The sequence below is a fragment of the Ambystoma mexicanum genome, chromosome 2q (genome assembly GCF_040938575.1).
Source record: "Ambystoma mexicanum isolate Mex_15411 chromosome 2q, UKY_AmexF1_1, whole genome shotgun sequence".
In the NCBI taxonomy this organism is placed as follows: domain Eukaryota; kingdom Metazoa; phylum Chordata; class Amphibia; order Caudata; family Ambystomatidae; genus Ambystoma; species Ambystoma mexicanum.
Genome location: NC_090924.1, coordinates 1488389709 through 1488461797, shown reverse-complemented (window position 1 = coordinate 1488461797; position 72089 = coordinate 1488389709).

The window sequence follows — 72089 nt, the reverse complement described above, 5'->3', positions numbered from 1 at the left end:
TAGAGGAGCCTGTAAAGAAGTTGTATTCCGCAAGGATGCCCGCGGGGAAGCCTGAAGTGTAACAACATTACTGACTTGCAGGAGTGCAATAGCTCGATGGGCCTTTCCATCTGCAATATAGTCTATGAACCATGTGGTGCATTATACTGGGCCACCATTTTATTTTGTTTCGATAGGACACCGGGTGGCATGCATAGTCTAGGCCTTCGTTGGCAGCCATATTGTGCAGTGAAGTCACTCAATGGTGGTCATACATTGGCTGTCACTGCCGGGTATATTGAAGGATAGCAGCACCTATTGTTGGCAATCTAACGTTAGTACTGTATGCCTCATTGTGATGTCACCCAGTCACCCTCTCTCTCTACCACCTAATAGCCATAGGAGAACCCAAAATGTAGTTATAAATTATTACAATTAGGAGTGTCAATTTTCCTTCTATATTTTCACTTATTAGTGATCAAAGTAGAGTGTACACTGTAGTTGTTCTATTTAATTATTGATTTGTTAAAGATTGTGATAGATTTGCAATGTATATTTCAAGTAGCAACATATCAGTTAAGTGTCACACTGGAGCTCCTGGCTCCACTAAAAAATGATGGAATTTTTACTATGTATGACACACCTCAGCGTGAAGCAAGTGTGTCTACTTCAGGTAATGCGTGCCACTCTTTCTGCTCATTGAGGGCAGTGTTGTACGTCCATGTTTTCAGAATCCACATATGCTCTTTTCTGTGGAGTATAATTTGAACATCACTTCCTTAGTATCTACTTTCACTGACAAATGTCTTCATCCTTCTGCTGGCACACACAGCAGTTGCGAACTGCAAGTGCGGTCTGAGGGATTCACACATGTGCGCCCTCAGGGATTACCCCTGCCCCCAGCGATCATGGCACCACTCCAGAGTCCTCATTAATAGTGGGTTACACATGTATAGAAAAGTTAATGTTATGCTATTTTAAAGTCTAATAGGCCCTGCAGCCCAGCAAGGTGCAGCCAACATGTCTAATTCTGTTGTTTCTCTGCAGTAGACATGTCAGCGGTCCTGGAAATCCAAAAAGGTAGGTTTTTACAAATATGTGGCATTAATAAAAAAAAATAACAAAGGAAAGTGTATGTGCCTGTATTGTAGTTAGAGCTACATTTACTGATAGAGACAGTCATTAGCAATCAGTCAAAACAGACACATAATGGGGGTCATTACATTTTTCAGGTCCAGAAAAAATTGATGGTAATTCCGGCATCAGAAATGTTTCCAGACCGGGTAAACACAAATTTACCTGTGGAGGCACTGACCTACCACCAGGCCTGACCTGCCAATAAATCAGGCCCCCACTGGCAAATAAATGCCGGAATTCCCGGCAGTCGTACTGCTGGTGCCGGTAATTCCAGCAATCCCCTCCAGGGAGTCCTACTGGACTCCATGGAACTGGGATTTAGCTCCCTTTCCTCTGCTTGTAATATCCCGGTAATACTGGGGTAGCAGGTGGCAGAAACGGTAGGAGCAGTTTGCTGGAATCCCGCCAGAATTAGCGGCAGGATACGACAAACTTGTAATGAGCCCCAATGTCTGAAAGAGAGTCAGAGACATTGATAGTTAAGCAATCATAGTCACTGATAGAGAAAGTGCCAGGCAATCAGTCCCAGGCACTCGTAGTCAACACTAAGAGTCACAGACACAGAAACTGCATCTTCATTACCAGTCAGTCACAGACAGTGACAGTCAGTCACAGACAGTGACAGTCAAACAGTCAGAGGCACAGACATGAACATTCAAAGACAGCCCCAAAAGGCACGGTCACAGCACAGAGTGTCCAAGAGAGTCACAGAAAGTCAGAAGTACAGACAAACAGTCTCAGACTCTGATAGGCAGAGACAGGTAGAGTCAGAACATCGTTATGATTATTCATTTATTATCATGTTTCTTTAACTCAAAAGAGTGTTATCATAACACTCATAAAATTGCAATTTCAAACATAATAGATTAAGCATAATTAAATAAATCAGCAGATACATACAAGTATTCATCCATATATTACACAATTTACAAAATTCATATCATTTATTTGATTTGCATATTCAAGTACAAGTATTGGTCTCTGTCATCACATTCAAACATGAAAACGTGAACTTTTAAAACTGGAATATAGACAGTTAGAGTCTAGTGGGTTGTGCAAAAATGTAATATTAAAGTGCAATATTTTTAAAGTGCAATATCAAAATGTAGCCAATGTTTGAACATAGCCATGATCATTGCAGGGGCTAATATACGCAGTAGCTAATTTGCGCTCAAGACTTTGTTTCCAACTTTGCCAATCCTAACGATGGACTTCCAGATTTTAAATAAGGCTATGTGCATGGTGTTGTGCCCCGAATGTAAACAATACTGCCAGAAGGAATCCGTTTTTATGTTGTTACTATCGGACACAAATGGACCAAGCATCTTCGTATATAGGGCTCTGTGCTCTATGCCTCCGCTCACAATGGGTTGAGATGTCTCAAGTTTATCCATAACACAACATGATTGGCAGATTCTCTTTTCTTTAGGAATGCCTAGTTCTGGACCGACAGAACATCTGACAGTCACTGTTAGGACTTCTGCTACCCTCCTAAAGAACAGACTGCAGCATGGGTTGCACTGTTGCAGAATGACTTTCTGTTTCAGAAGAAGGGAAGGGTTGGGTCAAATAACTTGAACTTTGCGTGAACATTGGCAGAGTCAATTTATTGATGACATAATGGGTGTCCATGTTTATGGAGTTCCTTCTGACTCTAATAGGCTATGAACACATAGACGGCGTGCAGACCCCACATGTGGGTCCTCAGACACCCCAGGATTCCTCACACTGGTGCAGGGTATCCAGCAGTCTTCCTCTTCTGCTGTCACACCACCTCTCCTCCACGATACCAACACCACCTCTCCTCCGCGATACCGGCACCACCTCTCCTCCACAATACCGGCACCACCTCTCCTCCACGATACTGGCACCACCACTCCTCCACGATACGGACACCACCTCTCCTCCACGATACCGGCACCACCTCTCCTCTATGATACCGGCACCACCTCTCCTCCATGATACCAGCACCACATCTCCTCCATGATACCAACACCACCTCTCCTCCGTGATACCGGCACCACCTCTCCTCCGCGATACCGGCACCACCTCTCCTCCACGATACCGACACCACGCGGCACCACCTCTCCTCCACAATACCAGCACCACCTCTCCTCCATGATACCAACACCACCTCTCCTCCACGATACCGGCAACACCTCTCCTCTGCGATACCGGCACCACCTCTCCTCTGCAATACCGGCACCACCTCTCCTCTGCAATACCGGCACCACCTCTCCTCCACGATACCAACACCACCTCTCGTCCATGTTACCGGCATCACCTCTCCTCCACGATACCGGCACCACCTCTCCTCTGCGATACCGGCACCACCTCTCCTCCACGATACTGGCACCACCTCTCCTCCGCGATACTGGTGTGTTCCTTAAGTGCTCTGCTTGACAATGTGAAACAAAGTTTCATTGGTCATGGAGTTTTTGTTCCACAACCAGGGGTCGGCAACCAGATCCAGCCACTTCTTTACCGAAATTATCCACGAGCATGTATGCAATAACCTTGCTGGTCATGAGCTTTATTTTATTTATTTATCTATTTATTGTGCATTTTTAAGGCGCTTATACGGAAAGTACACTGTGTTTCAAAGGAAGAAGGTACCGTTTGTACCGGGGGGGGTTACCTCCAGTGAGATCCTGCTTGCCCAACCCCCTAAGGATGGGTTTTGCAGAGTGGGCTCACCCCCCTAGTCTCCGAGGGGGTGTCTCCCCTTTGGGGAGAAAGGACGAATTCCCTGGATTCCTCTCAGAGGACAAAGCAAAACAGTAATCATATAGTGGGGTCACGGGGGATCGGAGCAGCTGCATCGCCATCACTATGAGTGATCCTCAGTGACGAACAGGTGTATCCAGCCTGAAGGATGCTTGGAATCTCCGTAGGAGATACGGTTTCAGTGCAAGACCAATGAGGTTCATTGCACTTAGAAACTCTTGTATCCAGCCTGAAGGATGCTTGGAATCTCCGTAGGAGATATGGTCTCAGGGCGAGACCAATGAGGTTCATTGCACTTAGAAACTCTTGTATCCAGCCTGAAGGATGCTTGGAATCTCCGTAGGAGATATGGTCTCAGGGCGAGACCAATGAGGTTCATTACACTTAGAAACTCTTGTATCCAGCCTGAAGGATGCTTGGAATCTCCGTAGGAGATATGGTCTCAGTGCGAGACCAATGAGGTTCATTGCACTTAGAAACTCTTGTATCCAGCCTGAAGGATGCTTGGAATCTCCTTAGGTGATGTGGTCTCAGTGCGAGACCAATGAAGTTCATTGCACTTAGAAACTCTTGTATCCAGCCTGAAGGATGCTTGGAATCTCCGTAGGAGATACGGTTTCAGTGCGAGACCAATGAGGTTCATTGCACTTAGAAACTCTTGTATCCAGCCTGAAGGATGCTTGGAATCTCCGTAGGAGATATGGTCTCAGGGCGAGACCAATGAGGTTCATTACACTTAGAAACTCTTGTATCCTGCCTGAAGGATGCTTGGAATCTCCTTAGATGATGTGGTCTCAGTGCGAGACCAATGAGGTTCATTGCACTTAGAAACTATTGTATCCAGCCTGAAGGATGCTTGGAATCTCCGTAGGAGATACGGTCTCAGGGCGAGACCAATGAGGTTCATTGCACTTAGAAACTCTTGTATCCAGCCTGAAGGATGCTTGGAATCTCCGTAGGAGATATGGTCTCAGGGCGAGACCAATGAGGTTCATTACACTTAGAAACTCTTGTATCCAGCCTGAAGGATGCTTGGAATCTCCGTAGGAGATATGGTCTCAGTGCGAGACCAATGAGGTTCATTGCACTTAGAAACTCTTGTATCCAGCCTGAAGGATGCTTGGAATCTCCTTAGGTGATGTGGTCTCAGTGCGAGACCAATGAAGTTCATTGCACTTAGAAACTCTTGTATCCAGCCTGAAGGATGCTTGGAATCTCCGTAGGAGATACGGTTTCAGTGCGAGACCAATGAGGTTCATTGCACTTAGAAACTCTTGTATCCAGCCTGAAGGATGCTTGGAATCTCCGTAGGAGATATGGTCTCAGGGCGAGACCAATGAGGTTCATTACACTTAGAAACTCTTGTATCCAGCCTGAAGGATGCTTGGAATCTCCTTAGATGATGTGGTCTCAGTGCGAGACCAATGAGGTTCATTGCACTTAGAAACTATTGTATCCAGCCTGAAGGATGCTTGGAATCTCCGTAGGAGATACGGTCTCAGGGCGAGACCAATGAGGTTCATTACACTTAGAAACTCTTGTATCCAGCCTGAAGGATGCTTGGAATCTCCGTAGGAGATATGGTCTCAGTGCGAGACCAATGAGGTTCATTGCACTTAGAAACTCTTGTATCCAGCCTGAAGGATGCTTGGAATCTCCGTAGGAGATACAGTTTCAGTGCGAGACCAATGAGGTTCATTGCACTTAGAAACTCTTGTATCCAGCCTGAAGGATGCTTGGAATCTCCTTAGATGATGTGGTCTCAGTGCGAGACCAATGAGGTTCATTGCACTTAGAAACTATTGTATCCAGCCTGAAGGATGCTTGGAATCTCCGTAGGAGATACGGTCTCAGGGCGAGACCAATGAGGTTCATTGCACTTAGAAACTCTTGTATCCAGCCTGAAGGATGCTTGGAATCTCCGTAGGAGATATGGTCTCAGGGCGAGACCAATGAGGTTCATTACACTTAGAAACTCTTGTATCCAGCCTGAAGGATGCTTGGAATCTCCGTAGGAGATATGGTCTCAGTGCGAGACCAATGAGGTTCATTGCACTTAGAAACTCTTGTATCCAGCCTGAAGGATGCTTGGAATCTCCTTAGGTGATGTGGTCTCAGTGCGAGACCAATGAAGTTCATTGCACTTAGAAACTCTTGTATCCAGCCTGAAGGATGCTTGGAATCTCCGTAGGAGATACGGTTTCAGTGCGAGACCAATGAGGTTCATTGCACTTAGAAACTCTTGTATCCAGCCTGAAGGATGCTTGGAATCTCCGTAGGAGATATGGTCTCAGGGCGAGACCAATGAGGTTCATTACACTTAGAAACTCTTGTATCCAGCCTGAAGGATGCTTGGAATCTCCTTAGATGATGTGGTCTCAGTGCGAGACCAATGAGGTTCATTGCACTTAGAAACTATTGTATCCAGCCTGAAGGATGCTTGGAATCTCCGTAGGAGATACGGTCTCAGGGCGAGACCAATGAGGTTCATTACACTTAGAAACTCTTGTGTCCAGCCTGAAGGATGCTTGGAATCTCCGTAGGAGATATGGTCTCAGTGCGAGACCAATGAGGTTCATTGCACTTAGAAACTCTTGTATCCAGCCTGAAGGATGCTTGGAATCTCCGTAGGAGATACAGTTTCAGTGCGAGACCAATGAGGTTCATTGCACTTAGAAACTCTTGTATCCAGCCTGAAGGATGCTTGGAATCTCCTTAGATGATGTGGTCTCAGTGCGAGACCAATGAGGTTCATTGCACTTAGAAACTATTGTATCCAGCCTGAAGGATGCTTGGAATCTCCTTAGGTGATGTGGTCTCAGTGCGAGACCAATGAGGTTCATTGCACTTAGAAACTCTTGTATCCAGCCTGAAGGATGCTTGGAATCTCCGTAGGAGATACGGTTTCAGTGCGAGACCAATGAGGTTCATTGCACTTAGAAACTCTTGTATCCAGCCTGAAGGATGCTTGGAATCTCCGTAGGAGATACGGTTTCAGTGCGAGACCAATGAGGTTCATTGCACTTAGAAACTCTTGTATCCAGCCTGAAGGATGCTTGGAATCTCCGTAGGAGATACGGTTTCAGTGCGAGACCAATGAGGTTCATTGCACTTAGAAACTCTTGTATCCAGCCTGAAGGATGTTTGGAATCTCCGTAGGAGATACGGTCTCAGGGCGAGACCAATGAGGTTCATTACACTTAGAAACTCTTGTATCCAGCCTGAAGGATGCTTGGAATCTCCGTAGGAGATACGGTCTCAGTGCGAGACCAATGAGGTTCATTGCACTTAGAAACTCTTGTATCCAGCCTGAAGGATGCTTGGAATCTCCGTAGGAGATACGGTTTCAGTGCGAGACCAATGAGGTTCATTGCACTTAGAAACTCTTGTATCCAGCCTGAAGGATGCTTGGAATCTCCGTAGGAGATACGGTCTCAGTGCGAGACCAATGAGGTTCATTGCACTTAGAAACTATTGTATCCAGCCTGAAGGATGCTTGGAATCTCCTTAGGTGATGTGGTATCAGTGCGAGACCAATGAGGTTCATTGCACTTAGAAACTCTTGTATCCAGCCTGAAGGATGCTTGGAATCTCCGTAGGAGATACGGTTTCAGTGCGAGACCAATGAGGTTCATTGCACTTAGAAACTCTTGTATCCAGCCTGAAGGATGCTTGGAATCTCCGTAGGAGATACGGTTTCAGTGCGAGACCAATGAGGTTCATTGCACTTAGAAACTCTTGTATCCAGCCTGAAGGATGCTTGGAATCTCCGTAGGAGATACGGTCTCAGTGCGAGACCAATGAGGTTCATTGCACTTAGAAACTCTTGTATCCAGCCTGAAGGATGCTTGGAATCTCCGTAGGAGATACGGTCTCAGGGCGAGACCATTGAGGTTCATTGCACTTAGAAACTCTTGTATCCAGCCTGAAGGATGCTTGGAATCTCCGTAGGAGATACGGTCTCAGGGCGAGACCAATGAGGTTCATTGCACTTAGAAACTCTTGTATCCAGCCTGAAGGATGCTTGGAATCTCCGTAGGAGATACGGTCTCAGTGCGAGACCAATGAGGTTCATTGCACTTAGAAACTCTTGTATCCAGCCTGAAGGATGCTTGGAATCTCCGTAGGAGATACGGTCTCAATGCGAGACCAATGAGGTTCATTGCACTTAGAAACTCTTGTATCCAGCCTGAAGGATGCTTGGAATCTCCGTAGGAGATACGGTCTCAGTGCGAGACCAATGAGGTTCATTGCACTTAGAAACTCTTGTATCCAGCCTGAAGGATGCTTGGAATCTCCGTAGGAGATATGGTCTCAGTGCGAGACCAATGAGGTCGATTGCACTTAGAAACTCTTGTATCCAGCCTGAAGGATGCTTGGAATCTCCGTAGGAGATATGGTCTCAGTGCGAGACCAATGAGGTTCATTGCACTTAGAAAACTCTTGTATCTGCCTGAAGGATGCTTGGAATCTCCGTAGGAGATATGGTCTCAGTGCGAGACCAATGAAGTTCATTGCACTTGGAGACTCTTGTATCCAGCCTGAAGGATGCTTGGAATCTCCTTAGGTGATGTGATCTCAGTGCAAGACCAATGAGGTTCATTGCACTTGGAAACTCTTGTATCCAGCCTGAAGGATGCTTGGAATCTCCGTAGGAGATATGGTCTCAGTGCGAGACCAATGAGGTTCATTGCACTTAGAAACTCTTGTATCCAGCCTGAAGGATGCTTGGAATCTCCGTAGGAGATATGGTCTCAGTGCGAGACCAATGAGGTTCATTGCACTTAGAAACTCTTGTATCCAGCCTGAAGGATGCTTGGAATCTCCGTAGGAGATATGGTCTCAGTGCGAGACCAATGAGGTTCATTGCACTTAGAAACTCTTGTATCCAGCCTAAAGGATGCTTGGAATCTCCTTAGGAGATATGGTCTCAGTGCAAGACCAATGAGGTTCATTGCACTTAGAAACTCTTGTATACAGCCTGAAGGATGCTTGGAATGTCCTTAGGTGATGTGGTCTCAGTGCAAGACCAATGAGGTTCATTGCACTTAGAAACTCTTGTATCCAGCCTGAAGGATGCTTGGAATCTCCTTAGGTGATGTGGTCTCAGTGCGAGACCAATGAAGTTCATTGCACTTGGAAACTCTTGCATCCAGCCTGACGGATGCTTGGAATCTCTGTAGGAGATATGGTCTCAATGCGAGACCAATGAGGTTCATTGCACTTAGAAACTCTTGTATCCAGCCTGAAGGATGCTTGGAATCTCCTTAGGTGATGTGGTCTCAGTGCAAGACCAATGAGGTTCATTGCACTTAGAAACTCTTGTATCCAGCCTGAAGGATGCTTGGAATCTCCTTAGGTGATGTGGTCTCAGTGCGAGACCAATGAAGTTCATTGCACTTGGAAACTCTTGCATCCAGCCTGACGGATGCTTGGAATCTCTGTAGGAGATATGGTCTCAGTGCGAGACCAATGAGGTTCATTGCACTTAGAAACTCTTGTATCCAGCCTGAAGGATGCTTGGAATCTCCTTAGGTGATGTGGTCTCAGTGCGAGACCAATGAGGTTCATTGCACTTGGAAACTCTTGTATCCAGCCTGAAGGATGCTTGGAATCTCCTTAGGTGATGTGGTCTCAGTGCGAGACCAATGAGGTTCATTGCACTTGGAAACACTTGTATCCAGCCTGAAGGATGCTTGGAATCTCCTTAGGTGATGTGGTCTCAGTGCGAGACCAATGAGGTTCATTGCACTTAGAAACTCTTGTATCCAGCCTGAAGGATGCTTGGAATCTCCTTAGGTGATGTGGTCTCAGTGCGAGACCAATGAGGTTCATTGCACTTGGAAACTCTTGTATCCAGCCTGAAGGATGCTTGGAATCTCCTTAGGTGATGTGGTCTCAGTACGAGACCAATGAAGTTCATTGCACTTGGAAACTCTTGTATCCAGCCTGAAGGATGCTTGGAATCTCCTTAGGTGATGTGATCTCAGTGCGAGACCAATGAGGTTCATTGCACTTGGAAACTCTTGTATCCAGCCTGAAGGATGCTTGGAATCTCCGTAGGAGATATGGTCTCAGGGCGAGACCAATGAGGTTCATTGCACTTAGAAACTCTTGTATCCAGCCTGAAGGATGCTTGGAATCTCCGTAGGAGATATGGTCTCAGGGCGAGACCAATGAGGTTCATTGCACTTAGAAACTCTTGTATCCAGCCTGAAGGATGCTTGGAATCTCCGTAGGAGATATGGTCTCAGTGCGAGACCAATGAGGTTCATTGCACTTAGAAACTCTTGTATCCAGCCTGAAGGATGCTTGGAATCTCCGTAGGAGATATGGTCTCAGTGCGAGACCAATGAGGTTCATTGCACTTAGAAACTCTTGTATCCAGCCTGAAGGATGCTTGGAATCTCCGTAGGAGATATGGTCTCAGTGCGAGACCAATGAGGTTCATTGCACTTAGAAACTCTTGTATCCAGCCTGAAGGATGCTTGGAATCTCCGTAGGAGATATGGTCTCAGTGCGAGACCAATGAGGTTCATTGCACTTAGAAACTCTTGTATCCAGCCTGAAGGATGCTTGGAATCTCCGTAGGAGATATGGTCTCAGTGCGAGACCAATGAGGTTCATTGCACTTAGAAACTCTTGTATCCAGCCTGAAGGATGCTTGGAATCTCCGTAGGAGATACGGTTTCAGAGCGAGACCAATGAGGTTCATTGCACTTAGAAACTCTTGTATCCAGCCTGAAGGATGCTTGGAATCTCCGTAGGAGATACGGTCTCAGGGCGAGACCAATGAGGTTCATTACACTTAGAAACTCTTGTATCCAGCCTGAAGGATGCTTGGAATCTCCGTAGGAGATATGGTCTCAGTGCGAGACCAATGAGGTTCATTGAACTTAGAAACTCTTGTATCCAGCCTGAAGGATGCTTGGAATCTCCGTAGGAGATACGGTTTCAGTGCGAGACCAATGAGGTTCATTGCACTTAGAAACTCTTGTATCCAGCCTGAAGGATGCTTGGAATCTCCTTAGGTGATGTGGTCTCAGTGCGAGACCAATGAGGTTCATTGCACTTAGAAACTCTTGTATCCAGCCTTAAGGATGCTTGGAATCTCCTTAGGTGATGTGGTCTCAGTGCGAGACCAATGAGGTTCATTGCACTTAGAAACTCTTGTATCCAGCCTGAAGGATGCTTGGAATCTCCGTAGGAGATATGGTCTCAGTGCGAGACCAATGAGGTTCATTGCACTTAGAAACTCTTGTATCCAGCCTGAAGGATGCTTGGAATCTCCGTAGGAGATATGGTCTCAGTGCGAGACCAATGAGGTTCATTGCACTTAGAAACTCTTGTATCCAGCCTGAAGGATGCTTGGAATCTCCGTAGGAGATATGGTCTCAGTGCGAGACCAATGAGGTTCATTGCACTTAGAAACTCTTGTATCCAGCCTGAAGGATGCTTGGAATCTCCGTAGGAGATATGGGGCCTCATTACACGGTAGGCGGTAAGGGTTTACCGGTACCGGTAAGGGCACCGGTACCGGTAAACCCTTACCGCCTTACTACGAGGTCCCTTTGCGGGTCCTCCCTTAACGCCTGGTTTTTCCAGGCGTTAAGGACGGGACCCGCAAAGGGACCTCAGAGCTAATTACGGTACCGCAATTTGCGGTACCGTAATTAGCACCTTCCCCATTCCCATTATGCCCTATGGGGCAAAAATGGGAATGGGGAAGGGTAAATGGGGATTGGGGAATTACCGCCCCCGCTCACCTTGGAGTAGGGCGGTAATTCCGCCATCCACCAAGGCGGACTCGGTATGGTACCGGCGGCAACCATGGCGCTAATAGCGCCATGGTTACCGCCTACCGTGTAATGAGGCCCATGGTCTCAGTGCGAGACCAATGAGGTTCATTGCACTTAGAAACTCTTGTATCCAGCCTGAAGGATGCTTGGAATCTCTTTAGGAGATATGGTCTCAGTGCGAGACCAATGAGGTTCATTGCACTTAGAAACTCTTGTATCTGCCTGAAGGATGCTTGGAATCTCCTTAGGAGATATGGTCTCAGTGCAAGACCAATGAGGTTCATTGAACTTAGAAACTCTTGTATCCAGCCTTAAGGATGCTTGGAATCTCCTTAGGTGATGTGGTCTCAGTGCGAGACCAATGAGGTTCATTGCACTTAGAAACTCTTGTATCCAGCCTGAAGGATGCTTGGAATCTCCGTAGGAGATATGGTCTCAGTGCGAGACCAATGAGGTTCATTGCACTTAGAAACTCTTGTATCCAGCCTGAAGGATGCTTGGAATCTCCGTAGGAGATATGGTCTCAGTGCGAGACCAATGAGGTTCATTGCACTTAGAAACTCTTGTATCCAGCCTGAAGGATGCTTGGAATCTCCGTAGGAGATATGGTCTCAGTGCGAGACCAATGAGGTTCATTGCACTTAGAAACTCTTGTATCCAGCCTGAAGGATGCTTGGAATCTCCGTAGGAGATATGGTCTCAGTGCAAGACCAATGAGGTTCATTGCACTTAGAAACTCTTGTATCCAGCCTGAAGGATGCTTGGAATCTCCGTAGGAGATATGGGGCCTCATTACACGGTAGGCGGTAAGGGTTTACCGGTACCGGTAAGGGCACCGGTACCGGTAAACCCTTACCGCCTTACTACGAGGTCCCTTTGCGGGTCCTCCCTTAACGCCTGGTTTTTCCAGGCGTTAAGGACGGGACCCGCAAAGGGACCTCAGAGCTAATTACGGTACCGCAATTTGCGGTACCGTAATTAGCACTTTCCCCATTCCCATTATGCCCTATGGGGCAAAAATGGGAATGGGGAAGGGTAAATGGGGATTGGGGAATTACCGCCCCCGCTCACCTTGGAGTAGGGCGGTAATTCCGCCATCCACCAAGGCGGACTCGGTACGGTACCGGCGGCAACTATGGCGCTAATAGCGCCATGGTTACCGCCTACCGTGTAATGAGGCCCATGGTCTCAGTGCGAGACCAATGAGGTTCATTGCACTTAGAAACTCTTGTATCCAGCCTGAAGGATGCTTGGAATCTCTTTAGGAGATATGGTCTCAGTGCGAGACCAATGAGGTTCATTGCACTTAGAAACTCTTGTATCTGCCTGAAGGATGCTTGGAATCTCCTTAGGAGATATGGTCTCAGTGCAAGACCAATGAAGCTCATTGCACTTAGAAACTCTTGTATCCAGCCTGAAGGATGCTTGGAATCTCCTTAGGAGATATGGTCTCAGTGCGAGACCAATGTGGTTCATTGCACTTAGAAACTCTTGTATCCAGCCTGAAGGATGCTTGGAATCTCCTTAGGTGATGTGGTCTCAGTGCGAGACCAATGAAGTTCATTGCACTTGGAAACTCTTGCATCCAGCCTGAAGGATGCTTGGAATCTCTGTAGGAGATATGGTCTCAGTGCGAGACCAATGAGGTTCATTGCACTTAGAAACTCTTGTATACAGCCTGAAGGATGCTTGGAATCTCCTTAGGTGATGTGGTCTCAGTGCGAGACCAATGAGGTTCATTGCACTTGGAAACTCTTGCATCCAGCCTGAAGGATGCTTGGAATCTCTGTAGGAGATATGGTCTCAGTGCGAGACCAATGAGGTTCATTGCACTTAGAAACTCTTGTATACAGCCTGAAGGATGCTTGGAATCTCCTTAGGTGATGTGGTCTCAGTGCGAGACCAATGAGGTTCATTGCACTTGGAAACTCTTGTATCCAGCCTGAAGGATGCTTGGAATCTCCTTAGGTTATGTGGTCTCAGTGCAAGACCAATGAGGTTCATTGCACTTGGAAACTCTTGTATCCAGCCTGAAGGATGCTTGGAATCTTCTTAGGTGATATGATCTCAGTGAGAGACCAATGAGGTTCATTTCACTTGGAAACTCTTGTATCCAGCCTGAAGGATGCTTGGAATCTCCGTAGGAGATATGGTCTCAGGGCGAGACCAATGAGGTTCATTGCACTTAGAAACTCTTGTATCCAGCCTGAAGGATGCTTGGAATCTCCGTAGGAGATATGGTCTCAGTGCGAGACCAATGAGGTTCATTGCACTTAGAAACTCTTGTATCCAGCCTGAAGGATGCTTGGAATCTCCGTAGGAGATATGGTCTCAGTGCGAGACCAATGAGGTTCATTGCACTTAGAAACTCTTGTATCCAGCCTGAAGGATGCTTGGAATCTCCGTAGGAGATATGGTCTCAGTGCGAGACCAATGAGGTTCATTGCACTTAGAAACTCTTGTATCCAGCCTGAAGGATGCTTGGAATCTCCGTAGGAGATATGGTCTCAGTGCGAGACCAATGAGGTTCATTGCACTTAGAAACTCTTGTATCCAGCCTGAAGGATGCTTGGAATCTCCGTAGGAGATACGGTTTCAGTGCGAGACCAATGAGGTTCATTGCACTTAGAAACTCTTGTATCCAGCCTGAAGGATGCTTGGAATCTCCGTAGGAGATACGGTCTCAGGGCGAGACCAATGAGGTTCATTACACTTAGAAATTCTTGTATCCAGCCTGAAGGATGCTTGGAATCTCCGTAGGAGATACGGTCTCAGTGCGAGACCAATGAGGTTCATTGAACTTAGAAACTCTTGTATCCAGCCTGAAGGATGCTTGGAATCTCCGTAGGAGATATGGTCTCAGTGCGAGACCAATGAGGTTCATTGCACTTAGAAACTCTTGTATCCAGCCTGAAGGATGCTTGGAATCTCCGTAGGAGATATGGTCTCAGTGCGAGACCAATGAGGTTCATTGCACTTAGAAACTCTTGTATCCAGCCTGAAGGATGCTTGGAATCTCCGTAGGAGATATGGTCTCAGTTCGAGACCAATGAGGTTCATTGCACTTGGAAACTCTTGTATCCAGCCTGAAGGATGCTTGGAATCTCCGTAGGAGATATGGTCTCAGTGCGAGACCAATGAGGATCATTACACTTAGAAACTCTTGTATCCAGCCTGAAGGATGCTTGGAATCTCCGTAGGAGATATGGTCTCAGTGCGAGACCAATGAGGTTCATTGCACTTAGAAACTCTTGTATCCAGCCTGAAGGATGCTTGGAATCTCCGTAGGAAATACGGTTTCAGTGCGAGACCAATGAGGTTCATTGCACTTAGAAACTCTTGTATCCAGCCTGAAGGATGCTTGGAATCTCCGTAGGAGATATGGGGCCTCATTACACGGTAGGCAGTAAGGGTTTACCGGTACCGGTAAGGGCACCGGTACTGGTAAACCCTTACCGCCTTACTACGAGGTCCCTTTGCGGGTCCTCCCTTAACGCCTGGTTTTTCCAGGCGTTAAGGACGGGACCCGCAAAGGGACCTCAGAGCTAATTACGGTACCGCAATTTGCGGTACCGTAATTAGCACCTTCCCCATTCCCATTATGCCCTATGGGGCAAAAATGGGAATGGGGAAGGGTAAATGGGGATTGGGGAATTACCGCCCCCGCTCACCTTGGAGTAGGGCGGTAATTCCGCCATCCACCAAGGCGGACTCGGTACGGTACCGGCGGCAACCATGGCGCTAATAGCGCCATGGTTACCGCCTACCGTGTAATGAGGCCCATGGTCTCAGTGCGAGACCAATGAGGTTCATTGCACTTAGAAACTCTTGTATCCAGCCTGAAGGATGCTTGGAATCTCTTTAGGAGATATGGTCTCAGTGCGAGACCAATGAGGTTCATTGCACTTAGAAACTCTTGTATCTGCCTGAAGGATGCTTGGAATCTCCTTAGGTGATGTGGTCTCAGTGCGAGACCAATGAGGTTCATTGCACTTAGAAACTCTTGTATCCAGCCTGAAGGATGCTTGGAATCTCCTTAGGTGATGTGGTCTCAGTGCGAGACCAATGAAGTTCATTGCACTTGGAAACTCTTGCATCCAGCCTGAAGGATGCTTGGAATCTCTGTAGGAGATATGGTCTCAGTGCGAGACCAATGAGGTTCATTGCACTTAGAAACTCTTGTATCCAGCCTGAAGGATGCTTGGAATCTCCTTAGGTGATGTGGTCTCAGTGCGAGACCAATGAGGTTCATTGCACTTGGAAACTCTTGTATCCAGCCTGAAGGATGCTTGGAATCTCCTTAGGTGATGCGGTCTCAGTGCAAGACCAATGAGGTTCATTGCACTTGGAAACTCTTGTATCCAGCCTGAAGGATGCTTGGAATCTTCTTAGGTGATATGATCTCAGTGAGAGACCAATGAGGTTCATTTCACTTGGAAACTCTTGTATCCAGCCTGAAGGATGCTTGGAATCTCCGTAGGAGATATGGTCTCAGGGCGAGACCAATGAAGTTCATTGCACTTAGAAACTCTTGTATCCAGCCTGAAGGATGCTTGGAATCTCCGTAGGAGATAGGGTCTCAGTGCGAGACCAATGAGGTTCATTGCACTTAGAAACTCTTGTATCGAGCCTGAAAGATGCTTGGAATCTCCGTAGGAGATATGGTCTCAGTGCGAGACCAATGAGGTTCATTGCACTTAGAAACTCTTGTATCCAGCCTGAAGGATGCTTGGAATCTCCGTAGGAGATACGGTTTCAGTGCGAGACCAATGAAGTTAATTGCACTTAGAAACTCTTGTATCCAGCCTGAAGGATGCTTGGAATCTCCGTAGGAGATACGGTCTAAGTGCGAGACCAATGAGGTTCATTGCACTTAGAAACTCTTGTATCCAGCCTGAAGGATGCTTGGAATCTCTGTAGGAGATATGGTCTCAGTGTGAGACCAATGAGGTTCATTGCACTTAGAAACTTTTGTATCTGCCTGAAGGATGCTTGGAATCTCCTTAGGAGATATGGTCTCAGTGCGAGACCAATGAAGCTCATTGCACTTAGAAACTCTTGTATCCAGCCTGAAGGATGCTTGGAATCTCCTTAGGAGATATGGTCTCAGTGCGAGACCAATGAGGTTCATTGCACTTAGAAACTCTTGTATACAGCCTGAAGGATGCTTGGAATCTCCTTAGGTGATGTGGTCTCAGTGCGAGACCAATGAGGTTCACTGCACTTAGAAACTCTTGTATCCAGTCTGAAGGATGCTTGGAATCTCCTTAGGTGATGTGGTCTCAGTGCGAGACCAATGAAGTTCATTGCACTTGGAAACTCTTGCATCCAGCCTGAAGGATGCTTGGAATCTCTGTAGGAGATATGGTCTCAGTGCGAGACCAATGAGGTTCATTGCACTTAGAAACTCTTGTATCCAGCCTGAAGGATGCTTGGAATCTCCTTAGGTGATGTGGTCTCAGTGCGAGACCAATGAGGTTCATTGCACTTAGAAACTCTTTTATCTGCCTGAAGGATGCCTGGAATCTACTTAGGAGATATGGTCTCAGTGTGAGACCAATGAGGTTCATTGCACTTGGAAACTCTTGTATCCAGCCTGAAGGATGCTTGGAATCTCCTTAGGTGATGTGATCTCAGAGCAAGACCAATGAGGTTCATTGCACTTGGAAACTCTTGTATCCAGCCTGAAGGATGCTTGGAATCTCCGTAGGAAATACGGTTTCAGTGCGAGACCAATGAGGTTCATTGCACTTAGAAACTCTTGTATCCAGCCTGAAGGATGCTTGGAATCTCCGTAGGAGATATGGTCTCAGTGCGAGACCAATGAGGTTCATTGCACTTAGAAACTCTTGTATCCAGCCTGAAGGATGCTTGGAATCTCCGTAGGAGATATGGTCTCAGTGCGAGACCAATGAGGTTCATTGCACTTAGAAACTCTTGTATCCAGCCTGAAGGATGCTTGGAATCTCCGTAGGAGATATGGTCTCAGTGCGAGACCAATGAGGTTCATTGCACTTAGAAAACTCTTGTATCTGCCTGAAGGATGCTTGGAATCTCCTTAGGAGATATGGTCTCAGTGCAAGACCAATGAAGCTCATTGCACTTAGAAACTCTTGTATCCAGCCTAAAGGATGCTTGGAATCTCCTTAGGAGATATGGTCTCAGTGCGAGACCAATGAGGTTCATTGCACTTAGAAACTCTTGTATACAGCCTGAAGGATGCTTGGAATGTCCTTAGGTGATGTGGTCTCAGTGCAAGACCAATGAGGTTCATTGCACTTAGAAACTCTTGTATCCAGCCTGAAGGATGCTTGGAATCTCCTTAGGTGATGTGGTCTCAGTGCGAGACCAATGAAGTTCATTGCACTTGGAAACTCTTGCATCCAGCCTGACGGATGCTTGGAATCTCTGTAGGAGATATGGTCTCAGTGCGAGACCAATGAGGTTCATTGCACTTAGAAACTCTTGTATCCAGCCTGAAGGATGCTTGGAATCTCCTTAGGTGATGTGGTCTCAGTACAAGACCAATGAGGTTCATTGCACTTAGAAACTCTTGTATCCAGCCTGAAGGATGCTTGGAATCTCCTTAGGTGATGTGGTCTCAGTGCGAGACCAATGAAGTTCATTGCACTTGGAAACTCTTGCATCCAGCCTGACGGATGCTTGGAATCTCTGTAGGAGATATGGTCTCAGTGCGAGACCAATGAGGTTCATTGCACTTAGAAACTCTTGTATCCAGCCTGAAGGATGCTTGGAATCTCCTTAGATGATGTGGTCTCAGTGCGAGACCAATGAGGTTCATTGCACTTAGAAACTATTGTATCCAGCCTGAAGGATGCTTGGAATCTCCTTAGGTGATGTGGTCTCAGTGCGAGACCAATGAGGTTCATTGCACTTAGAAACTCTTGTATCCAGCCTGAAGGATGCTTGGAATCTCCGTAGGAGATACGGTTTCAGTGCGAGACCAATGAGGTTCATTGCACTTAGAAACTCTTGTATCCAGCCTGAAGGATGCTTGGAATCTCCGTAGGAGATACGATTTCAGTGCGAGACCAATGAGGTTCATTGCACTTAGAAACTCTTGTATCCAGCCTGAAGGATGCTTGGAATCTCTGTAGGAGATACGGTCTCAGGGCGAGACCAATGAGGTTCATTGCACTTAGAAACTCTTGTATCCAGCCTGAAGGATGCTTGGAATCTCCGTAGGAGATACGGTTTCAGTGCGAGACCAATGAGGTTCATTGCACTTAGAAACTCTTGTATCCAGCCTGAAGGATGCTTGGAATCTCCGTAGGAGATACGGTCTCAGTGCGAGACCAATGAGGTTCATTGCACTTAGAAACTCTTGTATCCAGCCTGAAGGATGCTTGGAATCTCCGTAGGAGATACAGTCTCAGGGCGAGACCAATGAGGTTCATTGCACTTAGAAACTCTTGTATCCAGCCTGAAGGATGCTTGGAATCTCCGTAGGAGATATGGTCTCAGTGCGAGACCAATGAGGTTCATTGCACTTAGAAACTCTTGTATCCAGCCTGAAGGATGCTTGGAATCTCCGTAGGAGATATGGTCTCAGTGCGAGACCAATGAGGTTCATTGCACTTAGAAAACTCTTGTATCTGCCTGAAGGATGCTTGGAATCTCCTTAGGAGATATGGTCTCAGTGCAAGACCAATGAAGCTCATTGCACTTAGAAACTCTTGTATCCAGCCTAAAGGATGCTTGGAATCTCCTTAGGAGATATGGTCTCAGTGCGAGACCAATGAGGTTCATTGCACTTAGAAACTCTTGTATACAGCCTGAAGGATGCTTGGAATGTCCTTAGGTGATGTGGTCTCAGTGCAAGACCAATGAGGTTCATTGCACTTAGAAACTCTTGTATCCAGCCTGAAGGATGCTTGGAATCTCCTTAGGTGATGTGGTCTCAGTGCGAGACCAATGAAGTTCATTGCACTTGGAAACTCTTGCATCCAGCCTGACGGATGCTTGGAATCTCTGTAGGAGATATGGTCTCAGTGCGAGACCAATGAGGTTCATTGCACTTAGAAACTCTTGTATCCAGCCTGAAGGATGCTTGGAATCTCCTTAGGTGATGTGGTCTCAGTGCAAGACCAATGAGGTTCATTGCACTTAGAAACTCTTGTATCCAGCCTGAAGGATGCTTGGAATCTCCTTAGGTGATGTGGTCTCAGTGCGAGACCAATGAAGTTCATTGCACTTGGACACTCTTGCATCCAGCCTGACGGATGCTTGGAATCTCTGTAGGAGATATGGTCTCAGTGCGAGACCAATGAGGTTCATTGCACTTAGAAACTCTTGTATCCAGCCTGAAGGATGCTTGGAATCTCCTTAGGTGATGTGGTCTCAGTGCGAGACCAATGAGGTTCATTGCACTTAGAAACTATTGTATCCAGCCTGAAGGATGCTTGGAATCTCCGTAGGAGATACGGTCTCAGGGCGAGACCAATGAGGTTCATTACACTTAGAAACTCTTGTATCCAGCCTGAAGGATGCTTGGAATCTCCGTAGGAGATATGGTCTCCGTGCGAGTCCAATGAGGTTCATTGCACTTAGAAACTCTTGTATCCAGCCTGAAGGATGCTTGGAATCTCCGTAGGAGATCCAGTTTCAGTGCGAGACCAATGAGGTTCATTGCACTTAGAAACTCTTGTATCCAGCCTGAAGGATGCTTGGAATCTCCTTAGATGATGTGGTCTCAGTGCGAGACCAATGAGGTTCATTGCACTTAGAAACTATTGTATCCAGCCTGAAGGATGCTTGGAATCTCCTTAGGTGATGTGGTCTCAGTGCGAGACCAATGAGGTTCATTGCACTTAGAAACTCTTGTATCCAGCCTGAAGGATGCTTGGAATCTCCGTAGGAGATACGGTTTCAGTGCGAGACCAATGAGGTTCATTGCACTTAGAAACTCTTGTATCCAGCCTGAAGGATGCTTGGAATCTCCGTAGGAGATACGGTTTCAGTGCGAGACCAATGAGGTTCATTGCACTTAGAAACTCTTGTATCCAGCCTGAAGGATGCTTGGAATCTCCGTAGGAGATATGGTCTCAGGGCGAGACCAATGAGGTTCATTGCACTTAGAAACTCTTGTATCCAGCCTGAAGGATGCTTGGAATCTCCGTAGGAGATATGGTCTCAGGGCGAGACCAATGAGGTTCATTACACTTAGAAACTCTTGTATCCAGCCTGAAGGATGCTTGGAATCTCCGTAGGAGATATGGTCTCAGTGCAAGACCAATGAGGTTCATTGCACTTAGAAACTCTTGTATCCAGCCTGAAGGATGCTTGGAATCTCCTTAGGTGATGTGGTCTCAGTGCGAGACCAATGAAGTTCATTGCACTTAGAAACTCTTGTATCCAGCCTGAAGGATGCTTGGAATCTCCGTAGGAGATACGGTTTCAGTGCGAGACCAATGAGGTTCATTGCACTTAGAAACTCTTGTATCCAGCCTGAAGGATGCTTGGAATCTCCGTAGGAGATATGGTCTCAGGGCGAGACCAATGAGGTTCATTACACTTAGAAACTCTTGTATCCAGCCTGAAGGATGCTTGGAATCTCCTTAGATGATGTGGTCTCAGTGCGAGACCAATGAGGTTCATTGCACTTAGAAACTATTGTATCCAGCCTGAAGGATGCTTGGAAACTCCGTAGGAGATACGGTCTCAGGGCGAGACCAATGAGGTTCATTACACTTAGAAACTCTTGTATCCAGCCTGAAGGATGCTTGGAATCTCCGTAGGAGATATGGTCTCAGTGCGAGACCAATGAGGTTCATTGCACTTAGAAACTCTTGTATCCAGCCTGAAGGATGCTTGGAATCTCCGTAGGAGATACAGTTTCAGTGCGAGACCAATGAGGTTCATTGCACTTAGAAACTCTTGTATCCAGCCTGAAGGATGCTTGGAATCTCCTTAGATGATGTGGTCTCAGTGCGAGACCAATGAGGTTCATTGCACTTAGAAACTATTGTATCCAGCTTGAAGGATGCTTGGAATCTCCTTAGGTGATGTGGTCTCAGTGCGAGACCAATGAGGTTCATTGCACTTAGAAACTCTTGTATCCAGCCTGAAGGATGCTTGGAATCTCCGTAGGAGATACGGTTTCAGTGCGAGACCAATGAGGTTCATTGCACTTAGAAACTCTTGTATCCAGCCTGAAGGATGCTTGGAATCTCCGTAGGAGATACGGTTTCAGTGCGAGACCAATGAGGTTCATTGCACTTAGAAACTCTTGTATCCAGCCTGAAGGATGCTTGGAATCTCCGTAGGAGATACGGTTTCAGTGCGAGACCAATGAGGTTCATTGCACTTAGAAACTCTTGTATCCAGCCTGAAGGATGCTTGGAATCTCCGTAGGAGATACGGTCTCAGGGCGAGACCAATGAGGTTCATTACACTTAGAAACTCTTGTATCCAGCCTGAAGGATGCTTGGAATCTCCGTAGGAGATACGGTCTCAGTGCGAGACCAATGAGGTTCATTGCACTTAGAAACTCTTGTATCCAGCCTGAAGGATGCTTGGAATCTCCGTAGGAGATACAGTTTCAGTGCGAGACCAATGAGGTTCATTGCACTTAGAAACTCTTGTATCCAGCCTGTAGGATGCTTGGAATCTCCGTAGGAGATATGGTCTCAGTGCGAGACCAATGAGGTTCATTGCACTTAGAAACTATTGTATCCAGCCTGAAGGATGCTTGGAATCTCCTTAGGTGATGTGGTCTCAGTGCGAGACCAATGAGGTTCATTGCACTTAGAAACTCTTGTATCCAGCCTGAAGGATGCTTGGAATCTCCGTAGGAGATACGGTTTCAGTGCGAGACCAATGAGGTTCATTGCACTTAGAAACTCTTGTATCCAGCCTGAAGGATGCTTGGAATCTCCGTAGGAGATACGGTTTCAGTGCGAGACCAATGAGGTTCATTGCACTTAGAAACTCTTGTATCCAGCCTGAAGGATGCTTGGAATCTCCGTAGGAGATACGGTCTCAGGGCGAGACCAATGAGGTTCATTGCACTTAGAAACTCTTGTATCCAGCCTGAAGGATGCTTGGAATCTCCATAGGAGATACGGTCTCAGTGCGAGACCAATGAGGTTCATTGCACTTAGAAACTCTTGTATCCAGCCTGAAGGATGCTTGGAATCTCCGTAGGAGATACGGTCTCAGGGCGAGACCAATGAGGTTCATTGCACTTAGAAACTCTTGTATCCAGCCTGAAGGATGCTTGGAATCTCCGTAGGAGATACGGTCTCAGTGCGAGACCAATGAGGTTCATTGCACTTAGAAACTCTTGTATCCAGCCTGAAGGATGCTTGGAATCTCCGTAGGAGATATGGTCTCAGTGCGAGACCAATGAGGTTCATTGCACTTAGAAACTCTTGTATCCAGCCTGAAGGATGCTTGGAATCTCCGTAGGAGATATGGTCTCAGTGCGAGACCAATGAGGTTCATTGCACTTAGAAAACTCTTGTATCTGCCTGAAGGATGCTTGGAATCTCCGTAGGAGATATGGTCTCAGTGCGAGACCAATGAAGTTCATTGCACTTGGAGACTCTTGTATCCAGCCTGAAGGATGCTTGGAATCTCCTTAGGTGATGTGATCTCAGTGCAAGACCAATGAGGTTCATTGCACTTGGAAACTCTTGTATCCAGCCTGAAGGATGCTTGGAATCTCCGTAGGAGATATGGTCTCAGTGCGAGACCAATGAGGTTCATTGCACTTAGAAACTCTTGTATCCAGCCTGAAGGATGCTTGGAATCTCCGTAGGAGATATGGTCTCAGTGCGAGACCAATGAGGTTCATTGCACTTAGAAACTCTTGTATCCAGCCTGAAGGATGCTTGGAATCTCCGTAGGAGATATGGTCTCAGTGCGAGACCAATGAGGTTCATTGCACTTAGAAAACTCTTGTATCTGCCTGAAGGATGCTTGGAATCTCCTTAGGAGATATGGTCTCAGTGCAAGACCAATGAAGCTCATTGCACTTAGAAACTCTTGTATCCAGCCTAAAGGATGCTTGGAATCTCCTTAGGAGATATGGTCTCAGTGCAAGACCAATGAGGTTCATTGCACTTAGAAACTCTTGTATACAGCCTGAAGGATGCTTGGAATGTCCTTAGGTGATGTGGTCTCAGTGCAAGACCAATGAGGTTCATTGCACTTAGAACCTCTTGTATCCAGCCTGAAGGATGCTTGGAATCTCCTTAGGTGATGTGGTCTCAGTGCGAGACCAATGAAGTTCATTGCACTTGGAAACTCTTGCATCCAGCCTGACGGATGCTTGGAATCTCTGTAGGAGATATGGTCTCAATGCGAGACCAATGAGGTTCATTGCACTTAGAAACTCTTGTATCCAGCCTGAAGGATGCTTGGAATCTCCTTAGGTGATGTGGTCTCAGTGCAAGACCAATGAGGTTCATTGCACTTAGAAACTCTTGTATCCAGCCTGAAGGATGCTTGGAATCTCCTTAGGTGATGTGGTCTCAGTGCGAGACCAATGAAGTTCATTGCACTTGGAAACTCTTGCATCCAGCCTGACGGATGCTTGGAATCTCTGTAGGAGATATGGTCTCAGTACGAGACCAATGAGGTTCATTGCACTTAGAAACTCTTGTATCCAGCCTGAAGGATGCTTGGAATCTCCTTAGGTGATGTGGTCTCAGTGCGAGACCAATGAGGTTCATTGCACTTGGAAACTCTTGTATCCAGCCTGAAGGATGCTTGGAATCTCCTTAGGTGATGTGGTCTCAGTGCGAGACCAATGAGGTTCATTGCACTTGGAAACTCTTGTATCCAGCCTGAAGGATGCTTGGAATCTCCTTAGGTGATGTGGTCTCAGTGCGAGACCAATGAGGTTCATTGCACTTAGAAACTCTTGTATCCAGCCTGAAGGATGCTTGGAATCTCCTTAGGTGATGTGGTCTCAGTGCGAGACCAATGAGGTTCATTGCACTTGGAAACTCTTGTATCCAGCCTGAAGGATGCTTAGAATCTCCTTAGGTGATGTGGTCTCAGTACGAGACCAATGAAGTTCATTGCACTTGGAAACTCTTGTATCCAGCCTGAAGGATGCTTGGAATCTCCTTAGGTGATGTGATCTCAGTGCGAGACCAATGAGGTTCATTGCACTTGGAAACTCTTGTATCCAGCCTGAAGGATGCTTGGAATCTCCGTAGGAGATATGGTCTCAGTGCGAGACCAATGAGGTTCATTGCACTTAGAAACTCTTGTATCCAGCCTGAAGGATGCTTGGAATCTCCGTAGGAGATATGGTTTCAGGGCGAGACCAATGAGGTTCATTGCACTTAGAAACTCTTGTATCCAGCCTGAAGGATGCTTGGAATCGCCGTAGGAGATATGGTCTCAGTGCGAGACCAATGAGGTTCATTGCACTTAGAAACTCTTGTATCCAGCCTGAAGGATGCTTGGAATCTCCGTAGGAGATATGGTCTCAGTGCGAGACCAATGAGGTTCATTGCACTTAGAAACTCTTGTATCCAGCCTGAAGGATGCTTGGAATCTCCGTAGGAGATATGGTCTCAGTGCGAGACCAATGAGGTTCATTGCACTTAGAAACTCTTGTATCCAGCCTGAAGGATGCTTGGAATCTCCGTAGGAGATATGGTCTCAGTGCGAGACCAATGAGGTTCATTGCACTTAGAAACTCTTGTATCCAGCCTGAAGGATGCTTGGAATCTCCGTAGGAGATACGGTTTCAGAGCGTGACCAATGAGGTTCATTGCACTTAGAAACTCTTGTATCCAGCCTGAAGGATGCTTGGAATCTCCGTAGGAGATACGGTCTCAGGGCGAGACCAATGAGGTTCATTACACTTAGAAACTCTTGTATCCAGCCTGAAGGATGCTTGGAATCTCCGTAGGAGATATGGTCTCAGTGCGAGACCAATGAGGTTCATTGAACTTAGAAACTCTTGTATCCAGCCTGAAGGATGTTTGGAATCTCCGTAGGAGATACGGTTTCAGTGCGAGACCAATGAGGTTCATTGCACTTAGAAACTCTTGTATCCAGCCTTAAGGATGCTTGGAATCTCCTTAGGTGATGTGGTCTCAGTGCGAGACCAATGAGGTTCATTGCACTTAGAAACTCTTGTATCCAGCCTGAAGGATGCTTGGAATCTCCGTAGGAGATATGGTCTCAGTGCGAGACCAATGAGGTTCATTGCACTTAGAAACTCTTGTATCCAGCCTGAAGGATTCTTGGAATCTCCGTAGGAGATATGGTCTCATTGCGAGACCAATGAGGTTCATTGCACTTAGAAACTCTTGTATCCAGCCTGAAGGATGCTTGGAATCTCCGTAGGAGATATGGTCTCAGTGCGAGACCAATGAGGTTCATTGCACTTAGAAACTCTTGTATCCAGCCTGAAGGATGCTTGGAATCTCCGTAGGAGATATGGTCTCAGTGCAAGACCAATGAGGTTCATTGCACTTAGAAACTCTTGTATCCAGCCTGAAGGATGCTTGGAATCTCCGTAGGAGATATGGGGCCTCCTCATTACACGGTAGGCGGTAAGGGTTTACCGGTACCGGTACGGGCACCGGTACATGTAAACCCTTACCGCCTTACTACGAGGTCCCTTTGCGGGTCCTCCCTTAACGCCTGGTTTTTCCAGGCGTTAAGGACGGGACCCGCAAAGGGACCTCAGAGCTAATTACGGTACTGCAATTTGCGGTACCGTAATTAGCACCTTCCCCATTCCCATTATGCCCTATGGGGCAAAAATGGGAATGGGGAAGGGTAAATGGGGATTGGGGAATTACCGCCCCGCTCACCTTGGAGTAGGGCGGTAATTCCGCCATCCACCAAGGCGGACTCGGTACGGTACCGGCGGCAACCATGGCGCTAATAGCGCCATGGTTACCGCCTACCGTGTAATGAGGCCCATGGTCTCAGTGCGAGACCAATGAGGTTCATTGCACTTAGAAACTCTTGTATCCAGCCTGAAGGATGCTTGGAATCTCTTTAGGAGATATGGTCTCAGTGCGAGACCAATGAGGTTCATTGCACTTAGAAACTCTTGTATCTGCCTGAAGGATGCTTGGAATCTCCTTAGGAGATATGGTCTCAGTGCGAGACCAATGAGGTTCATTGAACTTAGAAACTCTTGTATCCAGCCTTAAGGATGCTTGGAATCTCCTTAGGTGATGTGGTCTCAGTGCGAGACCAATGAGGTTCATTGCACTTAGAAACTCTTGTATCCAGCCTGAAGGATGCTTGGAATCTCCGTAGGAGATATGGTCTCAGTGCGAGACCAATGAGGTTCATTGCACTTAGAAACTCTTGTATCCAGCCTGAAGGATGCTTGGAATCTCCGTAGGAGATATGGTCTCAGTGCGAGACCAATGAGGTTCATTGCACTTAGAAACTCTTGTATCCAGCCTGAAGGATGCTTGGAATCTCCGTAGGAGATATGGTCTCAGTGCGAGACCAATGAGGTTCATTGCACTTAGAAACTCTTGTATCCAGCCTGAAGGATGCTTGGAATCTCCGTAGGAGATATGGTCTCAGTGCAAGACCAATGAGGTTCATTGCACTTAGAAACTCTTGTATCCAGCCTGAAGGATGCTTGGAATCTCCGTAGGAGATATGGGGCCTCATTACACGGTAGGCGGTAAGGGTTTACCGGTACCGGTAAGGGCACCGGTACCGGTAAACCCTTACCGCCTTACTACGAGGTCCCTTTGCGGGTCCTCCCTTAACGCCTGGTTTTTCCAGGCGTTAAGGACGGGACCCGCAAAGGGACCTCAGAGCTAATTACGGTACCGCAATTTGCGGTACCGTAATTAGCACCTTCCCCATTCCCATTATGCCCTATGGGGCAAAAATAGGAATGGGGAAGGGTAAATGGGGATTGGGGAATTACCGCCCCCGCTCACCTTGGAGTAGGACGGTAATTCCGCCATCCACCAAGGCGGACTCGGTACGGTACCGGCGGCAACCATGGCGCTAATAGCGCCATGGTTACCGCCTACCGTGTAATGAGGCCCATGGTCTCAGTGCGAGACCAATGAGGTTCATTGCACTTAGAAACTCTTGTATCCAGCCTGAAGGATGCTTGGAATCTCTTTAGGAGATATGGTCTCAGTGCGAGACCAATGAGGTTCATTGCACTTAGAAACTCTTGTATCTGCCTGAAGGATGCTTGGAATCTCCTTAGGAGATATGGTCTCAGCGCAAGACCAATGAAGCTCATTGCACTTAGAAACTCTTGTATCCAGCCTGAAGGATGCTTGGAATCTCCTTAGGAGATATGGTCTCAGTGCGAGACCAATGTGGTTCATTGCACTTAGAAACTCTTGTATACAGACTGAAGGATGCTTGGAATCTCCTTAGGTGATGTGGTCTCAGTGTGAGACCAATGAGGTTCATTGCACTTAGAAACTCTTGTATCCAGCCTGAAGGATGCTTGGAATCTCCTTAGGTGATGTGGTCTCAGTGCGAGACCAATGAAGTTCATTGCACTTGGAAACTCTTGCATCCAGCCTGAAGGATGCTTGGAATCTCTGTAGGAGATATGGTCTCAGTGCGAGACCAATGAGGTTCATTGCACTTAGAAACTCTTGTATACAGCCTGAAGGATGCTTGGAATCTCCTTAGGTGATGTGGTCTCAGTGCGAGACCAATGAGGTTCATTGCACTTGGAAACTCTTGTATCCAGCCTGAAGGATGCTTGGAATCTCCTTAGGTGATGTGGTCTCAGTGAGAGACCAATGAGGTTCATTTCACTTGGAAACTCTTGTATCCAGCCTGAAGGATGCTTGGAATCTCCGTAGGAGATATGGTCTCAGGGCGAGACCAATGAGGTTCATTGCACTTAGAAACTCTTGTATCCAGCCTGAAGGATGCTTGGAATCTCTTTAGGAGATATGGTCTCAGTGCGAGACCAATGAGGTTCATTGCACTTAGAAACTCTTGTATCTGCCTGAAGGATGCTTGGAATCTCCTTAGGAGATATGGTCTCAGTGCAAGACCAATGAGGTTCATTGAACTTAGAAACTCTTGTATCCAGCCTTAAGGATGCTTGGAATCTCCTTAGGTGATGTGGTCTCAATGCGAGACCAATGAGGTTCATTGCACTTAGAAACTCTTGTATCCAGCCTGAAGGATGCTTGGAATCTCCGTAGGAGATATGGTCTCAGTGCGAGACCAATGAGGTTCATTGCACTTAGAAACTCTTGTATCCAGCCTGAAGGATGCTTGGAATCTCCGTAGGAGATATGGTCTCAGTGCGAGACCAATGAGGTTCATTGCACTTAGAAACTCTTGTATCCAGCCTGAAGGATGCTTGGAATCTCCGTAGGAGATATGGTCTCAGTGCGAGACCAATGAGGTTCATTGCACTTAGAAACTCTTGTATCCAGCCTGAAGGATGCTTGGAATCTCCGTAGGAGATATGGTCTCAGTGCAAGACCAATGAGGTTCATTGCACTTAGAAACTCTTGTATCCAGCCTGAAGGATGCTTGGAATCTCCGTAGGAGATATGGGGCCTCATTACACGGTAGGCGGTAAGGGTTTACCGGTACCGGTAAGGGCACCGGTACCGGTAAACCCTTACCGCCTTACTACGAGGTCCCTTTGCGGGTCCTCCCTTAACGCCTGGTTTTTCCAGGCGTTAAGGACGGGACCCGCAAAGGGACCTCAGAGCTAATTACGGTACCGCAATTTGCGGTACCGTAATTAGCACCTTCCCCATTCCCATTATGCCTATGGGGCAAAAATGGGAATGGGGAAGGGTAAATGGGGATTGGGGAATTACCGCCCCCGCTCACCTTGGAGTAGGGCGGTAATTCCGCCATCCACCAAGGCGGACTCGGTACGGTACCGGCGGCAACCATGGCGCTAATAGCGCCATGGTTACCGCCTACCGTGTAATGAGGCCCATGGTCTCAGTGCGAGACCAATGAGGTTCATTGCACTTAGAAACTCTTGTATCCAGCCTGAAGGATGCTTGGAATCTCTTTAGGAGATATGGTCTCAGTGCGAGACCAATGAGGTTCATTGCACTTAGAAACTCTTGTATCTGCCTGAAGCATGCTTGGAATCTCCTTAGGAGATATGGTCTCAGTGCAAGACCAATGAAGCTCATTGCACTTAGAAACTCTTGTATCCAGCCTGAAGGATGCTTGGAATCTCCTTAGGAGATATGGTCTCAGTGCGAGACCAATGTGGTTCATTGCACTTAGAAACTCTTGTATACAGACTGAAGGATGCTTGGAATCTCCTTAGGTGATGTGGTCTCAGTGCGAGACCAATGAGGTTCATTGCACTTAGAAACTCTTGTATCCAGCCTGAAGGATGCTTGGAATCTCCTTAGGTGATGTGGTCTCAGTGCGAGACCAATGAAGTTCATTGCACTTGGAAACTCTTGCATCCAGCCTGAAGGATGCTTGGAATCTCTGTAGGAGATATGGTCTCAGTGCGAGACCAATGAGGTTCATTGCACTTAGAAACTCTTGTATACAGCCTGAAGGATGCTTGGAATCTCCTTAGGTGATGTGGTCTCAGTGCGAGACCAATGAGGTGCATTGCACTTGGAAACTCTTGTATCCAGCCTGAAGGATGCTTGGAATCTCCTTAGGTGATGTGGTCTCAGTGAGAGACCAATGAGGTTCATTTCACTTGGAAACTCTTGTATCCAGCCTGAAGGATGCTTGGAATCTCCGTAGGAGATATGGTCTCAGGGCGAGACCAATGAGGTTCATTGCACTTAGAAACTCTTGTATCCAGCCTGAAGGATGCTTGGAATCTCCGTAGGAGATATGGTCTCAGTGCGAGACCAATGAGGTTCATTGCACTTAGAAACTCTTGTATCCAGCCTGAAGGATGCTTGGAATCTCCGTAGGAGATATGGTCTCAGTGCGAGACCAATGAGGTTCATTGCACTTAGAAACTCTTGTATCCAGCCTGAAGGATGCTTGGAATCTCCGTAGGAGATATGGTCTCAGTGCAAGACCAATGAGGTTCATTGCACTTAGAAACTCTTGTATCCAGCCTGAAGGATGCTTGGAATCTCCGTAGGAGATATGGTCTCAGTGCGAGACCAATGAGGTTCATTGCACTTAGAAACTCTTGTATCCAGCCTGAAGGATGCTTGGAATCTCCTTAGGTGATGTGGTCTCAGTGCGAGACCAATGAGGTTCATTGCACTTAGAAACTCTTGTATCCAGCCTGAAGGATGCTTGGAATCTCCGTAGGAGATACGGTTTCAGTGCGAGACCAATGAGGTTCATTGCACTTAGAAACTCTTGTATCCAGCCTGAAGGATGCTTGGAATCTCCGTAGGAGATACGGTTTCAGTGCGAGACCAATGAGGTTCATTGCACTTAGAAACTCTTGTATCCAGCCTGAAGGATGCTTGGAATCTCCGTAGGAGATACGGTCTCAGTGCGAGACCAATGAGGTTCATTGCACTTAGAAACTCTTGTATCCAGCCTGAAGGATGCTTGGAATCTCCGTAGGAGATATGGTCTCAGGGCGAGACCAATGAGGTTCATTGCACTTAGAAACTCTTGTATCCAGCCTGAAGGATGCTTGGAATCTCCGTAGGAGATATGGTCTCAGGGCGAGACCAATGAGGTTCATTGCACTTTGAAACTCTTGTATCCAGCCTGAAGGATGCTTGGAATCTCCGTAGGAGATATGGTCTCAGGGCGAGACCAATGAGGTTCATTGCACTTAGAAACTCTTGTATCCAGCCTGAAGGATGCTTGGAATCTCCGTAGGAGATATGGTCTCAGTGCGAGACCAATGAGGTTCATTGCACTTAGAAACTCTTGTATCCAGCCTGAAGGATGCTTGGAATCTCCGTAGGAGATATGGTCTCAGTGCGAGACCAATGAGGTTCATTGCACTTAGAAACTCTTGTATCCAGCCTGAAGGATGCTTGGAATCTCCGTAGGAGATATGGTCTCAGTGCGAGACCAATGAGGTTCATTGCACTTAGAAACTCTTGTATCCAGCCTGAAGGATGCTTGGAATCTCCGTAGGAGATATGGTCTCAGTGCGAGACCAATGAAGTTCATTGCACTTGGAGACTCTTGTATCCAGCCTGAAGGATGCTTGGAATCTCCTTAGGTGATGTGATCTCAGTGCAAGACCAATGAGGATCATTGCACTTGGAAACTCTTGTATCCAGCCTGAAGGATGCTTGGAATCTCCGTAGGAGATATGGTCTCAGTGCGAGACCAATGAGGTTCATTGCACTTAGAAACTCTTGTATCCAGCCTGAAGGATGCTTGGAATCTCCGTAGGAGATATGGTCTCAGTGCGAGACCAATGAGGTTCATTGCACTTAGAAACTCTTGTATCCAGCCTGAAGGATGCTTGGAATCTCCGTAGGAGATATGGTCTCAGTGCGAGACCAATGAGGTTCATTGCACTTAGAAACTCTTGTATCCAGCCTGAAGGATGCTTGGAATCTCCGTAGGAGATATGGTCTCAGTGCGAGACCAATGAGGTTCATTGCACTTAGAAAACTCTTGTATCTGCCTGAAGGATGCTTGGAATCTCCTTAGGTGATGTGGTCTCAGTGCGAGACCAATGAAGTTCATTGCACTTGGAAACTCTTGCATCCAGCCTGACGGATGCTTGGAATCTCTGTAGGAGATATGGTCTCAGTGCGAGACCAATGAGGTTCATTGCACTTAGAAACTCTTGTATCCAGCCTGAAGGATGCTTGGAATCTCCTTAGGTGATGTGGTCTCAGTGCGAGACCAATGAAGTTCATTGCACTTGGAAACTCTTGCATCCAGCCTGACGGATGCTTGGAATCTCTGTAGGAGATATGGTCTCAGTGCGAGACCAATGAGGTTCATTGCACTTGGAAACTCTTGTATCCAGCCTGAAGGATGCTTGGAATCTCCTTAGGTGATGTGGTCTCAGTGCGAGACCAATGAGGTTCATTGCACTTGGAAACTCTTGTATCCAGCCTGAAGGATGCTTGAAATCTCCTTAGGTGATGTGGTCTCAGTGCGAGACCAATGAGGTTCATTGCACTTGGAAACTCTTGTATCCAGCCTGAAGGATGCTTAGAATCTCCTTAGGTGATGTGGTCTCAGTACGAGACCAATGAAGTTCATTGCACTTGGAAACTCTTGTATCCAGCCTGAAGGATGCTTGGAATCTCCTTAGGTGATGTAATCTCAGTGCGAGACCAATGAGGTTCATTGCACTTGGAAACTCTTGTATCCAGCCTGAAGGATGCTTGGAATCTCCGTAGGAGATATGGTCTCAGGGCGAGACCAATGAGGTTCATTGCACTTAGAAACTCTTGTATCCAGCCTGAAGGATGCTTGGAATCTCCGTAGGAGATATGGTCTCAGGGCGAGACCAATGAATTTCATTGCACTTAGAAACTCTTGTATCCAGCCTGAAGGATGCTTGGAATCTCCGTAGGAGATATGGTCTCAGTGCGAGACCAATGAGGTTCATTGCACTTAGAAACTCTTGTATCCAGCCTGAAGGATGCTTGGAATCTCCGTAGGAGATATGGTCTCAGTGCGAGACCAATGAGGTTCATTGCACTTAGAAACTCTTGTATCCAGCCTGAAGGATGCTTGGAATCTCCGTAGGAGATATGGTCTCAGAGCGAGACCAATGAGGTTCATTGCACTTAGAAACTCTTGTATCCAGCCTGAAGGATGCTTGGAATCTCCGTAGGAGATACGGTCTCAGGGCGAGACCAATGAGGTTCATTACACTTAGAAACTCTTGTATCCAGCCTGAAGGATGCTTGGAATCTCCGTAGGAGATATGGTCTCAGTGCGAGACCAATGAGGTTCATTGAACTTAGAAACTCTTGTATCCAGCCTGAAGGATGCTTGGAATCTCCGTAGGAGATACGGTTTCAGTGCGAGACCAATGAGGTTCATTGCACTTAGAAACTCTTGTATCCAGCCTGAAGGATGCTTGGAATCTCCGTAGGAGATATGGGGCCTCATTACACGGTAGGCGGTAAGGGTTTACCGGTACCGGTAAGGGCACCGGTACCAGTAAACCCTTACCGCCTTACTACGAGGTCCCTTTGCGGGTCCTCCCTTAACGCCTGGTTTTTCCAGGCGTTAAGGACGGGACCCGCAAAGGGACCTCAGAGCTAATTACGGTACCGCAATTTGCGGTACCGTAATTAGCACCTTCCCCATTCCCATTATGCCCTATGGGGCAAAAATGGGAATGGGGAAGGGTAAATGGGGATTGGGGAATTACCGCCCCCGCTCACCTTGGAGTAGGGCGGTAATTCCGCCATCCACCAAGGCGGACTCGGTACGGTACCGGCGGCAACCATGGCGCTAATAGCGCCATGGTTACCGCCTACCGTGTAATGAGGCCCATGGTCTCAGTGCGAGACCAATGAGGTTCATTGCACTTAGAAACTCTTGTATCCAGCCTGAAGGATGCTTGGAATCTCTTTAGGAGATATGGTCTCAGTGCGAGACCAATGAGGTTCATTGCACTTAGAAACTCTTGTATCTGCCTGAAGGATGCTTGGAATCTCCTTAGGAGATATGGTCTCAGTGCAAGACCAATGAGGTTCATTGAACTTAGAAACTCTTGTATCCAGCCTTAAGGATGCTTGGAATCTCCTTAGGTGATGTGGTCTCAGTGCGAGACCAATGAGGTTCATTGCACTTAGAAACTCTTGTATCCAGCCTGAAGGATGCTTGGAATCTCCGTAGGAGATATGGTCTCAGTGCGAGACCAATGAGGTTCATTGCACTTGGAAACTCTTGTATCCAGCCTGAAGGATGCTTGGAATCTCCTTAGGTGATGTGGTCTCAGTGCGAGACCAATGAGGTTCATTGCACTTGGAAACTCTTGTATCCAGCCTGAAGGATGCTTGAAATCTCCTTAGGTGATGTGGTCTCAGTGCGAGACCAATGAGGTTCATTGCACTTGGAAACTCTTGTATCCAGCCTGAAGGATGCTTAGAATCTCCTTAGGTGATGTGGTCTCAGTACGAGACCAATGAAGTTCATTGCACTTGGAAACTCTTGTATCCAGCCTGAAGGATGCTTGGAATCTCCTTAGGTGATGTAATCTCAGTGCGAGACCAATGAGGTTCATTGCACTTGGAAACTCTTGTATCCAGCCTGAAGGATGCTTGGAATCTCCGTAGGAGATATGGTCTCAGGGCGAGACCAATGAGGTTCATTGCACTTAGAAACTCTTGTATCCAGCCTGAAGGATGCTTGGAATCTCCGTAGGAGATATGGTCTCAGGGCGAGACCAATGAGGTTCATTGCACTTAGAAACTCTTGTATCCAGCCTGAAGGATGCTTGGAATCTCCGTAGGAGATATGGTCTCAGTGCGAGACCAATGAGGTTCATTGCACTTAGAAACTCTTGTATCCAGCCTGAAGGATGCTTGGAATCTCCGTAGGAGATATGGTCTCAGTGCGAGACCAATGAGGTTCATTGCACTTAGAAACTCTTGTATCCAGCCTGAAGGATGCTTGGAATCTCCGTAGGAGATATGGTCTCAGAGCGAGACCAATGAGGTTCATTGCACTTAGAAACTCTTGTATCCAGCCTGAAGGATGCTTGGAATCTCCGTAGGAGATACGGTCTCAGGGCGAGACCAATGAGGTTCATTACACTTAGAAACTCTTGTATCCAGCCTGAAGGATGCTTGGAATCTCCGTAGGAGATATGGTCTCAGTGCGAGACCAATGAGGTTCATTGAACTTAGAAACTCTTGTATCCAGCCTGAAGGATGCTTGGAATCTCCGTAGGAGATACGGTTTCAGTGCGAGACCAATGAGGTTCATTGCACTTAGAAACTCTTGTATCCAGCCTGAAGGATGCTTGGAATCTCCGTAGGAGATATGGGGCCTCATTACACGGTAGGCGGTAAGGGTTTACCGGTACCGGTAAGGGCACCGGTACCAGTAAACCCTTACCGCCTTACTACGAGGTCCCTTTGCGGGTCCTCCCTTAACGCCTGGTTTTTCCAGGCGTTAAGGACGGGACCCGCAAAGGGACCTCAGAGCTAATTACGGTACCGCAATTTGCGGTACCGTAATTAGCACCTTCCCCATTCCCATTATGCCCTATGGGGCAAAAATGGGAATGGGGAAGGGTAAATGGGGATTGGGGAATTACCGCCCCCGCTCACCTTGGAGTAGGGCGGTAATTCCGCCATCCACCAAGGCGGACTCGGTACGGTACCGGCGGCAACCATGGCGCTAATAGCGCCATGGTTACCGCCTACCGTGTAATGAGGCCCATGGTCTCAGTGCGAGACCAATGAGGTTCATTGCACTTAGAAACTCTTGTATCCAGCCTGAAGGATGCTTGGAATCTCTTTAGGAGATATGGTCTCAGTGCGAGACCAATGAGGTTCATTGCACTTAGAAACTCTTGTATCTGCCTGAAGGATGCTTGGAATCTCCTTAGGAGATATGGTCTCAGTGCAAGACCAATGAGGTTCATTGAACTTAGAAACTCTTGTATCCAGCCTTAAGGATGCTTGGAATCTCCTTAGGTGATGTGGTCTCAGTGCGAGACCAATGAGGTTCATTGCACTTAGAAACTCTTGTATCCAGCCTGAAGGATGCTTGGAATCTCCGTAGGAGATATGGTCTCAGTGCGAGACCAATGAGGTTCATTGCACTTAGAAACTCTTGTATCCAGCCTGAAGGATGCTTGGAATCTCCGTAGGAGATATGGTCTCAGTGCGAGACCAATGAGGTTCATTGCACTTAGAAACTCTTGTATCCAGCCTGAAGGATGCTTGGAATCTCCGTAGGAGATATGGTCTCAGTGCGAGACCAATGAGGTTCATTGCACTTAGAAACTCTTGTATCCAGCCTGAAGGATGCTTGGAATCTCCGTAGGAGATATGGTCTCAGTGCAAGACCAATGAGGTTCATTGCACTTAGAAACTCTTGTATCCAGCCTGAAGGATGCTTGGAATCTCCGTAGGAGATATGGGGCCTCATTACACGGTAGGCGGTAAGGGTTTACCGGTACCGGTAAGGGCACCGGTACCGGTAAACCCTTACCGCCTTACTACGAGGTCCCTTTGCGGGTCCTCCCTTAACGCCTGGTTTTTCCAGGCGTTAAGGACGGGACCCGCAAAGGGACCTCAGAGCTAATTACGGTACCGCAATTTGCGGTACCGTAATTAGCACCTTCCCCATTCCCATTATGCCTATGGGGCAAAAATGGGAATGGGGAAGGGTAAATGGGGATTGGGGAATTACCGCCCCCGCTCACCTTGGAGTAGGGCGGTAATTCCGCCATCCACCAAGGCGGACTCGGTACGGTACCGGCGGCAACCATGGCGCTAATAGCGCCATGGTTACCGCCTACCGTGTAATGAGGCCCATGGTCTCAGTGCGAGACCAATGAGGTTCATTGCACTTAGAAACTCTTGTATCCAGCCTGAAGGATGCTTGGAATCTCTTTAGGAGATATGGTCTCAGTGCGAGACCAATGAGGTTCATTGCACTTAGAAACTCTTGTATCTGCCTGAAGGATGCTTGGAATCTCCTTAGGAGATATGGTCTCAGTGCAAGACCAATGAAGCTCATTGCACTTAGAAACTCTTGTATCCAGCCTGAAGGATGATTGGAATCTCCTTAGGAGATATGGTCTCAGTGCGAGACCAATGTGGTTCATTGCACTTAGAAACTCTTGTATACAGACTGAAGGATGCTTGGAATCTCCTTAGGTGATGTGGTCTCAGTGCGAGACCAATGAGGTTCATTGCACTTAGAAACTCTTGTATCCAGCCTGAAGGATGCTTGGAATCTCCTTAGGTGATGTGGTCTCAGTGCGAGACCAATGAAGTTCATTGCACTTGGAAACTCTTGCATCCAGCCTGAAGGATGCTTGGAATCTCTGTAGGAGATATGGTCTCAGTGCGAGACCAATGAGGTTCATTGCACTTAGAAACTCTTGTATACAGCCTGAAGGATGCTTGGAATCTCCTTAGGTGATGTGGTCTCAGTGCGAGACCAATGAGGTTCATTGCACTTGGAAACTCTTGTATCCAGCCTGAAGGATGCTTGGAATCTCCTTAGGTGATGTGGTCTCAGTGAGAGACCAATGAGGTTCATTTCACTTGGAAACTCTTGTATCCAGCCTGAAGGATGCTTGGAATCTCCGTAGGAGATATGGTCTCAGAGCGAGACCAATGAGGTTCATTGCACTTAGAAACTCTTGTATCCAGCCTGAAGGATGCTTGGAATCTCCGTAGGAGATATGGTCTCAGTGCGAGACCAATGAGGTTCATTGCACTTAGAAACTCTTGTATTCAGCCTGAAGGATGCTTGGAATCTCCGTAGGAGATAGGGTCTCAGTGCAAGACCAATGAGGTTCATTGCACTTAGAAACTCTTGTATCCAGCCTGAAGGATGCTTGGAATCTCCGTAGAAGATATGGTCTCAGTGCGAGACCAATGAGGTTCATTGCACTTAGAAACTCTTGTATCCAGCCTGAAGGATGCTTGGAATCTCCGTAGGAGATAGGGTCTCAGTGCGAGACCAATGAGGTTCATTGCACTTAGAAACTCTTGTATCCAGCCTGAAGGATGCTTGGAATCTCCGTAGGAGATACGGTTTCAGTGTTAGACCAATGAGGTTCATTGCACTTAGAAACTCTTGTATCCAGCCTGAAGGATGCTTGGAATCTCCGTAGGAGATACGGTCTCAGGGCGAGACCAATGAGGTTCATTACTCTTAGAAACTCTTGTATCCAGCCTGAAGGATGCTTGGAATCTCCGTAGGAGATACGGTCTCAGTGCGAGACCAATGAGGTTCATTGAACTTAGAAACTCTTGTATCCAGCCTGAAGGATGCTTGGAATCTCCGTAGGAGATATGGTCTCAGTGCGAGACCAATGAGGTTCATTGCACTTAGAAACTCTTGTATCCAGCCTGAAGGATGCTTGGAATCTCCGTAGGAGATATGGTCTCAGTGCGAGACCAATGAGGTTCATTGCACTTAGAAACTCTTGTATCCAGCCTGAAGGATGCTTGGAATCTCCGTAGGAGATATGGTCTCAGTGCGAGACCAATGAGGTTCATTGCACTTAGAAACTCTTGTATCCAGCCTGAAGGATGCTTGGAATCTCCGTAGGAGATATGGTCTCAGTGCGAGACCAATGAGGTTCATTGCACTTAGAAACTCTTGTATCCAGCCTGAAGGATGCTTGGAATCTCCGTAGGAAATACGGTTTCAGTGCGAGACCAATGAGGTTCATTGCACTTAGAAACTCTTGTATCCAGCCTGAAGGATGCTTGGAATCTCCGTAGGAGATATGGGGCCTCATTACACGGTAGGCGGTAAGGGTTTACCGGTACCGGTAAGGGCACCGGTACTGGTAAACCCTTACCGCCTTACTACGAGGTCCCTTTGCGGGTCCTCCCTTAACGCCTGGTTTTTCCAGGCGTTAAGGACGGGACCCGCAAAGGGACCTCAGAGCTAATTATTTGCGGTACCGTAATTAGCACCTTCCCCATTCCCATTATGCCCTATGGGGCAAAAATGGGAATGGGGAAGGGTAAATGGGGATTGGGGAATTACCGCCCCCGCTCACCTTGGAGTAGGGCGGTAATTCCGCCATCCACCAAGGCGGACTCGGTACGGTACCGGCGGCAACCATGGCGCTAATAGCGCCATGGTTACCGCCTAACGTGTAATGAGGCCCATGGTCTCAGTGCGAGACCAATGAGGTTCATTGCACTTAGAAACTCTTGTATCCAGCCTGAAGGATGCTTGGAATCTCTTTAGGAGATATGGTCTCAGTGCGAGACCAATGAGGTTCATTGCACTTAGAAACTCTTGTATCTGCCTGAAGGATGCTTGGAATCTCCTTAGGTGATGTGGTCTCAGTGCGAGACCAATGAGGTTCATTGCACTTAGAAACTCTTGTATCCAGCCTGAAGGATGCTTGGAATCTCCTTAGGTGATGTGGTCTCAGTGCGAGACCAATGAAGTTCATTGCACTTGGAAACTCTTGCATCCAGCCTGAAGGATGCTTGGAATCTCTGTAGGAGATATGGTCTCAGTGCGAGACCAATGAGGTTCATTGCACTTAGAAACTCTTGTATCCAGCCTGAAGGATGCTTGGAATCTCCTTAGGTGATGTGGTCTCAGTGCGAGACCAATGAGGTTCATTGCACTTGGAAACTCTTGTATCCAGCCTGAAGGATGCTTGGAATCTCCTTAGGTGATGCGGTCTCAGTGCAAGACCAATGAGGTTCATTGCACTTGGAAACTCTTGTATCGAGCCTGAAGGATGCTTGGAATCTTCTTAGGTGATATGATCTCAGTGAGAGACCAATGAGGTTCATTTCACTTGGAAACTCTTGTATCCAGCCTGAAGGATGCTTGGAATCTCCGTAGGAGATATGGTCTCAGGGCGAGACCAATGTTCATTGCACTTAGAAACTCTTGTATCCAGCCTGAAGGATGCTTGGAATCTCTTTAGGAGATATGGTCTCAGTGCGAGACCAATGAGGTTCATTGCACTTAGAAACTCTTGTATCTGCCTGAAGGATGCTTGGAATCTCCTTAGGAGATATGGTCTCAGTGAAAGACCAATGAGGTTCATTGAACTTAGAAACTCTTGTATCCAGCCTTAAGGATGCTTGGAATCTCCTTAGGTGATGTGGTCTCAGTGTGAGACCAATGAGGTTCATTGCACTTAGAAACTCTTGTATCCAGCCTGAAGGATGCTTGGAATCTCCGTAGGAGATATGGTCTCAGTGCGAGACCAATGAGGTTCATTGCACTTAGAAACTCTTGTATCCAGCCTGAAGGATGCTTGGAATCTCCGTAGGAGATATGGTCTCAGTGCGAGACCAATGAGGTTCATTGCACTTAGAAACTCTTGTATCCAGCCTGAAGGATGCTTGGAATCTCCGTAGGAGATATGGTCTCAGGGCGAGACCAATGAGGTTCATTGCACTTAGAAACTCTTGTATCCAGCCTGAAGGATGCTTGGAATCTCCGTAGGAGATATGGTCTCAGTGCAAGACCAATGAGGTTCATTGCACTTAGAAACTCTTGTATCCAGCCTGAAGGATGCTTGGAATCTCCGTAGGAGATATGGGGCATCATTACACGGTAGGCGGTAAGGGTTTACCGGTACCGGTAAGGGCACCGGTACCGGTAAACCCTTACCGCCTTACTACGAGGTCCCTTTGCGGGTCCTCCCTTAACGCCTGGTTTTTCCAGGCGTTAAGGACGGGACCCGCAAAGGGACCTCAGAGCTAATTACGGTACCGCAATTTGCGGTACCGTAATTAGCACCTTCCCCATTCCCATTATGCCTATGGGGCAAAAATGGGAATGGGGAAGGGTAAATGGGGATTGGGGAATTACCGCCCCCGCTCACCTTGGAGTAGGGCGGTAATTCCGCCATCCACCAAGGCGGACTCGGTACGGTACCGGCGGCAACCATGGCGCTAATAGCGCCATGGTTACCGCCTACCGTGTAATGAGGCCCATGGTCTCAGTGCGAGACCAATGAGGTTCATTGCACTTAGAAACTCTTGTATCCAGCCTGAAGGATGCTTGGAATCTCTTTAGGAGATATGGTCTCAGTGCGAGACCAATGAGGTTCATTGCACTTAGAAACTCTTGTATCTGCCTGAAGGATGCTTGGAATCTCCTTAGGAGATATGGTCTCAGTGAAAGACCAATGAAGCTCATTGCACTTAGAAACTCTTGTATCCAGCCTGAAGGATGCTTGGAATCTCCTTAGGAGATATGGTCTCAGTGCGAGACCAATGTGGTTCATTGCACTTAGAAACTCTTGTATCCAGCCTGAAGGATGCTTGGAATCTCTTTAGGAGATATGGTCTCAGTGCGAGACCAATGAGGTTCATTGCACTTAGAAACTCTTGTATCTGCCTGAAGGATGCTTGGAATCTCCTTAGGTGATGTGGTCTCAGTGCGAGACCAATGAGGTTCATTGCACTTAGAAACTCTTGTATCCAGCCTGAAGGATGCTTGGAATCTCCTTAGGTGATGTGGTCTCAGTGCGAGACCAATGAAGTTCATTGCACTTGGAAACTCTTGCATCCAGCCTGAAGGATGCTTGGAATCTCTGTAGGAGATATGGTCTCAGTGCGAGACCAATGAGGTTCATTGCACTTAGAAACTCTTGTATCCAGCCTGAAGGATGCTTGGAATCTCCTTAGGTGATGTGGTCTCAGTGCGAGACCAATGAGGTTCATTGCACTTGGAAACTCTTGTATCCAGCCTGAAGGATGCTTGGAATCTCCTTAGGTGATGCGGTCTCAGTGCAAGACCAATGAGGTTCATTGCACTTGGAAACTCTTGTATCGAGCCTGAAGGATGCTTGGAATCTTCTTAGGTGATATGATCTCAGTGAGAGACCAATGAGGTTCATTTCACTTGGAAACTCTTGTATCCAGCCTGAAGGATGCTTGGAATCTCCGTAGGAGATATGGTCTCAGGGCGAGACCAATGTTCATTGCACTTAGAAACTCTTGTATCCAGCCTGAAGGATGCTTGGAATCTCTTTAGGAGATATGGTCTCAGTGCGAGACCAATGAGGTTCATTGCACTTAGAAACTCTTGTATCTGCCTGAAGGATGCTTGGAATCTCCTTAGGAGATATGGTCTCAGTGAAAGACCAATGAGGTTCATTGAACTTAGAAACTCTTGTATCCAGCCTTAAGGATGCTTGGAATCTCCTTAGGTGATGTGGTCTCAGTGTGAGACCAATGAGGTTCATTGCACTTAGAAACTCTTGTATCCAGCCTGAAGGATGCTTGGAATCTCCGTAGGAGATATGGTCTCAGTGCGAGACCAATGAGGTTCATTGCACTTAGAAACTCTTGTATCCAGCCTGAAGGATGCTTGGAATCTCCGTAGGAGATATGGTCTCAGTGCAAGACCAATGAGGTTCATTGCACTTAGAAACTCTTGTATCCAGCCTGAAGGATGCTTGGAATCTCCGTAGGAGATATGGTCTCAGGGCGAGACCAATGAGGTTCATTGCACTTAGAAACTCTTGTATCCAGCCTGAAGGATGCTTGGAATCTCCGTAGGAGATATGGTCTCAGTGCAAGACCAATGAGGTTCATTGCACTTAGAAACTCTTGTATCCAGCCTGAAGGATGCTTGGAATCTCCGTAGGAGATATGGGGCCTCATTACACGGTAGGCGGTAAGGGTTTACCGGTACCGGTAAGGGCACCGGTACCGGTAAACCCTTACCGCCTTACTACGAGGTCCCTTTGCGGGTCCTCCCTTAACGCCTGGTTTTTCCAGGCGTTAAGGACGGGACCCGCAAAGGGACCTCAGAGCTAATTACGGTACCGCAATTTGCGGTACCGTAATTAGCACCTTCCCCATTCCCATTATGCCTATGGGGCAAAAATGGGAATGGGGAAGGGTAAATGGGGATTGGGGAATTACCGCCCCCGCTCACCTTGGAGTAGGGCGGTAATTCCGCCATCCACCAAGGCGGACTCGGTACGGTACCGGCGGCAACCATGGCGCTAATAGCGCCATGGTTACCGCCTACCGTGTAATGAGGCCCATGGTCTCAGTGCGAGACCAATGAGGTTCATTGCACTTAGAAACTCTTGTATCCAGCCTGAAGGATGCTTGGAATCTCTTTAGGAGATATGGTCTCAGTGCGAGACCAATGAGGTTCATTGCACTTAGAAACTCTTGTATCTGCCTGAAGGATGCTTGGAATCTCCTTAGGAGATATGGTCTCAGTGCAAGACCAATGAAGCTCATTGCACTTAGAAACTCTTGTATCCAGCCTGAAGGATGCTTGGAATCTCCTTAGGAGATATGGTCTCAGTGCGAGACCAATGTGGTTCATTGCACTTAGAAACTCTTGTATACAGACTGAAGGATGCTTGGAATCTCCTTAGGTGATGTGGTCTCAGTGCGAGACCAATGAGGTTCATTGCACTTAGAAACTCTTGTATCCAGCCTGAAGGATGCTTGGAATCTCCTTAGGTGATGTGGTCTCAGTGCGAGACCAATGAAGTTCATTGCACTTGGAAACTCTTGCATCCAGCCTGAAGGATGCTTGGAATCTCTGTAGGAGATATGGTCTCAGTGCGAGACCAATGAGGTTCATTGCACTTAGAAACTCTTGTATACAGCCTGAAGGATGCTTGGAATCTCCTTAGGTGATGTGGTCTCAGTGCGAGACCAATGAGGTTCATTGCACTTGGAAACTCTTGTATCCAGCCTGAAGGATGCTTGGAATCTCCTTAGGTGATGTGGTCTCAGTGTGAGACCAATGAGGTTCATTGCACTTGGAAACTCTTGTATCCAGCCTGAAGGATGCTTGGAATCTCCTTAGGTGATGTGATCTCAGAGCAAGACCAATGAGGTTCATTGCACTTGGAAACTCTTGTATCCAGCCTGAAGGATGCTTGGAATCTCCGTAGGAAATACGGTTTCAGTGCGAGACCAATGAGGTTCATTGCACTTAGAAACTCTTGTATCCAGCCTGAAGGATGCTTGGAATCTCCGTAGGAGATATGGTCTCAGTGCGAGACCAATGAGGTTCATTGCACTTAGAAACTCTTGTATCCAGCCTGAAGGATGCTTGGAATCTCCGTAGGAGATATGGTCTCAGTGCGAGACCAATGAGGTTCATTGCACTTAGAAACTCTTGTATCCAGCCTGAAGGATGCTTGGAATCTCCATAGGAGATATGGTCTCAGTGCGAGACCAATGAGGTTCATTGCACTTAGAAAACTCTTGTATCTGCCTGAAGGATGCTTGGAATCTCCTTAGGAGATATGGTCTCAGTGCAAGACCAATGAGGTTCATTGCACTTAGAAACTCTTGTATCCAGCCTGAAGGATTCTTGGAATCTCCGTAGGAGATATGGTCTCAGTGCAAGACCAATGAGGTTCATTGCACTTAGAAACTCTTGTATCCAGCCTGAAGGATGCTTGGAATCTCCGTAGGAGATACGGTTTCAGTGCGAGACCAATGAGGTTCATTGCACTTAGAAACTCTTGTATCCAGCCTGAAGGATGCTTGGAATCTCCTTAGGTGATGTGGTCTCAGTGCGAGACCAATGAGGTTCATTGCACTTAGAAACTCTTGTATCCAGCCTTAAGGATGCTTGGAATCTCCTTAGGTGATGTGGTCTCAGTGCGAGACCAATGAGGTTCATTGCACTTAGAAACTCTTGTATCCAGCCTGGAGGATGCTTGGAATCTCCGTAGGAGATATGGTCTCAGTGTGAGACCAATGAGGTTCATTGCACTTAGAAACTCTTGTATCCAGCCTGAAGGATGCTTGGAATCTCCGTAGGAGATACGGTTTCAGTGCGAGACCAATGAGGTTAATTGCACTTAGAAACTCTTGTATCCAGCCTGAAGGATGCTTGGAATCTCCTTAGGAGATATGGTCTCAGTGCGAGACCAATGAGGTTCATTGCACTTAGAAACTCTTGTATACAGCCTGAAGGATGCTTGGAATCTCCTTAGGTGATGTGGTCTCAGTGCGAGACCAATGAGGTTCACTGCACTTAGAAACTCGTGTATCCAGCCTGAAGGATGCTTGGAATCTCCTTAGGTGATGTGGTCTCAGTGCGAGACCAATGAAGTTCATTGCACTTGGAAACTCTTGCATCCAGCCTGAAGGATGCTTGGAATCTCTGTAGGAGATATGGTCTCAGTGCGAGACCAATGAGGTTCATTGCACTTAGAAACTCTTGTATCCAGCCTGAAGGATGCTTGGAATCTCCTTAGGTGATGTGGTCTCAGTGCGAGACCAATGAGGTTCATTGCACTTAGAAACTCTTTTATCTGCCTGAAGGATGCCTGGAATCTACTTAGGAGATATGGTCTCAGTGTGAGACCAATGAGGTTCATTGCACTTGGAAACTCTTGTATCCAGCCTGAAGGATGCTTGGAATCTCCTTAGGTGATGTGATCTCAGAGCAAGACCAATGAGGTTCATTGCACTTGGAAACTCTTGTATCCAGCCTGAAGGATGCTTGGAATCTCCGTAGGAAATACGGTTCCAGTGCGAGACCAATGAGGTTCATTGCACTTAGAAACTCTTGTATCCAGCCTGAAGGATGCTTGGAATCTCCGTAGGAGATATGGTCTCAGTGCGAGACCAATGAGGTTCATTGCACTTAGAAACTCTTGTATCCAGCCTGAAGGATGCTTGGAATCTCCGTAGGAGATATGGTCTCAGTGCGAGACCAATGAGGTTCATTGCACTTAGAAACTCTTGTATCCAGCCTTAAGGATGCTTGGAATCTCCTTAGGTGATGTGGTCTCAGTGCGAGACCAATGAGGTTCATTGCACTTAGAAACTCTTGTATCCAGCCTGAAGGATGCTTGGAATCTCCTTAGGAGATATGGTCTCAGTGCAAGACCAATGAGGTTCATTGCACTTAGAAACTCTTGTATCCAGCCTGAAGGATTCTTGGAATCTCCGTAGGAGATATGGTCTCAGTGCGAGACCAATGAGGTTCATTGCACTTAGAAACTCTTGTATCCAGCCTGAAGGATGCTTGGAATCTCTTTAGGAGATATGGTCTCAGTGCGAGACCAATGAGGTTCATTGCACTTAGAAACTCTTGTATCTGCCTGAAGGATGCTTGGAATCTCCTTAGGAGATATGGTCTCAGTGCAAGACCAATGAGGTTCATTGAACTTAGAAACTCTTGTATCCAGCCTTAAGGATGCTTGGAATCTCCTTAGGTGATGTGGTCTCAGTGCGAGACCAATGAGGTTCATTGCACTTAGAAACTCTTGTATCCAGCCTGAAGGATGCTTGGAATCTCCGTAGGAGATATGGTCTCAGTGCGAGACCAATGAGGTTCATTGCACTTAGAAACTCTTGTATCCAGCCTGAAGGATGCTTGGAATCTCCGTAGGAGATATGGTCTCAGTGCGAGACCAATGAGGTTCATTGCACTTACAAACTCTTGTATCCAGCCTGAAGGATGCTTGGAATCTCCGTAGGAGATATGGTCTCAGTGCGAGACCAATGAGGTTCATTGCACTTAGAAACTCTTGTATCCAGCCTGAAGGATGCTTGGAATCTCCGTAGGAGATATGGTCTCAGTGCAAGACCAATGAGGTTCATTGCACTTAGAAACTCTTGTATCCAGCCTGAAGGATGCTTGGAATCTCCGTAGGAGATATGGGGCCTCATTACACGGTAGGCGGTAAGGGTTTACCGGTACCGGTAAGGGCACCGGTACCGGTAAACCCTTACCGCCTTACTACGAGGTCCCTTTGCGGGTCCTCCCTTAACGCCTGGTTTTTCCAGCCGTTAAGGACGGGACCCGCAAAGGGACCTCAGAGCTAATTACGGTACCGCAATTTGCGGTACCGTAATTAGCACCTTCCCCATTCCCATTATGCCTATGGGGCAAAAATGGGAATGGGGAAGGGTAAATGGGGATTGGGGAATTACCGCCCCCGCTCACCTTGGAGTAGGGCGGTAATTCCGCCATCCACCAAGGCGGACTCGGTACGGTACTGGCGGCAACCATGGCGCTAATAGCGCCATGGTTACCGCCTACCGTGTAATGAGGCCCATGGTCTCAGTGCGAGACCAATGAGGTTCATTGCACTTAGAAACTCTTGTATCCAGCCTGAAGGATGCTTGGAATCTCTTTAGGAGATATGGTCTCAGTGCGAGACCAATGAGGTTCATTGCACTTAGAAACTCTTGTATCTGCCTGAAGGATGCTTGGAATCTCCTTAGGAGATATGGTCTCAGTGCAAGACCAATGAAGCTCATTGCACTTAGAAACTCTTGTATCCAGCCTGAAGGATGCTTGGAATCTCCTTAGGAGATATGGTCTCAGTGCGAGACCAATGTGGTTCATTGCACTTAGAAACTCTTGTATACAGACTGAAGGATGCTTGGAATCTCCTTAGGTGATGTGGTCTCAGTGCGAGACCAATGAGGTTCATTGCACTTAGAAACTCTTGTATCCAGCCTGAAGGATGCTTGGAATCTCCTTAGGTGATGTGGTCTCAGTGCGAGACCAATGAAGTTCATTGCACTTGGAAACTCTTGCATCCAGCCTGAAGGATGCTTGGAATCTCTGTAGGAGATATGGTCTCAGTGCGAGACCAATGAGGTTCATTGCACTTAGAAACTCTTGTATACAGCCTGAAGGATGCTTGGAATCTCCTTAGGTGATGTGGTCTCAGTGCGAGACCAATGAGGTTCATTGCACTTGGAAACTCTTGTATCCAGCCTGAAGGATGCTTGGAATCTCCTTAGGTGATGTGGTCTCAGTGAGAGACCAATGAGGTTCATTTCACTTGGAAACTCTTGTATCCAGCCTGAAGGATGCTTGGAATCTCCGTAGGAGATATGGTCTCAGGGCGAGACCAATGAGGTTCATTGCACTTAGAAACTCTTGTATCCAGCCTGAAGGATGCTTGGAATCTCCGTAGGAGATATGGTCTCAGTGCGAGACCAATGAGGTTCATTGCACTTAGAAACTCTTGTATCCAGCCTGAAGGATGCTTGGAATCTCCGTAGGAGATATGGTCTCAGTGCAAGACCAATGAGGTTCATTGCACTTAGAAACTCTTGTATCCAGCCTGAAGGATGCTTGGAATCTCCGTAGGAGATATGGTCTCAGTGCGAGACCAATGAGGTTCATTGCACTTAGAAACTCTTGTATCCAGCCTGAAGGATGCTTGGAATCTCCGTAGGAGATATGGTCTCAGTGCGAGACCAATGAGGTTCATTGCACTTAGAAACTCTTGTATCCAGCCTGAAGGATGCTTGGAATCTCCGTAGGAGATACGGTTTCAGTGCGAGACCAATGAGGTTCATTGCACTTAGAAACTCTTGTATCCAGCCTGAAGGATGCTTGGAATCTCCGTAGGAGATACGGTCTCAGGGCGAGACCAATGAGGTTCATTACACTTAGAAACTCTTGTATCCAGCCTGAAGGATGCTTGGAATCTCCGTAGGAGATACGGTCTCAGTGCGAGACCAATGAGGTTCATTGAACTTAGAAACTCTTGTATCCAGCCTGAAGGATGCTTGGAATCTCCGTAGGAGATATGGTCTCAGTGCGAGACCAATGAGGTTCATTGCACTTAGAAACTCTTGTATCCAGCCTGAAGGATGCTTGGAATCTCCGTAGGAGATATGGTCTCAGTGCGAGACCAATGAGGTTCATTGCACTTAGAAACTCTTGTATCCAGCCTGAAGGATGCTTGGAATCTCCGTAGGAGATATGGGGCCTCATTCCGAGTATGGCGCTAAGGGATAGCGGCCACCGCTAACGAGAGCGGTGGCGGTAATCCCTTACCGCCATACTCCGAGTTCCCTTAGCGCCATGGTGCCTTTAACACCTGCTTTTAGCAGGCGTTAAATACCATGGCGCTAAGGGACCTTGATGTTAATTACGCCACCGTAATTTACGGTGGCGTAATTGACGCCTTCCCCACTCCCATTATGCCCTATGGGGCAGGAATGGGAATGGGGAAGGGTAAATGGGGATTGGGGAATTACCGCCCCGCCAACCTTGGAATGGGGCGGTAATTCCGCCAACCACCAAGGCGCTGCCGGTCCGGGTACGGCGTCAACCAAGGCGTTAATAGCGCCATTGGTTAGCGCCGTACTCGGAATGAGGCCCATGGTCTCAGTGCGAGACCAATGAGGTTCATTGCACTTAGAAACTCTTGTATCCAGCCTGAAGGATGCTTGGAATCTCCGTAGGAGATATGGTCTCAGTGCGAGACCAATGAGGTTCATTGCACTTAGAAACTCTTGTATCCAGCCTGAAGGATGCTTGGAATCTCCGTAGGAAATACGGTTTCAGTGCGAGACCAATGAGGTTCATTGCACTTAGAAACTCTTGTATCCAGCCTGAAGGATGCTTGGAATCTCCGTAGGAGATATGGGGCCTCATTACACGGTAGGCGGTAAGGGTTTACCGGTACCGGTAAGGGCACCGGTACTGGTAAACCCTTACCGCCTTACTACGAGGTCCCTTTGCGGGTCCTCCCTTAACGCCTGGTTTTTCCAGGCGTTAAGGACGGGACCCGCAAAGGGACCTCAGAGCTAATTACGGTACCGCAATTTGCGGTACCGTAATTAGCACCTTCCCCATTCCCATTATGCCCTATGGGGCAAAAATGGGAATGGGGAAGGGTAAATGGGGATTGGGGAATTACCGCCCCCGCTCACCTTGGAGTAGGGCGGTAATTCCGCCATCCACCAAGGCGGACTCGGTACGGTACCGGCGGCAACCATGGCGCTAATAGCGCCATGGTTACCGCCTACCGTGTAATGAGGCCCATGGTCTCAGTGCGAGACCAATGAGGTTCATTGCACTTAGAAACTCTTGTATCCAGCCTGAAGGATGCTTGGAATCTCTTTAGGAGATATGGTCTCAGTGCGAGACCAATGAGGTTCATTGCACTTAGAAACTCTTGTATCTGCCTGAAGGATGCTTGGAATCTCCTTAGGTGATGTGGTCTCAGTGCGAGACCAATGAGGTTCATTGCACTTAGAAACTCTTGCATCCAGCCTGAAGGATGCTTGGAATCTCTGTAGGAGATATGGTCTCAGTGCGAGACCAATGAGGTTCATTGCACTTAGAAACTCTTGTATCCAGCCTGAAGGATGCTTGGAATCTCCTTAGGTGATGTGGTCTCAGTGCGAGACCAATGAGGTTCATTGCACTTGGAAACTCTTGTATCCAGCCTGAAGGATGCTTGGAATCTCCTTAGGTGATGCGGTCTCAGTGCAAGACCAATGAGGTTCATTGCACTTGGAAACTCTTGTATCCAGCCTGAAGGATGCTTGGAATCTTCTTAGGTGATATGATCTCAGTGAGAGACCAATGAGGTTCATTTCACTTGGAAACTCTTGTATCCAGCCTGAAGGATGCTTGGAATCTCCGTAGGAGATATGGTCTCAGGGCGAGACCAATGAAGTTCATTGCACTTAGAAACTCTTGTGTCCAGCCTGAAGGATGCTTGGAATCTCCGTAGGAGATAGGGTCTCAGTGCGAGACCAATGAGGTTCATTGCACTTAGAAACTCTTGTATCGAGCCTGAAAGATGCTTGGAATCTCCGTAGGAGATATGGTCTCAGTGCGAGACCAATGAGGTTGATTGCACTTAGAAACTCTTGTATCCAGCCTGAAGGATGCTTGGAATCTCCGTAGGAGATACGGTTTCAGTGCGAGACCAATGAGGTTAATTGCACTTAGAAACTCTTGTATCCAGCCTGAAGGATGCTTGGAATCTCCGTAGGAGATACGGTCTCAGTGCGAGACCAATGAGGTTCATTGCACTTAGAAACTCTTGTATCCAGCCTGAAGGATGCTTGGAATCTCTGTAGGAGATATGGTCTCAGTGTGAGACCAATGAGGTTCATTGCACTTAGAAACTTTTGTATCTGCTTGAAGGATGCTTGGAATCTCCTTAGGAGATATGGTCTCAGTGCAAGACCAATGAAGCTCATTGCACTTAGAAACTCTTGTATCCAGCCTGAAGGATGCTTGGAATCTCCTTAGGAGATATGGTCTCAGTGCGAGACCAATGTGGTTCATTGCACTTAGAAACTCTTGTATACAGACTGAAGGATGCTTGGAATCTCCTTAGGTGATGTGGTCTCAGTGCGAGACCAATGAGGTTCATTGCACTTAGAAACTCTTGTATCCAGCCTGAAGGATGCTTGGAATCTCCTTAGGTGATGTGGTCTCAGTGCGAGACCAATGAAGTTCATTGCACTTGGAAACTCTTGCATCCAGCCTGAAGGATGCTTGGAATCTCTGTAGGAGATATGGTCTCAGTGCGAGACCAATGAGGTTCATTGCACTTAGAAACTCTTGTATACAGCCTGAAGGATGCTTGGAATCTCCTTAGGTGATGTGGTCTCAGTGCGAGACCAATGAGGTTCATTGCACTTGGAAACTCTTGTATCCAGCCTGAAGGATGCTTGGAATCTCCTTAGGTGATGTGGTCTCAGTGAGAGACCAATGAGGTTCATTTCACTTGGAAACTCTTGTATCCAGCCTGAAGGATCCTTGGAATCTCCGTAGGAGATATGGTCTCAGGGCGAGACCAATGAGGTTCATTGCACTTAGAAACTCTTGTATCCAGCCTGAAGGATGCTTGGAATCTCCGTAGGAGATATGGTCTCAGTGCGAGACCAATGAGGTTCATTGCACTTAGAAACTCTTGTATCCAGCCTGAAGGATGCTTGGAATCTCCGTAGGAGATATGGTCTCAGTGCGAGACCAATGAGGTTCATTGCACTTAGAAACTCTTGTATTCAGCCTGAAGGATGCTTGGAATCTCCGTAGGAGATATGGTCTCAGTGCGAGACCAATGAGGTTCATTGCACTTAGAAACTCTTGTATCCAGCCTGAAGGATGCTTGGAATCTCCGCAGGAGATATGGTCTCAGTGCGAGACCAATGAGGTTCATTGCACTTAGAAACTCTTGTATCCAGCTTGAAGGATGCTTGGAATCTCCGTAGGAGATACGGTTTCAGTGCGAGACCAATGAGGTTCATTGCACTTAGAAACTCTTGTATCCAGCCTGAAGGATGCTTGGAATCTCCGTAGGAGATACGGTCTCAGGGCGAGACCAATGAGGTTCATTACACTTAGAAACTCTTGTATCCAGCCTGAAGGATGCTTGGAATCTCCGTAGGAGATACGGTCTCAGTGCGAGACCAATGAGGTTCATTGAACTTAGAAACTCTTGTATCCAGCCTGAAGGATGCTTGGAATCTCCGTAGGAGATATGGTCTCAGTGCGAGACCAATGAGGTTCATTGCACTTAGAAACTCTTGTATCCAGCCTGAAGGATGCTTGGAATCTCCGTAGGGGATATGGTCTCAGTGCGAGACCAATGAGGTTCATTGCACTTAGAAACTCTTGTATCCAGCCTGAAGGATGCTTGGAATCTCCGTAGGAGATATGGTCTCAGTGCGAGACCAATGAGGTTCATTGCACTTAGAAACTCTTGTATCCAGCCTGAAGGATGCTTGGAATCTCCGTAGGAGATATGGTCTCAGTGCGAGACCAATGAGGTTCATTGCACTTAGAAACTCTTGTATCCAGCCTGAAGGATGCTTGGAATCTCCGTAGGAAATACGGTTTCAGTGCGAGACCAATGAGGTTCATTGCACTTAGAAACTCTTGTATCCAGCCTGAAGGATGCTTGGAATCTCCGTAGGAGATATGGGGCCTCATTACACGGTAGGCGGTAAGGGTTTACCGGTACCGGTAAGGGCACCGGTACTGGTAAACCCTTACCGCCTTACTACGAGGTCCCTTTGCGGGTCCTCCCTTAACGCCTGGTTTTTCCAGGCGTTAAGGACGGGACCCGCAAAGGGACCTCAGAGCTAATTACGGTACCGCAATTTGCGGTACCGTAATTAGCACCTTCCCCATTCCCATTATGCCCTATGGGGCAAAAATGGGAATGGGGAAGGGTAAATGGGGATTGGGGAATTACCGCCCCCGCTCACCTTGGAGTAGGGCGGTAATTCCGCCATCCACCAAGGCGGACTCGGTACGGTACCGGCGGCAACCATGGCGCTAATAGCGCCATGGTTACCGCCTACCGTGTAATGAGGCCCATGGTCTCAGTGCGAGACCAATGAGGTTCATTGCACTTAGAAACTCTTGTATCCAGCCTGAAGGATGCTTGGAATCTCTTTAGGAGATATGGTCTCAGTGCGAGACCAATGAGGTTCATTGCACTTAGAAACTCTTGTATCTGCCTGAAGGATGCTTGGAATCTCATTAGGTGATGTGGTCTCAGTGCGAGACCAATGAGGTTCATTGCACTTAGAAACTCTTGTATCCAGCCTGAAGAATGCTTGGAATCTCCTTAGGTGATGTGGTCTCAGTGCGAGACCAATGAAGTTCATTGCACTTGGAAACTCTTGCATCCAGCCTGAAGGATGCTTGGAATCTCTGTAGGAGATATGGTCTCAGTGCGAGACCAATGAGGTTCATTGCACTTAGAAACTCTTGTATCCAGCCTGAAGGATGCTTGGAATCTCCTTAGGTGATGTGGTCTCAGTGCGAGACCAATGAGGTTCATTGCACTTGGAAACTCTTGTATCCAGCCTGAAGGATGCTTGGAATCTCCTTAGGTGATGCGGTCTCAGTGCAAGACCAATGAGGTTCATTGCACTTGGAAACTCTTGTATCGAGCCTGAAGGATGCTTGGAATCTTCTTAGGTGATATGATCTCAGTGAGAGACCAATGAGGTTCATTTCACTTGGAAACTCTTGTATCCAGCCTGAAGGATGCTTGGAATCTCCGTAGGAGATACGGTTTCAGTGCGAGACCAATGAGGTTAATTGCACTTAGAAACTCTTGTATCCAGCCTGAAGGATGCTTGGAATCTCCGTAGGAGATACGGTCTCAGTGCGAGACCAATGAGGTTCATTGCACTTAGAAACTCTTGTATCCAGCCTGAAGGATGCTTGGAATCTCTGTAGGAGATATGGTCTCAGTGTGAGACCAATGAGGTTCATTGCACTTAGAAACTTTTGTATCTGCCTGAAGGATGCTTGGAATCTCCTTAGGAGATATGGTCTCAGTACGAGACCAATGAAGCTCATTGCACTTAGAAACTCTTGTATCCAGCCTGAAGGATGCTTGGAATCTCCTTAGGAGATATGGTCTCAGTGCGAGACCAATGAGGTTCATTGCACTTAGAAACTCTTGTATACAGCCTGAAGGATGCTTGGAATCTCCTTAGGTGATGTGGTCTCAGTGCGAGACCAATGAGGTTCACTGCACTTAGAAACTCTTGTATCCAGCCTGAAGGATGCTTGGAATCTCCTTAGGTGATGTGGTCTCAGTGCGAGACCAATGAAGTTCATTGCACTTGGAAACTCTTGCATCCAGCCTGAAGGATGCTTGGAATCTCTGTAGGAGATATGGTCTCAGTGCGAGACCAATGAGGTTCATTGCACTTAGAAACTCTTGTATCTAGCGTTAAGGATGCTTGGAATCTCCTTAGGTGATGTGGTCTCAGTGCGAGACCAATGAGGTTCATTGCACTTAGAAACTCTTTTATCTGCCTGAAGGATGCCTGGAATCTACTTAGGAGATATGGTCTCAGTGTGAGACCAATGAGGTTCATTGCACTTGGAAACTCTTGTATCCAGCCTGAAGGATGCTTGGAATCTCCTTAGGTGATGTGATCTCAGAGCAAGACCAATGAGGTTCATTGCACTTGGAAACTCTTGTATCCAGCCTGAAGGATGCTTGGAATCTCCGTAGGAAATACGGTTTCAGTGCGAGACCAATGAGGTTCATTGCAATTAGAAACTCTTGTATCCAGCCTGAAGGATGCTTGGAATCTCCGTAGGAGATATGGTCTCAGTGCGAGACCAATGAGGTTCATTGCACTTAGAAACTCTTGTATCCAGCCTGAAGGATGCTTGGAATCTCCGTAGGAGATATGGTCTCAGTGCGAGACCAATGAGGTTCATTGCACTTAGAAACTCTTGTATCCAGCCTGAAGGATGCTTGGAATCTCCATAGGAGATATGGTCTCAGTGCGAGACCAATGAGGTTCATTGCACTTAGAAAACTCTTGTATCTGCCTGAAGGATGCTTGGAATCTCCTTAGGAGATATGGTCTCAGTGCAAGACCAATGAGGTTCATTGCACTTAGAAACTCTTGTATCCAGCCTGAAGGATTCTTGGAATCTCCGTAGGAGATATGGTCTCAGTGCAAGACCAATGAGGTTCATTGCACTTAGAAACTCTTTTATCCAGCCTGAAGGATGCTTGGAATCTCCGTAGGAGATACGGTTTCAGTGCGAGACCAATGAGGTTCATTGCACTTAGAAACTCTTGTATCCAGCCTGAAGGATGCTTGGAATCTCCTTAGGTGATGTGGTCTCAGTGCGAGGCCAATGAGGTTCATTGCACTTAGAAACTCTTGTATCCAGCCTTAAGGATGCTTGGAATCTCCTTAGGTGATGTGGTCTCAGTGCGAGACCAATGAGGTTCATTGCACTTAGAAACTCTTGTATCCAGCCTGGAGGATGCTTGGAATCTCCGTAGGAGATATGGTCTCAGTGCGAGACCAATGAGGTTCATTGCACTTAGAAACTCTTGTATCCAGCCTGAAGGATGCTTGGAATCTCCGTAGGAGATACGGTTTCAGTGCGAGACCAATGAGGTTAATTGCACTTAGAAACTCTTGTATCCAGCCTGAAGGATGCTTGGAATCTCCGTAGGAGATACGGTCTCAGTGCGAGACCAATGAGGTTCATTGCACTTAGAAACTCTTGTATCCAGCCTGAAGGATGCTTGGAATCTCTGTAGGAGATATGGTCTCAGTGTGAGACCAATGAGGTTCATTGCACTTAGAAACTTTTGTATCTGCCTGAAGGATGCTTGGAATCTCCTTAGGAGATATGGTCTCAGTGCGAGACCAATGAAGCTCATTGCACTTAGAAACTCTTGTATCCAGCCTGAAGGATGCTTGGAATCTCCTTAGGAGATATGGTCTCAGTGCGAGACCAATGAGGTTCATTGCACTTAGAAACTCTTGTATACAGCCTGAAGGATGCTTGGAATCTCCTTAGGTGATGTGGTCTCAGTGCGAGACCAATGAGGTTCACTGCACTTAGAAACTCTTGTATCCAGCCTGAAGGATGCTTGGAATCTCCTTAGGTGATGTGGTCTCAGTGCGAGACCAATGAAGTTCATTGCACTTGGAAACTCTTGCATCCAGCCTGAAGGATGCTTGGAATCTCTGTAGGAGATATGGTCTCAGTGCGAGACCAATGAGGTTCATTGCACTTAGAAACTCTTGTATCCAGCCTGAAGGATGCTTGGAATCTCCTTAGGTGATGTGGTCTCAGTGCGAGACCAATGAGGTCCATTGCACTTAGAAACTCTTTTATCTGCTTGAAGGATGCCTGGAATCTACTTAGGAGATATGGTCTCAGTGTGAGACCAATGAGGTTCATTGCACTTGGAAACTCTTGTATCCAGCCTGAAGGATGCTTGGAATCTCCTTAGGTGATGTGATCTCAGAGCAAGACCAATGAGGTTCATTGCACTTGGAAACTCTTGTATCCAGCCTGAAGGATGCTTGGAATCTCCGTAGGAAATACGGTTTCAGTGCGAGACCAATGAGGTTCATTGCACTTAGAAACTCTTGTATCCAGCCTGAAGGATGCTTGGAATCTCCGTAGGAGATATGGTCTCAGTGCGAGACCAATGAGGTTCATTGCACTTAGAAACTCTTGTATCCAGCCTGAAGGATGCTTGGAATCTCCGTAGGAGATATGGTCTCAGTGCGAGACCAATGAGGTTCATTGCACTTAGAAACTCTTGTATCCAGCCTGAAGGATGCTTGGAATCTCCATAGGAGATATGGTCTCAGTGCGAGACCAATGAGGTTCATTGCACTTAGAAAACTCTTGTATCTGCCTGAAGGATGCTTGGAATCTCCTTAGGAGATATGGTCTCAGTGCAAGACCAATCAGGTTCATTGCACTTAGAAACTCTTGTATCCAGCCTGAAGGATTCTTGGAATCTCCGTAGGAGATATGGTCTCAGTGCAAGACCAATGAGGTTCATTGCACTTAGAAACTCTTGTATCCAGCCTGAAGGATGCTTGGAATCTCCGTAGGAGATACGGTTTCAGTGCGAGACCAATGAGGTTCATTGCACTTAGAAACTCTTGTATCCAGCCTGAAGGATGCTTGGAATCTCCTTAGGTGATGTGGTCTCAGTGCGAGACCAATGAGGTTCATTGCACTTAGAAACTCTTGTATCCAGCCTTAAGGATGCTTGGAATCTCCTTAGGTGATGTGGTCTCAGTGCGAGACCAATGAGGTTCATTGCACTTAGAAACTCTTGTATCCAGCCTGAAGGATGCTTGGAATCTCCGTAGGAGATATGGTCTCAGTGCGAGACCAATGAGGTTCATTGCACTTAGAAACTCTTGTATCCAGCCTGAAGGATGCTTGGAATCTCCGTAGGAGATATGGTCTCAGTGCGAGACCAATGAGGTTCATTGCACTTAGAAACTCTTGTATCCAGCCTGAAGGATGCTTGGAATCTCCGTAGGAGATATGGTCTCAGTGCGAGACCAATGAGGTTCATTGCACTTAGAAACTCTTGTATCCAGCCTGAAGGATGCTTGGAATCTCCGTAGGAGATATGGTCTCAGTGCAAGACCAATGAGGTTCATTGCACTTAGAAACTCTTGTATCCAGCCTGAAGGATGCTTGGAATCTCCGTAGGAGATATGGGGCCTCATTACACGGTAGGCGGTAAGGGTTTACCGGTACCGGTAAGGGCACCGGTACCGGTAAACCCTTACCGCCTTACTACGAGGTCCCTTTGCGGGTCCTCCCTTAACGCCTGGTTTTTCCAGGCGTTAAGGACGGGACCTGCAAAGGGACCTCAGAGCTAATTACGGTACCGCAATTTGCGGTACCGTAATTAGCACCTTCCCCATTCCCATTATGCCCTATGGGGCAAAAATGGGAATGGGGAAGGGTAAATGGGGATTGGGGAATTACCGCCCCCGCTCACCTTGGAGTAGGGCGGTAATTCCGCCATCCACCAAGGCGGACTCGGTACGGTACCGGCGGCAACCATGGCGCTAATAGCGCCATGGTTACCGCCTACCGTGTAATGAGGCCCATGGTCTCAGTGCGAGACCAATGAGGTTCATTGCACTTAGAAACTCTTGTATCCAGCCTGAAGGATGCTTGGAATCTCTTTAGGAGATATGGTCTCAGTGCGAGACCAATGAGGTTCATTGCACTTAGAAACTCTTGTATCTGCCTGAAGGATGCTTGGAATCTCCTTAGGAGATATGGTCTCAGTGCAAGACCAATGAGGTTCATTGAACTTAGAAACTCTTGTATCCAGCCTTAAGGATGCTTGGAATCTCCTTAGGTGATGTGGTCTCAGTGCGAGACCAATGAGGTTCATTGCACTTAGAAACTCTTGTATCCAGCCTGAAGGATGCTTGGAATCTCCGTAGGAGATATGGTTCAGTGCGAGACCAATGAGGTTCATTGCACTTAGAAACTCTTGTATCCAGCCTGAAGGATGCTTGGAATCTCCGTAGGAGATATGGTCTCAGTGCGAGACCAATGAGGTTCATTGCACTTAGAAACTCTTGTATCCAGCCTGAAGGATGCTTGGAATCTCCGTAGGAGATATGGTCTCAGTGCGAGACCAATGAGGTTCATTGCACTTAGAAACTCTTGTATCCAGCCTGAAGGATGCTTGGAATCTCCTTAGGTGATGTGGTCTCAGTGCGAGACCAATGAGGTTCATTGCACTTGGAAACTCTTGTATCCAGCCTGAAGGATGCTTGGAATCTCCTTAGGTGATGTGGTCTCAGTGAGAGACCAATGAGGTTCATTTCACTTGGAAACTCTTGTATCCAGCCTGAAGGATCCTTGGAATCTCCGTAGGAGATATGGTCTCAGGGCGAGACCAATGAGGTTCATTGCACTTAGAAACTCTTGTATCCAGCCTGAAGGATGCTTGGAATCTCCGTAGGAGATATGGTCTCAGTGCGAGACCAATGAGGTTCATTGCACTTAGAAACTCTTGTATCCAGCCTGAAGGATGCTTGGAATCTCCGTAGGAGATATGGTCTCAGTGCAAGACCAATGAAGCTCATTGCACTTAGAAACTCTTGTATCCAGCCTGAAGGATGCTTGGAATCTCCTTAGGAGATATGGTCTCAGTGCGAGACCAATGTGGTTCATTGCACTTAGAAACTCTTGTATACAGACTGAAGGATGCTTGGAATCTCCTTAGGTGATGTGGTCTCAGTGCGAGACCAATGAGGTTCATTGCACTTAGAAACTCTTGTATCCAGCCTGAAGGATGCTTGGAATCTCCTTAGGTGATGTGGTCTCAGTGCGAGACCAATGAAGTTCATTGCACTTGGAAACTCTTGCATCCAGCCTGAAGGATGCTTGGAATCTCTGTAGGAGATATGGTCTCAGTGCGAGACCAATGAGGTTCATTGCACTTAGAAACTCTTGTATACAGCCTGAAGGATGCTTGGAATCTCCTTAGGTGATGTGGTCTCAGTGCGAGACCAATGAGGTTCATTGCACTTGGAAACTCTTGTATCCAGCCTGAAGGATGCTTGGAATCTCCTTAGGTGATGTGGTCTCAGTGAGAGACCAATGAGGTTCATTTCACTTGGAAACTCTTGTATCCAGCCTGAAGGATCCTTGGAATCTCCGTAGGAGATATGGTCTCAGGGCGAGACCAATGAGGTTCATTGCACTTAGAAACTCTTGTATCCAGCCTGAAGGATGCTTGGAATCTCCGTAGGAGATATGGTCTCAGTGCGAGACCAATGAGGTTCATTGCACTTAGAAACTCTTGTATCCAGCCTGAAGGATGCTTGGAATCTCCGTAGGAGATATGGTCTCAGTGCAAGACCAATGAGGTTCATTGCACTTAGAAACTCTTGTATTCAGCCTGAAGGATGCTTGGAATCTCCGTAGGAGATATGGTCTCAGTGCGAGACCAATGAGGTTCATTGCACTTAGAAACTCTTGTATCCAGCCTGAAGGATGCTTGGAATCTCCGTAGGAGATATGGTCTCAGTGCGAGACCAATGAGGTTCATTGCACTTAGAAACTCTTGTGTCCAGCTTGAAGGATGCTTGGAATCTCCGTAGGAGATACGGTTTCAGTGCGAGACCAATGAGGTTCATTGCACTTAGAAACTCTTGTATCCAGCCTGAAGGATGCTTGGAATCTCCGTAGGAGATACGGTCTCAGGGCGAGACCAATGAGGTTCATTACACTTAGAAACTCTTGTATCCAGCCTGAAGGATGCTTGGAATCTCCGTAGGAGATACGGTCTCAGTGCGAGACCAATGAGGTTCATTGAACTTAGAAACTCTTGTATCCAGCCTGAAGGATGCTTGGAATCTCCGTAGGAGATATGGTCTCAGTGCGAGACCAATGAGGTTCATTGCACTTAGAAACTCTTGTATCCAGCCTGAAGGATGCTTGGAATCTCCGTAGGAGATATGGTCTCAGTGCGAGACCAATGAGGTTCATTGCACTTAGAAACTCTTGTATCCAGCCTGAAGGATGCTTGGAATCTCCGTAGGAGATATGGTCTCAGTGCGAGACCAATGAGGTTCATTGCACTTAGAAACTCTTGTATCCAGCCTGAAGGATGCTTGGAATCTCCGTAGGAGATATGGTCTCAGTGCGAGACCAATGAGGTTCATTGCACTTAGAAACTCTTGTATCCAGCCTGAAGGATGCTTGGAATCTCCGTAGGAAATACGGTTTCAGTGCGAGACCAATGAGGTTCATTGCACTTAGAAACTCTTGTATCCAGCCTGAAGGATGCTTGGAATCTCCGTAGGAGATATGGGGCCTCATTACACGGTAGGCGGTAAGGGTTTACCGGTACCGGTAAGGGCACCGGTACTGGTAAACCCTTACCGCCTTACTACGAGGTCCCTTTGCGGGTCCTCCCTTAACGCCTGGTTTTTCCAGGCGTTAAGGACGGGACCCGCAAAGGGACCTCAGAGCTAATTACGGTACCGCAATTTGCGGTACCGTAATTAGCACCTTCCCCATTCCCATTATGCCCTATGGGGCAAAAATGGGAATGGGGAAGGGTAAATGGGGATTGGGGAATTACCGCCCCCGCTCACCTTGGAGTAGGGCGGTAATTCCGCCATCCACCAAGGCGGACTCGGTACGGTACCGGCGGCAACCATGGCGCTAATAGCGCCATGGTTACCGCCTACCGTGTAATGAGGCCCATGGTCTCAGTGCGAGACCAATGAGGTTCATTGTACTTAGAAACTCTTGTATCCAGCCTGAAGGATGCTTGGAATCTCTTTAGGAGATATGGTCTCAGTGCGAGACCAATGAGGTTCATTGCACTTAGAAACTCTTGTATCTGCCTGAAGGATGCTTGGAATCTCATTAGGTGATGTGGTCTCAGTGCGAGACCAATGAGGTTCATTGCACTTAGAAACTCTTGTATCCAGCCTGAAGGATGCTTGGAATCTCCTTAGGTGATGTGGTCTCAGTGCGAGACCAATGAAGTTCATTGCACTTGGAAACTCTTGCATCCAGCCTGAAGGATGCTTGGAATCTCTGTAGGAGATATGGTCTCAGTGCGAGACCAATGAGGTTCATTGCACTTAGAAACTCTTGTATCCAGCCTGAAGGATGCTTGGAATCTCCTTAGGTGATGTGGTCTCAGTGCGAGACCAATGAGGTTCATTGCACTTGGAAACTCTTGTATCCAGCCTGAAGGATGCTTGGAATCTCCTTAGGTGATGTGGTCTCAGTGCGAGACCAATGAGGTTCATTGCACTTGGAAACTCTTGTATCCAGCCTGAAGGATGCTTGGAATCTCCTTAGGTGATGTGGTCTCAGTGAGAGACCAATGAGGTTCATTTCACTTGGAAACTCTTGTATCCAGCCTGAAGGATCCTTGGAATCTCCGTAGGAGATATGGTCTCAGGGCGAGACCAATGAGGTTCATTGCACTTAGAAACTCTTGTATCCAGCCTGAAGGATGCTTGGAATCTCCGTAGGAGATATGGTCTCAGTGCGAGACCAATGAGGTTCATTGCACTTAGAAACTCTTGTATCCAGCCTGAAGGATGCTTGGAATCTCCGTAGGAGATATGGTCTCAGTGCAAGACCAATGAAGCTCATTGCACTTAGAAACTCTTGTATCCAGCCTGAAGGATGCTTGGAATCTCCTTAGGAGATATGGTCTCAGTGCGAGACCAATGTGGTTCATTGCACTTAGAAACTCTTGTATACAGACTGAAGGATGCTTGGAATCTCCTTAGGTGATGTGGTCTCAGTGCGAGACCAATGAGGTTCATTGCACTTAGAAACTCTTGTATCCAGCCTGAAGGATGCTTGGAATCTCCTTAGGTGATGTGGTCTCAGTGCGAGACCAATGAAGTTCATTGCACTTGGAAACTCTTGCATCCAGCCTGAAGGATGCTTGGAATCTCTGTAGGAGATATGGTCTCAGTGCGAGACCAATGAGGTTCATTGCACTTAGAAACTCTTGTATACAGCCTGAAGGATGCTTGGAATCTCCTTAGGTGATGTGGTCTCAGTGCGAGACCAATGAGGTTCATTGCACTTGGAAACTCTTGTATCCAGCCTGAAGGATGCTTGGAATCTCCTTAGGTGATGTGGTCTCAGTGAGAGACCAATGAGGTTCATTTCACTTGGAAACTCTTGTATCCAGCCTGAAGGATCCTTGGAATCTCCGTAGGAGATATGGTCTCAGGGCGAGACCAATGAGGTTCATTGCACTTAGAAACTCTTGTATCCAGCCTGAAGGATGCTTGGAATCTCCGTAGGAGATATGGTCTCAGTGCGAGACCAATGAGGTTCATTGCACTTAGAAACTCTTGTATCCAGCCTGAAGGATGCTTGGAATCTCCGTAGGAGATATGGTCTCAGTGCAAGACCAATGAGGTTCATTGCACTTAGAAACTCTTGTATTCAGCCTGAAGGATGCTTGGAATCTCCGTAGGAGATATGGTCTCAGTGCGAGACCAATGAGGTTCATTGCACTTAGAAACTCTTGTATCCAGCCTGAAGGATGCTTGGAATCTCCGTAGGAGATATGGTCTCAGTGCGAGACCAATGAGGTTCATTGCACTTAGAAACTCTTGTGTCCAGCTTGAAGGATGCTTGGAATCTCCGTAGGAGATACGGTTTCAGTGCGAGACCAATGAGGTTCATTGCACTTAGAAACTCTTGTATCCAGCCTGAAGGATGCTTGGAATCTCCGTAGGAGATACGGTCTCAGGGCGAGACCAATGAGGTTCATTACACTTAGAAACTCTTGTATCCAGCCTGAAGGATGCTTGGAATCTCCGTAGGAGATACGGTCTCAGTGCGAGACCAATGAGGTTCATTGAACTTAGAAACTCTTGTATCCAGCCTGAAGGATGCTTGGAATCTCCGTAGGAGATATGGTCTCAGTGCGAGACCAATGAGGTTCATTGCACTTAGAAACTCTTGTATCCAGCCTGAAGGATGCTTGGAATCTCCGTAGGAGATATGGTCTCAGTGCGAGACCAATGAGGTTCATTGCACTTAGAAACTCTTGTATCCAGCCTGAAGGATGCTTGGAATCTCCGTAGGAGATATGGTCTCAGTGCGAGACCAATGAGGTTCATTGCACTTAGAAACTCTTGTATCCAGCCTGAAGGATGCTTGGAATCTCCGTAGGAGATATGGTCTCAGTGCGAGACCAATGAGGTTCATTGCACTTAGAAACTCTTGTATCCAGCCTGAAGGATGCTTGGAATCTCCGTAGGAAATACGGTTTCAGTGCGAGACCAATGAGGTTCATTGCACTTAGAAACTCTTGTATCCAGCCTGAAGGATGCTTGGAATCTCCGTAGGAGATATGGGGCCTCATTACACGGTAGGCGGTAAGGGTTTACCGGTACCGGTAAGGGCACCGGTACTGGTAAACCCTTACCGCCTTACTACGAGGTCCCTTTGCGGGTCCTCCCTTAACGCCTGGTTTTTCCAGGCGTTAAGGACGGGACCCGCAAAGGGACCTCAGAGCTAATTACGGTACCGCAATTTGCGGTACCGTAATTAGCACCTTCCCCATTCCCATTATGCCCTATGGGGCAAAAATGGGAATGGGGAAGGGTAAATGGGGATTGGGGAATTACCGCCCCCGCTCACCTTGGAGTAGGGCGGTAATTCCGCCATCCACCAAGGCGGACTCGGTACGGTACCGGCGGCAACCATGGCGCTAATAGCGCCATGGTTACCGCCTACCGTGTAATGAGGCCCATGGTCTCAGTGCGAGACCAATGAGGTTCATTGTACTTAGAAACTCTTGTATCCAGCCTGAAGGATGCTTGGAATCTCTTTAGGAGATATGGTCTCAGTGCGAGACCAATGAGGTTCATTGCACTTAGAAACTCTTGTATCTGCCTGAAGGATGCTTGGAATCTCATTAGGTGATGTGGTCTCAGTGCGAGACCAATGAGGTTCATTGCACTTAGAAACTCTTGTATCCAGCCTGAAGGATGCTTGGAATCTCCTTAGGTGATGTGGTCTCAGTGCGAGACCAATGAAGTTCATTGCACTTGGAAACTCTTGCATCCAGCCTGAAGGATGCTTGGAATCTCTGTAGGAGATATGGTCTCAGTGCGAGACCAATGAGGTTCATTGCACTTAGAAACTCTTGTATCCAGCCTGAAGGATGCTTGGAATCTCCTTAGGTGATGTGGTCTCAGTGCGAGACCAATGAGGTTCATTGCACTTGGAAACTCTTGTATCCAGCCTGAAGGATGCTTGGAATCTCCTTAGGTGATGCGGTCTCAGTGCAAGACCAATGAGGTTCATTGCACTTGGAAACTCTTGTATCGAGCCTGAAGGATGCTTGGAATCTTCTTAGGTGATATGATCTCAGTGAGAGACCAATGAGGTTCATTTCACTTGGAAACTCTTGTATCCAGCCTGAAGGATGCTTGGAATCTCCGTAGGAGATACGGTTTCAGTGCGAGACCAATGAGGTTAATTGCACTTAGAAACTCTTGTATCCAGCCTGAAGGATGCTTGGAATCTCCGTAGGAGATACGGTCTCAGTGCGAGACCAATGAGGTTCATTGCACTTAGAAACTCTTGTATCCAGCCTGAAGGATGCTTGGAATCTCCGTAGGAGATATGGTCTCAGTGCGAGACCAATGAGGTTCATTGCACTTAGAAACTCTTGTATCCAGCCTGAAGGATGCTTGGAATCTCCGTAGGAGATATGGTCTCAGTGCGAGACCAATGAGGTTCATTGCACTTAGAAACTCTTGTATCCAGCCTGAAGGATGCTTGGAATCTCCTTAGGTGATGTGGTCTCAGTGCGAGACCAATGAGGTTCATTGCACTTGGAAACTCTTGTATCCAGCCTGAAGGATGCTTGGAATCTCCTTAGGTGATGTGGTCTCAGTGAGAGACCAATGAGGTTCATTTCACTTGGAAACTCTTGTATCCAGCCTGAAGGATCCTTGGAATCTCGGTAGGAGATATGGTCTCAGGGCGAGACCAATGAGGTTCATTGCACTTAGAAACTCTTGTATCCAGCCTGAAGGATGCTTGGAATCTCCGTAGGAGATATGGTCTCAGTGCGAGACCAATGAGGTTCATTGCACTTAGAAACTCTTGTATCCAGCCTGAAGGATGCTTGGAATCTCCTTAGGAGATATGGTCTCAGTGCGAGACCAATGTGGTTCATTGCACTTAGAAACTCTTGTATACAGACTGAAGGATGCTTGGAATCTCCTTAGGTGATGTGGTCTCAGTGCGAGACCAATGAGGTTCATTGCACTTAGAAACTCTTGTATCCAGCCTGAAGGATGCTTGGAATCTCCTTAGGTGATGTGGTCTCAGTGCGAGACCAATGAAGTTCATTGCACTTGGAAACTCTTGCATCCAGCCTGAAGGATGCTTGGAATCTCTGTAGGAGATATGGTCTCAGTGCGAGACCAATGAGGTTCATTGCACTTAGAAACTCTTGTATACAGCCTGAAGGATGCTTGGAATCTCCTTAGGTGATGTGGTCTCAGTGCGAGACCAATGAGGTTCATTGCACTTGGAAACTCTTGTATCCAGCCTGAAGGATGCTTGGAATCTCCTTAGGTGATGTGGTCTCAGTGAGAGACCAATGAGGTTCATTTCACTTGGAAACTCTTGTATCCAGCCTGAAGGATCCTTGGAATCTCCGTAGGAGATATGGTCTCAGGGCGAGACCAATGAGGTTCATTGCACTTAGAAACTCTTGTATCCAGCCTGAAGGATGCTTGGAATCTCCGTAGGAGATATGGTCTCAGTGCGAGACCAATGAGGTTCATTGCACTTAGAAACTCTTGTATCCAGCCTGAAGGATGCTTGGAATCTCCGTAGGAGATATGGTCTCAGTGCAAGACCAATGAGGTTCATTGCACTTAGAAACTCTTGTATTCAGCCTGAAGGATGCTTGGAATCTCCGTAGGAGATATGGTCTCAGTGCGAGACCAATGAGGTTCATTGCACTTAGAAACTCTTGTATCCAGCCTGAAGGATGCTTGGAATCTCCGTAGGAGATATGGTCTCAGTGCGAGACCAATGAGGTTCATTGCACTTAGAAACTCTTGTATCCAGCTTGAAGGATGCTTGGAATCTCCGTAGGAGATACGGTTTCAGTGCGAGACCAATGAGGTTCATTGCACTTAGAAACTCTTGTATCCAGCCTGAAGGATGCTTGGAATCTCCGTAGGAGATATGGTCTCAGTGCGAGACCAATGAGGTTCATTGCACTTAGAAACTCTTGTATCCAGCCTGAAGGATGCTTGGAATCTCCGTAGGAGATATGGTCTCAGTGCGAGACCAATGAGGTTCATTGCACTTAGAAACTCTTGTATCCAGCCTGAAGGATGCTTGGAATCTCCGTAGGAGATATGGTCTCAGTGCGAGACCAATGAGGTTCATTGCACTTAGAAACTCTTGTATCCAGCCTGAAGGATGCTTGGAATCTCCGTAGGAGATATGGTCTCAGTGCGAGACCAATGAGGTTCATTGCACTTAGAAACTCTTGTATCCAGCCTGAAGGATGCTTGGAATCTCCGTAGGAAATACGGTTTCAGTGCGAGACCAATGAGGTTCATTGCACTTAGAAACTCTTGTATCCAGCCTGAAGGATGCTTGGAATCTCCGTAGGAGATATGGGGCCTCATTACACGGTAGGCGGTAAGGGTTTACCGGTACCGGTAAGGGCACCGGTACTGGTAAACCCTTACCGCCTTACTACGAGGTCCCTTTGCGGGTCCTCCCTTAACGCCTGGTTTTTCCAGGCGTTAAGGACGGGACCCGCAAAGGGACCTCAGAGCTAATTACGGTACCGCAATTTGCGGTACCGTAATTAGCACCTTCCCCATTCCCATTATGCCCTATGGGGCAAAAATGGGAATGGGGAAGGGTAAATGGGGATTGGGGAATTACCGCCCCCGCTCACCTTGGAGTAGGGCGGTAATTCCGCCATCCACCAAGGCGGACTCGGTACGGTACCGGCGGCAACCATGGTGCTAATAGCGCCATGGTTACCGCCTACCGTGTAATGAGGCCCATGGTCTCAGTGCGAGACCAATGAGGTTCATTGCACTTAGAAACTCTTGTATCCAGCCTGAAGGATGCTTGGAATCTCTTTAGGAGATATGGTCTCAGTGCGAGACCAATGAGGTTCATTGCACTTAGAAACTCTTGTATCTGCCTGAAGGATGCTTGGAATCTCATTAGGTGATGTGGTCTCAGTGCGAGACCAATGAGGTTCATTGCACTTAGAAACTCTTGTATCCAGCCTGAAGGATGCTTGGAATCTCCTTAGGTGATGTGGTCTCAGTGCGAGACCAATGAAGTTCATTGCACTTGGAAACTCTTGCATCCAGCCTGAAGGATGCTTGGAATCTCTGTAGGAGATATGGTCTCAGTGCGAGACCAATGAGGTTCATTGCACTTAGAAACTCTTGTATCCAGCCTGAAGGATGCTTGGAATCTCCTTAGGTGATGTGGTCTCAGTGCGAGACCAATGAGGTTCATTGCACTTGGAAACTCTTGTATCCAGCCTGAAGGATGCTTGGAATCTCCTTAGGTGATGCGGTCTCAGTGCAAGACCAATGAGGTTCATTGCACTTGGAAACTCTTGTATCGAGCCTGAAGGATGCTTGGAATCTTCTTAGGTGATATGATCTCAGTGAGAGACCAATGAGGTTCATTTCACTTGGAAACTCTTGTATCCAGCCTGAAGGATGCTTGGAATCTCCGTAGGAGATACGGTTTCAGTGCGAGACCAATGAGGTTAATTGCACTTAGAAACTCTTGTATCCAGCCTGAAGGATGCTTGGAATCTCCGTAGGAGATACGGTCTCAGTGCGAGACCAATGAGGTTCATTGCACTTAGAAACTCTTGTATCCAGCCTGAAGGATGCTTGGAATCTCTGTAGGAGATATGGTCTCAGTGTGAGACCAATGAGGTTCATTGCACTTAGAAACTTTTGTATCTGCCTGAAGGATGCTTGGAATCTCCTTAGGAGATATGGTCTCAGTACGAGACCAATGAAGCTCATTGCACTTAGAAACTCTTGTATCCAGCCTGAAGGATGCTTGGAATCTCCTTAGGAGATATGGTCTCAGTGCGAGACCAATGAGGTTCATTGCACTTAGAAACTCTTGTATACAGCCTGAAGGATGCTTGGAATCTCCTTAGGTGATGTGGTCTCAGTGCGAGACCAATGAGGTTCACTGCACTTAGAAACTCTTGTATCCAGCCTGAAGGATGCTTGGAATCTCCTTAGGTGATGTGGTCTCAGTGCGAGACCAATGAAGTTCATTGCACTTGGAAACTCTTGCATCCAGCCTGAAGGATGCTTGGAATCTCTGTAGGAGATATGGTCTCAGTGCGAGACCAATGAGGTTCATTGCACTTAGAAACTCTTGTATCCAGCCTGAAGGATGCTTGGAATCTCCTTAGGTGATGTGGTCTCAGTGCGAGACCAATGAGGTTCATTGCACTTAGAAACTCTTTTATCTGCCTGAAGGATGCCTGGAATCTACTTAGGAGATATGGTCTCAGTGTGAGACCAATGAGGTTCATTGCACTTGGAAACTCTTGTATCCAGCCTGAAGGATGCTTGGAATCTCCTTAGGTGATGTGATCTCAGAGCAAGACCAATGAGGTTCATTGCACTTGGAAACTCTTGTATCCAGCCTGAAGGATGCTTGGAATCTCCGTAGGAAATACGGTTTCAGTGCGAGACCAATGAGGTTCATTGCACTTAGAAACTCTTGTATCCAGCCTGAAGGATGCTTGGAATCTCCGTAGGAGATATGGTCTCAGTGCGAGACCAATGAGGTTCATTGCACTTAGAAACTCTTGTATCCAGCCTGAAGGATGCTTGGAATCTCTGTAGGAGATATGGTCTCAGTGCGAGACCAATGAGGTTCATTGCACTTAGAAACTCTTGTATCCAGCCTGAAGGATGCTTGGAATCTCCATAGGAGATATGGTCTCAGTGCGAGACCAATGAGGTTCATTGCACTTAGAAAACTCTTGTATCTGCCTGAAGGATGCTTGGAATCTCCTTAGGAGATATGGTCTCAGTGCAAGACCAATGAGGTTCATTGCACTTAGAAACTCTTGTATCCAGCCTGAAGGATTCTTGGAATCTCCGTAGGAGATATGGTCTCAGTGCAAGACCAATGAGGTTCATTGCACTTAGAAACTCTTGTATCCAGCCTGAAGGATGCTTGGAATCTCCGTAGGAGATACGGTTTCAGTGCGAGACCAATGAGGTTCATTGCACTTAGAAACTCTTGTATCCAGCCTGAAGGATGCTTGGAATCTCCTTAGGTGATGTGGTCTCAGTGCGAGACCAATGAGGTTCATTGCACTTAGAAACTCTTGTATCCAGCCTTAAGGATGCTTGGAATCTCCTTAGGTGATGTGGTCTCAGTGCGAGACCAATGAGGTTCATTGCACTTAGAAACTCTTGTATCCAGCCTGAAGGATGCTTGGAATCTCCGTAGGAGATATGGTCTCAGTGCGAGACCAATGAGGTTCATTGCACTTAGAAACTCTTGTATCCAGCCTGAAGGATGCTTGGAATCTCCGTAGGAGATATGGTCTCAGTGCGAGACCAATGAGGTTCATTGCACTTAGAAACTCTTGTATCCAGCCTGAAGGATGCTTGGAATCTCCGTAGGAGATATGGTCTCAGTGCGAGACCAATGAGGTTCATTGCACTTAGAAACTCTTGTATCCAGCCTGAAGGATGCTTGGAATCTCCGTAGGAGATATGGTCTCAGTGCAAGACCAATGAGGTTCATTGCACTTAGAAACTCTTGTATCCAGCCTGAAGGATGCTTGGAATCTCCGTAGGAGATATGGGGCCTCATTACACGGTAGGCGGTAAGGGTTTACCGGTACCGGTAAGGGCACCGGTACCGGTAAACCCTTACCGCCTTACTACGAGGTCCCTTTGCGGGTCCTCCCTTAACGCCTGGTTTTTCCAGGCGTTAAGGACGGGACCCGCAAAGGGACCTCAGAGCTAATTACGGTACCGCAATTTGCGGTACCGTAATTAGCACCTTCCCCATTCCCATTATGCCCTATGGGGCAAAAATGGGAATGGGGAAGGGTAAATGGGGATTGGGGAATTACCGCCCCCGCTCACCTTGGAGTAGGGCGGTAATTCCACCATCCACCAAGGCGGACTCGGTACGGTACCGGCGGCAACCATGGCGCTAATAGCGCCATGGTTACCGCCTACCGTGTAATGAGGCCCATGGTCTCAGTGCGAGACCAATGAGGTTCATTGCACTTAGAAACTCTTGTATCCAGCCTGAAGGATATTTGGAATCTCTTTAGGAGATATGGTCTCAGTGCGAGACCAATGAGGTTCATTGCACTTAGAAACTCTTGTATCTGCCTGAAGGATGCTTGGAATCTCCTTAGGAGATATGGTCTCAGTGCAAGACCAATGAGGTTCATTGAACTTAGAAACTCTTGTATCCAGCCTTAAGGATGCTTGGAATCTCCTTAGGTGATGTGGTCTCAGTGCGAGACCAATGAGGTTCATTGCACTTAGAAACTCTTGTATCCAGCCTGAAGGATGCTTGGAATCTCCGTAGGAGATATGGTTCAGTGCGAGACCAATGAGGTTCATTGCACTTAGAAACTCTTGTATCCAGCCTGAAGGATGCTTGGAATCTCCGTAGGAGATATGGTCTCAGTGCGAGACCAATGAGGTTCATTGCACTTAGAAACTCTTGTATCCAGCCTGAAGGATGCTTGGAATCTCCGTAGGAGATATGGTCTCAGTGCGAGACCAATGAGGTTCATTGCACTTAGAAACTCTTGTATCCAGCCTGAAGGATGCTTGGAATCTCCGTAGGAGATATGGTCTCAGTGCAAGACCAATGAGGTTCATTGCACTTAGAAACTCTTGTATCCAGCCTGAAGGATGCTTGGAATCTCCGTAGGAGATATGGGGCCTCATTACACGGTAGGCGGTAAGGGTTTACCGGTACCGGTAAGGGCACCGGTACCGGTAAACCCTTACCGCCTTACTACGAGGTCCCTTTGCGGGTCCTCCCTTAACGCCTGGTTTTTCCAGGCGTTAAGGACGGGACCCGCAAAGGGACCTCAGAGCTAATTACGGTACCGCAATTTGCGGTACCGTAATTAGCACCTTCCCCATTCCCATTATGCCTATGGGGCAAAAATGGGAATGGGGAAGGGTAAATGGGGATTGGGGAATTACCGCCCCCGCTCACCTTGGAGTAGGGCGGTAATTCCGCCATCCACCAAGGCGGACTCGGTACGGTACCGGCGGCAACCATGGCGCTAATAGCGCCATGGTTACCGCCTACCGTGTAATGAGG